The sequence below is a fragment of the Halichoerus grypus genome, chromosome 1 (assembly GCF_964656455.1).
Source record: "Halichoerus grypus chromosome 1, mHalGry1.hap1.1, whole genome shotgun sequence".
Classification (NCBI taxonomy): domain Eukaryota; kingdom Metazoa; phylum Chordata; class Mammalia; order Carnivora; family Phocidae; genus Halichoerus; species Halichoerus grypus.
The window spans coordinates 113,242,666-113,313,112 of record NC_135712.1 but is presented as its reverse complement, the minus strand read 5'-3'; the positions used below and the strand labels follow the sequence as shown (position 1 = coordinate 113,313,112).

General features: G+C 46.9%; 2 protein-coding genes across 4 annotated transcripts; one reads left to right on the top strand and one right to left on the bottom strand.

Annotated features, from left to right (window-relative positions):
- Positions 1 to 33,372: 33,372 nt before the first annotated feature.
- Positions 33,373 to 53,881, bottom strand: ZIC4 (Zic family zinc finger 4). Of its 3 annotated transcripts, XM_036111790.2 has the most exons (4): positions 49,906 to 49,990; positions 43,210 to 43,827; positions 38,287 to 38,605; positions 33,373 to 36,167 (listed from the first exon to the last, which is right to left on the bottom strand). In XM_036111790.2, coding segments are annotated over exons 1-4 (1,008 nt in total). In that variant the 5' UTR covers positions 49,976 to 49,990; the 3' UTR covers positions 33,373 to 36,166. The 3 variants fall into 3 exon arrangements, with proteins under 3 accessions (XP_035967683.1, XP_077916988.1, XP_077916990.1); XM_078060862.1 differs by lacking the exons at positions 33,373 to 36,167; positions 38,287 to 38,605 and adding an exon at positions 53,638 to 53,881 and having other exon boundaries at positions 42,982 to 43,827; XM_078060864.1 differs by lacking the exons at positions 33,373 to 36,167; positions 38,287 to 38,605 and adding an exon at positions 52,953 to 52,982 and having other exon boundaries at positions 42,982 to 43,827.
- A 3,564-nt stretch (positions 53,882 to 57,445) lies between these two features.
- On the top strand, positions 57,446 to 61,957 carry ZIC1 (Zic family zinc finger 1). The gene is made up of 3 exons (XM_036111789.2): positions 57,446 to 58,427; positions 59,843 to 60,006; positions 60,677 to 61,957. The coding sequence occupies exons 1-3, from the start codon at positions 57,446 to 57,448 to the stop codon at positions 60,872 to 60,874; spliced, it is 1,344 nt and encodes a 447-aa protein (XP_035967682.2). The 3' UTR covers positions 60,875 to 61,957.
- Positions 61,958 to 70,447: the final 8,490 nt, after the last annotated feature.

The following is a 70,447-nucleotide window of genomic DNA, read 5'->3' as shown; positions in this document are numbered from 1 at the left end:
TATATTAAAGGAGAGTTGTGAAGGGGGAAATTCAGAGGTATTTAACTGTTAGCAATAGAGAAATATATTTAAATCATTGTATAATTCTAGGAATTAGATCATTCATTTGAGATGAATATATTTTAATTCCTAAGTGATGATCAAGAAGTGGGGTATTGAAAACTTCAGGGTTTATGTAGATTATCAGAGATTTCTCATAAAAATTTGAAGGAGTATGAGATAAACACAAACTATACAGAGAAGTTTGGGGGAGAGTAATGGCCAATCAATGCAAATGTTTTATTCTATAGACTCAAAAGAAACAGTCCCTGCCAAGTCTTCTAGGATCCTAAGTGTTTATTAAATGTGAGATCAGAACCATTTTCCCCATTTTAATTCTTAATCTAGAGAAAGCACATATTATAAGGCCTTGTGCTCACTTTCTCGTATCTTGTCAGCAGCTACCCAAGGATACCTATGCCTTCAGCCAGGTGGAATTTCATAAATTAGCATTTTCTAAAGTCACAGACTGAACTACAATCCATACAGCCCTTATCTTCTCTAATTCAACATTCCCTACTCTGACTCTGCCCCCACCACCTCCGTTTTCATGTTTGTATTTATGACTTATTTTTCTGGGTATATTCTTTGTTTGTCTTTATGTCTGCATACACAGGCATGTATCTGTGCTTGTGTATAGTAAGATGGTTACTGAAAAATGCTGAGTACAGTTAATTGTGGGATTCATAACACATTAACTCAAGGCATCTACTCTATTTTCACTGAAACATTTGTGTGCTGAAAAATAACTTTCCTAAAGAAAGAACACAATTCAGGAACTTGCTTCTCAGGAACTCATTTCAGAAACATTTTACTTCCTTCAGCCCCTCATCCCATTACTATCTCTGCTTATAAAACATTGGTTGCCTTGGGCTCCATGAATAAATAAATATACATAAGCCCTTTGGGAAAATGTTTGTGTACACCTATAGCTAGAGTCCTGTGGAGTTTCTAAAGCTGGAGGGGATCAACTAATTGAATAGCAAAGCATCTATATTTTTTAAAAATCTACTCTGAATCTTTTTAACAACCTACAATGACTTAGTTTTCTGTTCTAATGCTCATTCAGCCCTCAGCTTCTGTAAATTTCAAAGCTATATACTGTCTTCCAAAATTACCTTCATAGAAGTCTAGCACATTGTGAATTTCGCTCATGTAAGAAAATATTAAGAAGAGATTTGATAAGCTAAATAGTGTGTTATTCAATCAATTTAGTAGAGTTTTCATATGAACTCATGAGGTCTGGAGGTCATTACAGACAGATTTCTCTCTTTTTTTGAGAACATGATCCAAATAGGTGACTCCTTATGCTGAAAATACAATTGCAGTTCAAGCCAAATCAAAGTAAATGGAAATGAATTACTTGATTTTGAATGGGAAATTGATAAGTAGAACATCATAAATAATCGAAGCTTCATGATCAGCAGAGTAATCTCCACCAAGTTTACAGGAGAGGATATTCTTTCTGGGGTTAAAATCCCTAACTTTTTGCTATTCAGGAAATTATATCTGAGATTCATTGCATTCTTATTTAGAAAATTAATTATTCATCTAGAGATTATGGGGATCTTCACATTTTCCCATTTATTCCCCAAGTTTGAGAACCTGTTTTGACCGCGATGATTTACTGAATCACTACCGCAACACAGAAGCCATTCATAGTCCAAAACCTTCCACCTCTTCAAGGCTCCCACAATAGTCCGGAAAGCTTTTCCAATTAATTCCCTGGACATCTCAGGTTTTTTGCCTTAAGTGCAAAAGCTCTGAAAGAATCAACAAGACTTGGCAAAGTAACTTTGCTTCCACTCCAGGGAGGGGAAGGGGGAACCCTGGTTGCCCCTTTTTTCCCTGCCCCAACCTTCTTTCTAAAATCTTGACATCCACCGGGTGGAGAAGTAGGTTAATTAGGCAGGAGTCTCTGGCTTGGCCCCCGGCTGCGGATTTCAGGGGCCTGCGAGCCCCGCCGCCTTTCCAGCACGGAGTGATGAAAACTGGAGGGAGGCCGCGCAGGGTCGGCCGCCGCGCACAATGGCGCAATTATTTGTCTAAAGTTCCATCCTCTGCGGAGCTCCTTGCATAATTCAAGCGTAATTAAGCCGACAGTGGTAGCTTTAAAGGCATGACTTTGAGAAGGGAGGGGGGTGTTTATTTACTTTGGGGCTTCGCTTAGAGAGTAGCTTCCGGATGAGCTGAAAAATGATTACAGGAGGATTTGCACCATCTGCGTGGAGAGTTCAAAAAGTTTGTCCTCTTGCAAATCGAAGTTTTTCAAACTTTCCTCTCCCCTGCTCCCCTGCTCAGCCGCAACCTAGTGTCACAGTCTTGCATTCAAGAACTGCTGGCTCTAAAAAAATCCACCTAGGAACTGCGCTCACATGTATTCCAAATGCTGACTCTCACTACACCCTGAAATTTATTCCTCCTATTCAACTACCATACTTTCTAGTGGCAGGACTAGAGCTGAGTCACACCTTTTGCTCCGTCTCCTTGCCCTGGGTCTCTGAACCTCCGCTGACTCGGAGTTTGGCCCTAAAAAGTTGCCATGGGTGGGGAAAGTTCCCCGCGCTGAATCAAACTCACCCACCACCTAAAACAAACAAACTAGGGGCGTCTGGGTGGCTCAGTTGCTAAGCGTCTGCCTTCCACTCAGGTCGTGATCTCAGGGTCCTGGGATCGAGCCCCACATTGGGCTCCCTGCTCAGCGGGAAGCCTGCTTCTCCCTCTCCCACTCCCCCTGCTTGTGTTCCCTCTCTCGCTGTCTCTCCCTCTGTCAAATAAATAAAAAATAAAAAATCTTAAAAGAAAAGAAAAAAAAAAACTAGCGTTGAAGTGAATGGGGAAACACTTGGCCAGGCGGGGATAAGGTTGTACTGTTTTGTCTACATATTTTTATTATTTCCTTATTTATATCAAGATAATGGAGATGACGCAGGAGTGATGATCAAGAGCAAAGATTAGAAATGGCACTACTAAGAAGGCAGCGCTTAGTTTTGTCTCAGACAGCTAGGGCTGGTCCCTGCTAGAGCTGGAGTTCAAAAGGTTCCACTCTGCATTGTCCAAAGTTGTAAACACACACTCTAAAATAAATACATATATATCCCCAGCCTAGTTTATAGAGCCTAATATATAATAATATGCTTCCTATTAAATAATATTGGTCCTTAAATGCAATTTTTTGTCATCTCTTAATATACAATTCTAGAAAGGCAATACACGCCTAATACAATATTTATCACCATATATACAGCTATATATCCTAATATATATACCACCTAATACAAACACATGTATCAGTTAATTACTCTTGTGATGTATGAAAATTAAATGAAAGCATATGTCCATATTCATCAAATAAGGTGGTACATTTTAGGTGAGAAATATAGAAATATCTCTATATAATGCGAATATATTAATCGCATACATGAGGTCCCCACCATATATATATATATGTATATACATATATATATACGTACACACACACACACACACATAGTTATGTCACTCCTATGGGCATATGTTCAATGATGCACACTGGATACTAGGATCTGAAGCCGCGTTCCACTCTCTTTTCACCTGTTGTTGAAAAACCTGTGGTTGAAGTAGGAACCTGGCGCATAGAATCGTTTCTCATTCTTCCCCACCTGCTCAAGCACTACCTATCATTCCCACGGTAATGGAAAGAAGTCCTTGTTCAAATAGCAGAGGTACAGGGTCCGAGCCAACAGATGGAACTCCTGTTTCAGAGGAGGCCCGGGCAGCTCAGGTTACGGAAAACTCCCTAGAAGTTCAACTTCTACAGCTCTCGGGAGGAGAGGGTCTGAGCTCCAGGGAAATTAAGGAAATTAAGTCTTAAATCTGCTCGGGACGATCCTCTGGCACCCGGGCAGGCAGAACTGTTGAAGCCAGGTTGTTAGGGGCTCAGGGCTTGGGGGAGTCCTCCATACTTAGCTCTCTGTGCGCCTCTCTCCCCTCCCCCGGCCACCCCGCGCAGATCTGGGCCGCTTGGAAACACGTCTCTCCTGGCCTCCGCAGGAGATTCTGGGGCAAGTGAAAAAGGAGCACTAAAATTATTTTTCTATTATTCGAGTTCCATTCTTAGGGTTCTTAATTCTGGCCTTTTTTTAGGCGCTATTCTACGCCAGGAAGAGTTATATTTTGCCAAACACGCCCACACCCAGAAATCTTGATTACTGGGAGGGACTTAACGGAAAAATCGATAATTTTGAGCGACTTTTTGAGAACAAGTTGGGTGGGAAGGGGACTGGTGCCGCACTAGAAAAAGCAATGCGTGAACCCTCAGGTCCCAGAGCAATCAGCCTTCTGGGACGCCATGGAGGGAGTGCTTTTCCTTAGCCCGGGTCGGGGCGCCTCCCCCATCTGCCCTGGCTCTGGGCGATTAAGAGTATGTGACTTTCTGCGCTGTATTGAGAACATAACATAAATGTCTATAAAAACTTCGTGGAAAGAATTTGATGAATGTGTCTAATTGGTTTAACCCGCCATCTATTCACGAGAAGAAAAGCTCCATCATTAGTCTTAATTAAGTTTTTTTTTTTTTAAGTCGCTGCCTTTAATGATCATAGAAACCGAGAAATCCAACACCAGCATCTGCGTCATTTTAATTACCCTGTTTATTTGTTGGGGATGTGGCAAAGTTACCCAATATTTTCCCACATGCTCTCCTACTCATAGGGGAGCCCCACGAGCAGGGCAGGCTCGCGTCCAAACCAGAGGAAATGCGCAGCCTTTGCAAAGTTAAGGCTGAGCCTCCTGGCGCGGCTTCCAGTCTCTTCTGCCACGCGCGCCCCCGAGCGCCAGTTATTTGAGGCATTTGGACAACTGCCTGAGGAACGATTTGCCATCGGATTTGTCCTCGGCAAATGTCTTACCAAAAAAACAAAAAAACAAAAACAAAAACAAAATCAAGCCCCTGCAATTTGCCGATGAAGGTTCTAGAAAAATAGCTGCTAAAAAACTTCTACACTCCTGGATATATTGGGAGGCTCGTGGTCCCCGGGTAATGTGCCCAGGGGAATCTGCACTAACAAAAAAACCGCGGTTGCCACATCCCCGTCCTAGCTGGCCCGAACCGGAAGCCCCCACGTTCATTCAAAAGTTTCCTCTTAATTCCTACAGTTTTCCTGGTTAGGAAAACCGGAAAACAGACTTCCTAGAAACTGATAGTTGGTTTGAGGTCCCCACCACTGCCCCCCACAGCGAATGACACACACAAGCATGCGACCAGAGCCTACATCAGAACGCTCAAAACTTATCCATTTGTCGTGTTAATTTTGACGATTAAACTTAGATGAGCTAGGACCTCAACGATTTCTCTCACATTTGTACGTCAAGAATTTAGTAGCTTCTGCTACTCAGGACTTTGGCCCTCATTTAATTAACCCTCAGCTATTCTCTCGGTCATTTAAAGAAAAATAAAAACAATCCAACTTCTTGACCATTGGTGGAGAGATGGCAGAAACCTGAGTCCTTGAAACCCTTGAGTCTGAGTCAAAGGCTTTTTATTCAGTCAGGCCCTAGGATTTTTTTTTTCAGCAGCAACATCCTGATTGCATTTTAAATTTTTGTTATGATTTTTACCTCCAACTTTCTAAATTCTGAATTTCAAGAAATAAAGGGAATAAGAGACAAGCCACCTAAACCAGTTAAAAAGGTCTTATTCTCCAATGTCTGGCACACAGTTGTTAAATGGAATTTATGACTTTTTTTTTCTCTGATACAGAATGAGAATAATCAAAGAGCAACCAACTAATTTTTTTTTCTTGCCCAGAGCTGGGAGGCAAGTGGCTATTTGGCAAGTGCCATTAGCCACAGCTCTGAACTTGGCACCGCTCTGCTCTGAGGCTGCTCAAGCTTGGCTCTCTGAGGATCTGAACCACTCTGTTGACATTGGACTCAGTGAGGGCCTGAAAGGCAGACCTGAGGCAGCTGGACAAGCCTTGGACTTGGCTCCTCAGGCCATAATTCAGGGAAATGTAACCCACAGATTCCTCTGAAGTAAGAGCCACAAAGCCCGAAGAGTTTGTTTGGGTGGAGATGGGTCTGGAAGCAGTAAGAGGTCTCATCTCAGGAGCCATTCCTGTTACTTCTTCATCTCCTACCTGCTTTGCAAATTTCCCCTTAGCCTGTTACCTCCTGCAGCTCCAGTCTAAAACTCAGGGACCCATCGTGCCCATTACTTACGCCTAATGCTTCCAGTGTGATCTCCACCCTTGTCAGGGCGGGCATGGGGCAGGTGCCCTGGGAGAGGAAAGGTGTTGGAATTTAGAGTTTCATCCTTAGGAGAAATTCAGTGGGCAAGGAACCACCCAGGCAGTTAAAACCTTGGGGCATTTCTGTCAGGGCCCCTGAGTGAGCCCCCGCCCCCAACACACCCGCCAGCTCAGGAAATTTTACTGCCCTATCCCCTGTTACCCATGTTTTGTATCGGACACACAAACTTCTCCAAGACAGATAACTTGGGATAAACAGAGAATTCCTGTTTAATGAGATCATTCTTGCTTTCAGTTTTATTGTGATTTCTAACCCCCCATTCTTTTGTTCTGTGATGATTTTCTCTTCCCATCCCCATTCTTCCCACCCTCCCCCAGATTCTGGACTTTTTTGCACCTGCGCTGTTACTCAAGGAGTAAAAATGCCTGGAGATGCCAGGCTGCTGGAGGGGAGACAGAAAAGAAAGCCTGGTGGCCTGGGGCCCGGATAGGGCAGGGCCATGGTGGGTGGAGATATGTGCAGCCCGCCCTGGTCTGTGTTTGTGCACAGAGTTGGCACGGGGGCAGCAATGGAGTCTCCAGCCCTGGTCAGACAATGGGCAACTGGATACCTGCAGCTGCCACAAAGGAGACCCTCAGCCCAGGCACTCTTTACTTAGTGGGCCTGACCCCAGGTCTGCTGGAGGCCGGTACAGATGCTGATCCCACCCCGAGAACCCGCTGTCACCCCTCCATTGTCCTCACTGGCCTGCATGTGTTTGCAAACAACTTAATTGACTTCTGTAATATTCATATGCTAGTGTTGGTTTTGGAGAAATTGAAGAGGAGACTTGTGGGGCAAAGGGCTGAGGCCTCTGGAGGGTTAACTCCCCACACACATTCACACTGCCTGACTGATTATCATGGCTTCTTTCCGGAGGAAGCAGAGAGTCTCCGGCTTTTAAAAATTTACTGTTTTAATTTTCCAGCCTCAATGTCCAGAAGACACCAGATAGCAGGCCACAAGCCACTCAGCAGATGGGAACAGACCTTCCCAAAGCCTGCTCACACGGCCAACACAGACAAACACAACACATTGCATGCCGGGACAGAGAATTCTCTTTGTGCACATGAAGAAGACATTCATCTAGAACAGCTACTGGTCTGTTCCTTTCCATGACCTTCTACTGATACACCCAGGAATCATGATCCCTGACTTCTCAGTTTTCCTTAGGTTTAAAAAGAAAAGTGGAAGTTAGCAAGTCTTTCTAGCCAGAAGTATCTAAAAAACATTTAGAATTTGTTTCTTAGATGTGCAAATTGAGGGGCCAGCAGGAAATGAGATGCCTCACTTAACTGGGTCTCCCCTGCAATGTCTTCCTCTTTGGGGGCCACTCTCCTAGAAGAGCTGCCAGGAGCCCACGTGTGCAAAGACAGCTGCTGGGGCTGCCAAGCCAGGGGGCCCTATCCCCCACCCCAGTCCACATCTAGGCCTAAAGATCCCGCTGTCTCCTCCCCATACCAAAACTGCCACACTTTTCCTTTGATAACGTCCTGAGCTTAATTTGTTGAGCCAGCCTAACACCACTTCCCTTCCCCTGATTTCAGCAGATCTCATTTTTCCTAAGTGCCCCTGTAGGATTGAGGGTGGGGATGGGTTTTTTCCAGGAGCTTCTTCTATGAGGAGGGCAGGGCTGACACCTGCACTAAGACTTGGTAGAGAAGATAGTTGGAAACCTGGCTGGGGCAGAGGAAGCCGAGTGCCTAGTGGCCCCACTCCTCTTTTTATTCCCCTTCATAACATTGTTCAAAATGACTGTCTAGTGCAGATATGATGAGGCCAGTGCCTCCCTTGAAATGGAAACAGAGGACTGAATAAAGAAGAAAAAGTACTTTGTAGTCTGCATCGTCCATCTTTAATTCAGAGATGCATCTATACTCCAGGGAGCTCTGCCTTTGATCTCTTTGATTTTTTTTTTACACCAGATCTGTTATGGACTAAAATTCCTAGGTTTTCCATAGAAACATCTCCATTCCTTCGGGATATTGATGTTTTCTTCTTCCTGGGGGTTATGATATGGTAAATCAGATTCAGAAAAGAAGGGACAATGCCAGCATTCATGGGCCTGGGGTGGGGTTTCTCTCCGCCTTCCCCCTCCCTCCCTCCCTCCTTCCCTCTATATTCTCTTCTCTTTCCCTCCCTCTCTCATTCATTCATATTCATTCATATTCATTCTCATTCTCTCTCTCTCTCTCTCTCTCTCTCTTTCGTTCTCCCCACTCTCCCTCCCCCTCACCAGCCCTCCTCCTCCTCTCCTTCCTTTCTTCCCCCTTTCTTTCTCTGCTTCATTTTCTCCCCCTTGTTCTCCGGGAACCGAAATAGGGTTGTGATTCTGGTCTCTTCAAGCCCTTTCAAGCGTCTTCAACTTTGGCGGTGGCAGCAGCAGGTTGCGTTGCCATGGAGACTGTACTGTATGGCGGAGGCAGGAGCGGCCGCAGCTCGAATCCCCCAAACAATGCCGCGCCAAGTGCAGGTTTCTCGCTCTTTTCCGTGCACTTTTTCCTTCTAATGGGGCTAGTGGCTTCAAATGGGCGCTGTATCTTGACACGACAACAATCCCTACCCCTTTTTTCCCCCACCCCCCAACCCCCGCTTTTCCTTCCTCCCTCCAGTCTTTGATCTATTAAAAATCAAAAGAACAAAGTCACAGAGGAAAGTTGGGTTTTGTTGTGGCTGCCACTGCACAAAATGGGACTCTTTAAACAGAGTGTGGTGGAACCTACGTCTGACAATGCTGATCCAGCATTGGTTGTAACTACAGGTCAAACTGGACAGCTCTATACAAGAGAACGCAAAGCCAGGCCTGCCAGGGAGTAGCCAGCTTTTCCGTCCAAAATCGGCTGTAGGAGCTTCTGGTGGCCAGAGAGAGATGCCTCCAGTCCGCCTTCAAGTGCAACATGAGTGAGATCAGGGTTCGGAAGAGGCCTTCAGGTAAGGAGCTTCAAGGACTTGAAGCTACAATATCTGTTCAATCTTAAATCATCTTACGAAGCCCCTGTGTAGCATTGGACTCTGCCCAAATCTGTACATGCTTCGGCTTCCTCCAAAATGCTCTGCACACAGCAGGTGATCAATAAATAACTGTTGGTTGTCCCAGCTGCTGGTGCACTGCCAAACCCTCCACTAGGGGGCAGGACAGGGGTTTACCCAACAGGAGGGAGTGGTTAGCCCATACAAGAAACAATATTGTATTGCATATTTGTGATTTACTAAGACAGTAAATCTTCAAAGTTCTCATTACAAGAAAAAAATTGTGTAACTTTGTATGGTGACAGGTAGTAACAAGACTTATTGCAGTGATCATCTCACAGAGTATACAAATACCAAATCATTGTGTTGTACACCTGAAACTAATATATGTCAATGATGCCTCAATAAAAAAACAAAGAAACAACCAACAGCCATACTTTGCCATAAAGGATGATTAGATGGTTAGGGCAAGTGCCAAATGATCTGTAAACAGACACTAAATTCAGAGATCCCCCCCCCCCAAGTGGGAGTAATATTAATATTATCATTATGGTTATAAGTCATTTGCTGCAATAATTTCTGGTGAGACCGCCTCTGAGCCAAAATATATATGGACCATTTTTGCAAAACCAAGACCACTGTAAGATCATCAATCTAAGGTACTTGTCGCATTTCTTTAGATAATATATTCATCACCCACAACTTAAATATAGTAGCAATATTAATTGAACTAGTTACATCAGGTCTAATATGCAAACAACAGGTTTGTAGATTGATTTTTGTCCCATTGAATTTTCTCTTTTGATAGCAGAAAACACAAATAGATTTGCATTACATTCATCTCAATTTCAAGTTAATAAATGGATTTTTTATATTTCACAAATTTACTCAGAATTCCTTTGGCAACCTCTGGCTTTTCCATATTAAAAAGTTCAAATTTGAAATAAAATTGGATAAAAGCTCCAATTTGAAGAAAAGACTAATATACAGAGATCATAAAGTAGAAGAAAGGAAAACAAGACCAACTTGAAAGCTTTAAAATGTGACAACTGGATTGTCTTGGTAGAAATGTCCTAACATTTCTCAAGGAGCTAGTATGCTGATGATATCTTGAAACATTTTAGCAATGTCTGTAATGTTTTTGGCTAGAAAAAACCCAGAAAATGTAGTAGCAAATGGACATTTGACAAATTAAATTTAATTTTTTAAACTTGGGAAAAAGCTATGAATTAACAAAATTTTAGCTTTTTAATTTAATTGTTATTTTTTAAAACAAGATAATCAGAGAAACCTGTTAATGCAATTATGTTTTTTCTAATGCATATTAGAACAGATAATTATTTGTAATGTGAGGAGAGAAGAGGGGGAAATTTTGGGTATTGAACTGTTGTTAAGAATTTGTAAACATGAAAGTATTGTACATACTCTGGCTAAGATCTCTAAACTTTAATCCCTAGATCCAATTCTTCAAAAGCAGACTAGAAATTTCTGCCTTGGCCATTAAACCTAGAGAAAATGAGAATGAAAACTGTTGGCAAAATCAGCTGAGAAACAAATGTGTAGGCATTCTTCTCCCACGTGACCAAGATTTGGGATTTATATTGTCAAGTAAACTCAAATACGAAATAAACAGTTTAGCATCACGACTGCTTATGGTATGTGTTCTCTAACTGTTAAGCATATCACATAGACACACACAAGTTGAATTTGAAGGATTTAAAATTTTTCCTATGTTTTTCCTCCTTTATACACATATCTTTGCAGTTCCAATTAAATTAAGAAAACCATTTCCTAGACAATTGAAAAGGTAGAACATGACCTGGACAAAAGTTTCTGGGCAACTTTTCAGCCTTCAAGAAGGACTGAAGAGAGAAGTCTGTGAGGCCTCTTCACAAGCAGATGGAGAAGGAAAAAGGAAGTAACCGTGGTAACAACTACCCAGGTAGAAAAGTGTTTCTGTAGGGCCTGAGCCCTCTTGTTCATTTAAAAGGAAGCCTAACCACAAAGGTAGTCAGCAAACCCTCTAACACACACACACACACACACACGCACACACACACACACACACAAACTCACAAACAATAAACCTTAACCCAGAGAGACCAGCACTTTCAGTGACCCAAAACTCAATTACTCCCAATTCTAATCACCATTAGCTTCATTGAAAATGGTCAATGAGGGCTTAGGAAAAGACATGTCCTGGACACAACCTCTTATTTTTCCCCCTTCCTTTCATGAAAGAAGTCAGAAACTCTGGAGGTGGGCCCAGCAATCTATGGTTGTTTTGTTTTGTTTTATTAACAGACTCTAGGTAATTCTGAAGCTTGATCAAGTTGAAAAACCACCAGTTTAAAAAACCCTACCACCCACCCTGCTGATGGAAATTTTATACTTATGAGTTTGTGTTCCTGAAATCTGGAGAAAAACTGGAGAGTCAAGAATAGGCTGTCTAAAGCTGAGGACTAAGAGCAGAGAAGTTAAATCAGAAGTTCTGGCTCTGATCTGCTGCAGGTCCAGCCCAAGGCACTGGGGAGCAACCTCTCCAGTTCCCAGCCCCAGGTGGCTGAGCCCTCTGGTGTGAAAAGGTGAATGGAAGGCAGCCATGTTCCCTCCCTCAGAGAGAAGTCCAGAATGGGGGACAAGGAGATGCTGACCCTCAGGTATAGAAGTGGAGGGAAGAGGAGTCAAAGGGGAAGAGGCTGGATGTTAGGTTCTCCAAAACAGACAGGGAGGAGCTCAAATGCCACTGGACAAAAGGCAGTTCGAGGGGGTGGCTTGTGTGCATGAGTGAGAGTATGAGTGTGAGTGTGGGGTATGCGTGAGGGGTGTGGGAGATGTGGATATGGTGGGTGTAAGAAGTGGGGAGATGCTAGGGGCATGTGCAGAGTGTGGAGGATAAGGAGGTGTGAAGACAGGAGAGTGGCTGATGTGAAAGGATGGGAGAGAGGCACAGATATCAGAGGGCTGTGAGAGGGTGCACAGGACACAAAGGGGTATGGGCTGAAGAGGTCTGAGGTGGTAAGGGGTCTGGGAGGAGGGAGAGAACTAAGGAGGGTTGAGGAGATCTGAGGGGCTTGTGGGACTGTGTGGGAGTAGAAAAGGGGGAGGGAAAGGGGAGGAAGGGACAGGAAGGACTGTGAATGAGTGAGAGGAGGTCTGTGAAAGGCTGAAGGAGTATGAAAGGGTGACAGGGTGTGAAGCATAAGGAGAAGTAGGAGAAGGTGAGTGGGGAAGGTGGAGTGGGGAAGGTGCGCCCTGCTGCAACGTCTCCCAAGCTGTTATGAAAAGGCAAGGAATACAAATGAATAGTGATCAGCTAAGTATGTGCAACAGAATCAGGAGCCAGGAAAACCTGATTCCTGGTCCCTTGGTCCCCTACCAGCCTGCTTTCAAATAAATCAAAGAATGAGACCCCATCCCTCCAAACACTCTGAATACCTGCCATGCTGGTGCTCCCTGTGGGGATTGGCTTCTGCAAGTGACTGATTAACATTGGCACCTGGCTACACCCTGTTATCAAACTAAGGGACTCCGGGATATGTCAGGTGAGAATGTGGTTTCCACACCTCTCAGGTGTGGGCACTTTCCTGGACCCTGCACTCCCCCTCTAATGCCTTCACTGCTCTCTCCTCCTTTAATTCTGAATTCACAACATTTACAAAAAAGAGGATGGGGGCCCTTTCTCAAAATCTGGGATTTTTCCATGACAGTCCATAGGAACAGGTCTTAAATCTCCCTGCCTGGGTAAAGTTTGGCTTGGCCCCTTCCAAATGCCCTGTGAAACCTAAGCCCTCATCAGTATTCCCAAGAATCTCCATTGTCTTTGCTAAGAGTAGGTAATTAGGGCCTGATTTTGGATGCAGTAGGCATTGGAAATCAGAGCACAATTTATTTGATCAGAGATTGTGAACCAAAATGGAGGTAAGAAGGATTCTTTCTTTCTCTGTGCCAAGAAAGCCTAGACTTGTGACCAACTAGGGAATGTCTGGTCTCTCAGCTTCAACTCTAGCAAGGCCTGGCTGTTCAAATGCCCAAATTTGGGCTATTCCAACTCACGTTTGGTAATTAATAGTTAAATTCACATACCTCCAAGCCATCTGTAAGTTTTCATGTGTAGAGTAGAATGGAATTTAATAGCAAGTAATTGCTGAGGATTTTTAAAACAATATAAGCTGTGTCTACATAAATTAGGGGGAAAGAATTACCTTCAAGGAGATAGAATGGGAGGAAGGTCTGGCGTCTCCAGCACCTGAAACCTACATTTACTTCTTCACCTTAATTTCAATGCATAATGAAATATAAAGTTTCACACATCCTGGCAGATGACATTTCATAATCAAGCCAGAAAGAAGATTATTAATGTAGACGTTAACATATACTACAGAGTCATCTAAAAGATTTTACAGTTTCAGTGTCAGGTAATGCAATCATTTTACCTTTAATGAATGTTAATTTCATATGCAAATGATTTTCAGCAGAGATTTTCTCAAATACTCAACTCATAAGAATAAATCCGTTATCTTAATTTTTCGAATGTAGTTATAAACTAAAATTTTTTACCTTTGTTACTATTAAATTTTTTTGCTCTAAGGAAAATAACATTACTGTAAAAACTTAATTATTTCTAAAAATAATAAAAGAAAATTCCTCCTTTCTTCTCCATTAAAGTTGTGATACTCGCTTGAATAAGAATAGTTTTGGCAATTATGCTATGTCTTTATTTGTATCAATTAATTACTATATGTCCTCTTGAGCACTGCTAGATAAAACCACCTACCAATTTCACAATATAAATATTTAATGGTATATCAGCTCTGGCCAGAAATATGCACAATTTCTAGATGTCTATCATAAATTAATCGAACTGATCATCTCTCATCTTCAATTTTATTCATTATAATTGAATAACTAAATGAATATGTGGACTAAATACTTGAATACTTGATACCTAGGATATATATATATGTGAACTATATTTTATCTAAGATGTTGATTTTTTCTAACTTGATGTGTTTTATTAAATATATATCACTTTCAAACTAAGCAAATTTGGAAATTTCTTGAGTTCCTAAACTGATTTTTACAACAACTAGCTTGAACCTAAGTTGCTTATATTCATCATCATGGATTATAAATTCTAGGTCCCAATTCACTCATAAGCCTGAACGAGTTTCATCTACCACAAGCACAGCCACAAGATAGCTAGAAACATATTGCTAAAGGCTAGAAACATTATTGCCTTGTTTTCTCCGTGTCACTGTAGAATATCTCAGAGAATAGAGTTCTAAGGTGTGCATTTCTATATACCTTTAATTCCTAAATTCTCGGAAAGATTGGATGAGAAGGGGCAGAGAAAGAGAAGAGACTATCAAGAGTCATTTTATCTTAAAATGAAACAATTTTTTTAAAAAAATAGTTAAGATGACTACAAGTTTAAGAAAATGAGCAGATACCTTCTGAGAACTGAAATATGATTTCTATGCATATCTAGTTGCCTGCATTTCTAAACCCAAAGCCAAACTACGTAGGCTACCATTCACATTTTCTGTCAAACTTACAGAACTGTTTTTGAAATGATTCATACCTGACACATTATTAATTAAATAATGAAGGTAAACTAACAAATCTAATCTGTTAATTAAGAAATTCTTGGGGGGGTTATTAAAAAACAGAGGTAGTCTCCTTAATTATTTTCTATATCATTTGTGTAGACTCTTCTTGCAAGCCTCTCCGTATTACAATTCTCTGCAAGGTGCTTGTTCTTAAATTTACCTTTTCTCTTTTGCATTCTGGTGTTGTTGTTTATACCTTTCTGCTACTTTTGTGCATCACCAAAATTCTATGTGGAACACAGCTTTGTTCTGTTTTGGTTTTTTTGTTAACAAACTTCCCCCTGCTCTGACCCATAGCCCACCAGAGAGAAGGTAATTTCTGCCCAGAGAACAGGAGAAGGGTCTTCCAAGGGAGAACTGGTGATCCACCACCTGCAGATCGTTAAAGGAAGCCTGAAAGCAACCTGGTCAATGTTTAGAGAAAGGACAGTGACTCTCAGACATTCAAATTTATATCCCCAGGTTGTGGTTTGAGTTGGTACTGTCCTGGTCAACTGCATCCTCCTGGAATGAAGAAAGTAAATACTCCTCTCTCCCAAAGGAATGGCACTCCCTTAAGGAATACTGCAAATGTCCTTGTTTTTCTTAATTTGTCCTCCCTGGTCTCTGCAGTCCTATCTGCCCCCAGAAATTAAGCCCTCGAAATCAGTGAGGTTTTGCCATCTTGCTGGTAATGAAAGGAATGTGGAAAATTCTGAACCCAGCTAGAAACCACAGCCAAGGGAAATCCATTTTTTTTTTTTTTCCTATGTGAAAGTTCAGGGAAAGGCAGCCTAGGTCTCTAAATCATTTCTAACCTACAATGTGGAGGTTAAAAAGAAGGTTTAAACCAATTCTAGATTTTTACAAGATGTTTTCTCCTCCTGCTAAAGTATTTAATTTTATTGAGGGAAGTATTCAGAACCATAAAGCTCAGGAATCGGTCAAACTTCCCCAGTCCCACGGGGTTCCCAGAGTCCTGAGAGCCTCTTGACTCTCATGTCTCCTCCAGGAACAATAAATCCTTCAGGATCTTCGGGTTCATTTCCCAGAACTCCCCATTACTAAACGTCCTGAGCATTAGTCCCTCAGTTTTCCCCACTATTCCTCTCTCTTGCTTCATTCACTCCCCATCTTTGCGGAAAAGTCATTTGTAAGGGAACTACATTCTTGTGCCCATTTTATCAAACAAGAATCTGTTGCCTTCCCTAAACATAAACTTTCCTCCACTACCAGTTTTGTTTCCTGGTCATCTTAGCGACTTTTCTGAAGGGGGGGGGGGGACTAAAGAGAGATGTGTATCCCACATCTAAATTGTCTTGTAGTTAACTAGTAACTAGCAATCATCCGACATTAATTTATACGGTTTGTACAAATACCTAAGCTATTTAAAAGGCTGCTCCGGGTCGTGTGTGGCAGGGAACATCTATCTGGTGAATAGGCAGTGTCACACGGTAGCATGCTCCCTTGTCAAGGCCGATTGTGTTTTAGGCAAACATTTGCGCAAACATAAAGGCAAAGGTCAAGGACTGTTCAGTCCCAGTATGCGCTAATTCACCTAGCGAACCAATGGGGCAAAAGTTGCATTTTATATGCTCGCCCCGCCAGACCCAGGCGCAGGAGTCGCGCCTGCTCAGGAACAGAATCGCCTCAGATCAACCCTCAGCTCCCTTGTCAATTTCTCTCCGGCTGCCTAGTCAATTTCTCTCGGGTCGCTCAGAAAAAACTGGCAAAGTCGCATTTGCCAACATCTGGATCAGCTCTGCCCAATGTTTGGCGCACCACGTGTTTATTCCTCATTCCGGAGTAGGGGAGAACTAATAATAAATAAAATCTGGCTCACGGCAGACGTTTGCAGGTCGCTGTTTGGTGCTTAAATGAACGACCACTAGGCACGGGCGCCTAAATATCCATGCCATGAAATACACAGCAGACTAACAATAGCATTCACACCACTGAACCGAATCCCAGAGCCTCGGGTTAGTGAGAGCAAAGTGCCTATAACTACGCATTCGTAACACACGTCTGTGGAAATGTGTGCGCGCGTGCATGGAGCCGCCTTTCGAGTTTCTTTGGGGCCACTTTCCTGCAATTCAGAGAACACAGGGCATTGCTTTCCAGGGAAATATGCTTCCCACACTAATATGTCTACACTATCGCCCACAGATCAATCCTAGTTATTTTCCTAGCCCCTGAAAAAAATACAAACAATTTCGAGTGGACGTCAACTTGAGCAACTCGGAAGTGAAATACTTTTAGGGTTAAACAAACGCGCGCGCGCTCCAACCCTAGGGTTTACTTTGCATCAATAATCATCTGGCGAGAACCAATGGCTGAGTTTTTCTAAACCGTCCATTTAAGGGAAGAGTTTTTTCCTCTGATAAACCTGAGGGTCGCAGCTGTGCGCGTCCACAAGCAAGTAGTTTACACGTGCAATATTCATTCCTGAGACTGGCGAGCCACTGGCTCAGCTGCGGAGCGGCGCGGCGCTGGCCCGGGGCTAGAGTCGTGACTTGTTGCCACTGTGGCTGGAGCGCGGCTCTCCAAACCTCAGCACTCAGGGCTCGCTGGCCTCTGGGACTATGATGACAGGGCTAGGGAAGAAAGCACCTCCCTGTAAAACACTCGCAAAACCAGAGCAAAGTCGCAGGAGGCGGCCACTCCAGGAGGGAGCCTGGAGTTACTTTCTCTCCCCTAAAAACAACAGGAAAACTCAAAGTGCATTTTTACTGCGTTCCAAAACCAAAGAGAAAACAGGAGGAAAAAAAAAGTAACTTACCCCGACCTGCCACAATACTACATTTTGAGCGTCCTTTAACACTGATTCTTCCTTTAGCGCTGCAGTCTTTTCTTTCCTCTTGCCAGAAAACAACTTGCAAACTAGCTGCGGTTTAAAAAACAACAACAAAAAAGAAACTAACAAAACAAAACAAAAACATCTAAAACTAAGTAAAACCGGGTTTTACCCTTCTCATATCTTGCCAGCTAGACTCTGACTGAAATACTTCTTCCTTCATTCTTTCTTTACCAAAATTTCCAAAACACCACCTGGGCAGCTTCACAAGGCTTAAAGTTTGTGTAGTTTGTGTGAGCAAGTGTGCTGGTGTGCGTGTGAGTGTGTGTGTGTGTGTGCGTGCGCGTGCGCGCGCGTGTGCGGGTGTGGGAGTTAGTTGCTTTTAAAAAGACGTCGTTGTCATTCAGAGTAATAAAAGTGTGGCCCCCATCTTTGGGTGTGGGTTTTTACATGCACCTCTCATTTCAGTTAACTTTTTTAAAGCTGAGAAAAGCTGCTAGCTTACTTTCGGGAGACTTTGCTCGTTATTCATCTGTTTAGTCGCCTCAGAGGCACAAAAGCGGATCCGCGGCGTTATGAAAAATGGCCTGGGCGCGGAGAATGTCACAGTGGTCGGCGTATTATTTTAGCCGTCTTAAAAAAAAAAAAAAAAAAAAAAACTCAGGGAAAGTTTGCTTTTGATGAATTCAATAAAAGAGAAGCTGCAACGGAAGAGATTTTCAGCTAAAATCATACAGCATGGGGCAGAGCTTAAAACAGCCAGATGGCCAAAGGTAGAGGGACCCTCTTGGTTTCAAAACCCAGATCTAGAATTCCGCCGGCTGAGCTTCTTAGCTTATTTAATCCCGCGTGTATCTTTATTTTTTTTTTTCAATTGATTTCCCCGCTCTTTTTTCCACCTCCCTTTTCGTCCCCCACCTCTCTCCCCACCCCAGAAGTTGCTGGTGAGACCCCGTCTTGGGATTTGCAGAAGTCATTTTTCAATTTCCCCTTTGATAAAAGAGTTAAAGTTTTGAACCCGCGGCACGGAGTAAAGCTAAGTGTGAAGGCGGTAGGCCCACTCATTGCGGGCCATCGTCAGGATCTTGGTTCAAATGCCACAGCCTTTGACGTCTCAGGGCAGCTAAGACTTTTGAATATAAGAGCTAACATGTTCATCCCATCCAACCCCACTCCCCATCCCCACTGCCTGCCACCGCGGAAAATCGGAAGAGTTTGGCTCATCCCCAGCCCTTATAGATGCCTCCCTTACGATCCCAACGCATACAAGCATTGTATTCTAGGTAAATTTCTTAGGGGTGCCTTATAACATTCTTAGGGGGCAGAGAGACACAGTTTGGTGTGGCAACAGAGGTTCCATCCAGATTTTGGTGTGGGAATTGTGAAATTAATATGCATCTTTTTTGAGCCCCATTCTTGGAGTCAGATGTTGGTTAAGCAGAGAAATAGGAGGTGGGGAGAAGAAGTAATAAACGTTCACAGCACCTGGAGCTCTTCCTTTCCAGATAGGGGGAAGGGCCTGAAGCCACCCAGGATCTTATCCCTCATCATCAGCCCTGACAAGATTTAGTCATGTCAACAAGTTTGGCCACCACCTCCAGGAAGCCCTCCGGATGGACTTCACTCTAGCCTGACTGCTGCTCTACTGGCTTGGGGAACTGGGTGTGGTGAAGGGGCGGGTTTGGTGATTTTGGACCCCAGGGACCCAGGTCTAAGCCTGGAAGATACCCCTCCAATTGCAGGGGATTTGGGGGCATGGGTGGGAAAGAAGACAGGATCCTGGAGAGTAAAGATTAGCACTAGAGATGTATCGACTTCCTGGAGCCTGCCCCGCCAAGAAAGGGAAGGCAATATCTGAACTGCCCCAGCCTTCCCAAAGGGGAGAGGCAACCCAAGGAAGGAGAACAGTGGGCCCTTTGGATGAGAGCTGCTCCAAGTACTCACTCTGACACTTCCTGGCTGAAGGACCCTGAACAAAGTCATTTAAACTACTCCAACTCTCTGTTTCCTCATCTCTAAAATGAGCACAAAAATAGAATGTTTCAAATGGTGTTTTTTGTTTGTCCGTTAGCTTTAAATAGGACTGTGAATGCAAAACGGGTATAGAAAGTGCACAATAAATACTTATGTGTTGGTATTACTGCTGCTGTTGTTTTTTACTATAAATGCTGACTTAGGTTTTGCTGTTGAGGGTACCTCAAAGCATAAGCTCCTGGTAAGTGGTTCTCTGGACCCATGTCCTCACTCTGTTGGCTCTGAAGATCCAAAAGTGTACAGTCTGGGACCCTTGGAGCCTGACAGAGACCTGAATGATCCCAGGATGAGACCAACTCTCCCCGCCCGCATCAACCCAGCTCCACGGGGTGCCTGGTCACCCTACTCCTTTTCCAGGGCAAGCTGCAGAACCCCAGGTATCTGTAGGAAGACCTGGAATAGCCCCAACCCTCCTCCCTTAAAGGTGCATGGACCCCAGAAAAAAGTCTCCAAAGCTGAGTTGGAAAAGATCTTTTGGAAAAGATGAGGCGATGCTTCTCCACCTTTTGGAAGTGAAGGAAAAACAACCTGAAGAAGGAACCAGAGAAAGATGCCTGGGAGACTGAGAGCGTCAGCCCTGCACACTCCAAGTTTACACCTCGGTTTTCCCCACTCAAGTATTTTTATTTTTTGCAGAGAATGCCGGGATAAAACATCCTCCTTCTTCCCAGCTGACCTGCAAGGGGCGGGGGGTGGTGGGGGGATGGATGGCGGCACTTGAATGGAAGTCGCAGCCCTCCAATGCTCCCGGGACCCTGGAGGAAGGAGGCACAGCAGTGGATGCACCTCTGAATTATGCTATCAAAATCAAAGTCCCCATTTTGGGGGGCAAACATACTAAAAACCCACAAGATGTGGGGCTGGCCCGCATTAATCAGCATTTAGTGGCACATAAGCCCTTTGACTGCCGCTTGGAGTCCCCCACTTATTTGTAATGTTTGAAGTGTGGAAAAGTTGTTCCTGGGCTCCACCGTGTCTGAGGAGCCAATGAAGACTAGACTTCCTGTCAATTTTTGTCTACCCTGGGTACCTCACTCCTCATACTCAAATTACTGCACTGCCTGGTATTCCAGGTGCAGTGGTGCAGGTCCTCGGCCACCTCAACAGTAAGGGTACCAACAGTCTGACTTTGGCCCGGGCTCTCAGACTCTTGCACCTGTGGGGGAAGCTGGACCCTCTGTGCAGTCCCCACCCTCTCTTTGTTGACACCCCGCTGCTGCTAAGACTCCTTCCCACACAGGTGACAGCATTTCCAGGCGCTCGTCACCTTGAATATTTTTACACCTTCAAAAATGGAAATAGGAGAGAGAGGAATAACCTGACAAAAATTTGTGTCTTGGTCGTTTGTAAATGGGAGGATATGAATTTGGTTTAACCTGAAGATTTCTGCACTTTTAACTCAGAAATAAACTGCTGGTAGCCAATAGATGTTTGTGGGGGTGGGGTGGGGTGGGTTTAAATAACTGTCCTAACAGACCCCTCACCTTCTGGGCTAAAGATTTCTTATGATTAATAAATGGATTTTGCTTTGCACTTTACAATTATAATAAAACTATTGGGGACTCTTCCCACTTAAATAGGTGACCAGCTCGGACATGATGAATGATGGTCCGTCCCAAAACATCCATTTTTGCCTCAGCTTTTATGACACCCCATTCTAACAACTCGGCAGGCCAAAGTTTGCTTCACAAATCCCACCTCCTCCCCCAATACAACATCTCTCTTACTCTCTCCTTCTTAATTCTCACTTGTTCTTGGCTTTCTGGGTTGGTTCTGGCTTTCTGGGCAAGTATCAACCGAAAGGAATTTGGGCACAGAGTGGATGGCACCCCCGCCCGAGGTGGAGCTTTCGCATTAATTGTCCCAATAAATTGAGATATAGTGTGCATAATGCAATGGAGCAATATGGTTATAGTCCACGTGTATGACTTAATTAAGCTATTTGCAGCTTGATGCTGCAAGTCAACGGGTGTGCAAGTGGATTAACAATTGCCCGCTCCCTTATCCTCAGGATGGCGCATAATTACTTTACTAGCGGTACATATCAATTTTTGATGATTGCGGAAGCCATGCTCGCTTCACCAAGAAGCCGCTTAATAACTCTCCGTTGTGTATTAAAAAAGTAGTGTTTGGAAATATTTCGAAGTCGCTCCCAACATTTTTATAGGTTCTGATTGTGGCCTTTAATGGGCCGCCGTTTTATTCCTGATACATATTTTACAAAGGGGCAAAGGCTAAACTACAAGTCGGTGCTCCGAGAGGGAATTGGGAGTCCGCTTCCTGCTTTCCACAGCGAACGCCTCGCGCGCGTTTGCTGGCAGCCGAGTTGGCTGAAGAGGACGTAATGGATCTGAATAAAGGCAAAGGCTTGCAGCTGGACAGTCACTTCTTTTTTTTTTTTTAATTTACTTATTTGACAGAGAGAGAGACAGTGAGAGAGGGAACACAAGCAGGGAGAGCAGGAGAGGCAGAAGCAGGCTTCCCACGGAGCAGAGAGCCCGATGCGGGGCTCGATCCCAGGACCCTGGGACCATGACCTGAGCCAAAGGCAGACGCTTAATGACTGAGCCACCCAGGTGCCCCTGGGCAGCCACTTCTAAAACTGTCTCTCTCTGATTCCTCTCTCTTTCTCTCTTTCTCTCTCTCTCTCTCACACACACACCTTTGTCTACTTTAAGATAATCATGGGAGAATGTGAGCTCTACCTCATTCCAGCACCCCCTTCTCACCTCCACAAACAACACTATGTCCCAAAGGATGCATGCCCCTCATGGGCAAGGCTAAAGGAAGTAAGGCGTCTGGTGGCGCTGCGGGGTAGTGTGTACTAACACGAGTTGATAAAATTTGCAAGAGAGCTAATAAAATTACCCAACCTGATGACAGAGAGAGACATTGACATTCTGACTTCCTGGGCTCCTTGCCCTTTGTTTAGAGTAAGATGGCGCCAAACCCCAGCTCACTTCCACCCATGGCTGGGGATGGGTGGTGATCATGTGCATTTGTTCCATGTGATTTACTATTTGAATCTTAAGTCAAGGCTGTCGTTTGACCTCTCTGGATTGAATTAAATTCATCACCTATAATTTTATTAAAAAGCCCTGTGGCCATCAATCATAATGAGAGCATGGGGAGTCAACATTTTCCAGGGAAATGTGTCAACTTCATGGACACATGGCACTTACGCCATCCCTTTCCTGTCCTGAGCTGAGCAGGCACACACCTGCAGTTCCCTCTGAACATAAAGGGTCGATGAAGCATCCAATGGGTGGTGGTATTTGGGAGGAGTTCTTTGCATGTCTAGGACCAAAGCTGGGTGAGATGGTGCCCATCCCCTGATTTAAACCAAGTTCTAAATGAGGCCCCTTCCTCTGGACTCAAGAGCTGGTTTAGAAACTGTGCATCCATCCTCAATCTAAAGGAAATTTCATAAAATTCCAAAAGATGAAACCAAGATCAGAGCTGCTTTCCCTCATTCCTGATACTGCTGCTGTAAACCACTTTGAAATTACAGCATATCTCAGCCTCACTTCCATCTGAGTTTCCATGTTATTGCTTGCTAGTGAAATAAATGTAACAGCAGTCTCATTAAAAAATTTCACTGTAAAAATTTCTAGTGGTCTTTTAGACCCAAGTCAACATTAATTCTTAAAACTAAGGTTGCAGAGTCCCTGTTTTGAAGGTTTCCTGGTCGAAGTTGATTTGTTCTTGTACCTGAAGCAGGTGATGTTTCTGCAGAGACATCTGAATGACAGCGGGAGTGAAGGACAAATCTAATAAAGCCTAATAAAGCGTGAGCGTCAAAATGTCATTAAACTTACAAAAATGAGACTCAAAATCACCAAAAAGGTAAATGTCTTCATTAGTCTGATCTCTGAAGACTGTCGAACATTTCATTAATTTATAATTTATGATTGTTTGACAAATATTGAAAAGTATGTAAATATGAGCGGGATAATGTCTTTTCTGCGGGAGATGAGGAAATGACCCAAACTGTACATGCCTGCAAGATTACACACAGGACCCAGCTCTCTGTTATCAAACTGTGCCGCCCCTTTAGCCAACATATTGTGCAAGTGACAAGTGAAATAGTGCAGATAAACCAATGGTTTAAAACGTAATAAAGACAACAGCCATTTGCATTTTTTACATTTTATTACAAAGGTAATTTACTATGACACATTTCTGAATGTAATTTATGAAAACATGTTAAAGCAATTACATCGTGTATACAGCCCTCAGAGCTACAAAATTCAGATAAATAATAATATTATAGATCTTTAGAGACTCTCTATTGAAAACATATCATAAAGGGAACCTTTTATTTCAAAATGGGTTGTACAGAAGAAAATAATGGCATTAAATTTTAAAATTAAGAATAAAATCTTGAAGAACAATAGAAGGTAAATGAATAATATGCTTTGCTGGAGTTACAAAATTAAATCTTCATGGTAACAATTTGCTTATTTCACAGGGCTTATTATCAACATTTTTTTTCCTTCCTAGAGTCAATGTTAAGTGCAAAGTATTAAAGGCTCCTTAAGAGGGAGATACAGAGGAATGCATGTTTCCTCTTTCAAACTTCTGAGCTCATTCCTTCTCTCCATTTCTCTTTCCCAAAGCACAGAACTGTACCAGCTTTAAAAAGTGACAGAAATCCATTCCCCGAAGGTCAGTATGTCCGAACTGATCCTTCAAGATTTTCTACACCAGCCTGTCATAAGCTATCAAAACAGGAGAAGATTCGTTTGGGGGAAAGGGAAGAAAAGTTTACAAAATAGAGCATGAAAATAAAATGAGGGACATTTCATTTCTCTCCCCACTCCCTAGACATTAATTTATTTTGTAATAACTCTCTATTTTAAAATTGGGAATGCATGATTAGATACTTTAGATTCAGCCTCCAACTATTTTTACCAACTTTTCTTTCGTGGGGCAGAGGAATCTGTCTTCCTTTTGTATGCGCAGGTACAACACTTTGTAAATGTTTAACTTTAAAAGCAAACTGTAAAGTAAATCTGAAATGGGCTCTTTTCCTGCCTATGGGGGGCATGCTCTGGGTTTATTCCACAACTTTGAGACTATCTCAAGGCCCACTATAGGTTTCCTGAAAGATCCCTTAGGAATGTTACCTGCTATGACAGACTTACAGTCATAACTCCCCTACCAGCCATATTAAAATCTCTCCAACCTAAAGAAAAAGGCTCTTGACACCACTCAAATCCGAATTTGTGGGTCACCAGGTGCATGTAATAATCGTTTCCTGATCTCCTCTTTCACTTGGGGGTCCTACTAGCCCACAGTAACTGGCCTCCAAAGCTTCCCCTCCTCCCCAGTTCAAACACCCAACACCTCCAAATGGATGCAGAGGGGCTGCGGCCCTTGAAGAGTGCCTATAGAGTCCCACCCAGCTATTAAAGGTGGGGCCATTGCCTAACGTGGTCTCAGTCGCCTCGAGAGCAGTGGGCAGGTGAGTCCCCGCCTACGAACTTCTTCTCTATCCTGCCTCCTGCTAGATATTTGGCATTAGAACTGACCACACCGCTAACGTTTCTACCACCCTCAGGTGAAGCTAGCGCTGCCGCTGTCCCACCAAAGATCCCTCAGGTCCGCATTGCTGGCGGACAAATCTTCAGCCCAGCGGGCCCAAACTTCGGGACCGACCCCTGACTGCTGCACTATCATTTTAGCGGCGTGGTTCGCCCTTCTACCCTGCTTTAGAACCGATTCTTACTTTAACACTGGGATTCGCCACCCCTCCCACCCCCAACATCGATCCCTATCCCAGCCAAGGCTGGTGCCTAAGTCTGATTGCCCTTGGCCCTAGCCGGGTCTCTGCGACTCTCCCCTGCCTCCAGAGCTGGACTGGGCCAAGGAGGTGGGCTGTGGGTTACTTTTAACCAGGGTTAAGTCAGTCCTCCGCTCCAGCCTTTGTCTCTCTTGGAATGTTTAGGGGCTGCATATGCTTTTGTGTTGCAAACAGCAATTGGGGTCCCCAGGAGTCCCTGACCCCATGCCTTGGCAGGAGCACGGTTTCCCTGGACAACTGTGGCTGGGCCGACTCCCGGCGGTAGTCTTGCGCAGGCACGCTGCCACGCACACCAGCGCCAGCGCAGACTTGCGGCGCCCCGCACACATACAAAGAAAAGTTCGTAAGTAAGTAAGTAAGTAAGCAAGCAAGTAAAGGAAGTAAGTAAGTAAATAAATAAATAAATAAATAAATGCATTGATGGGGAACTACCTAAATGGGTGGAGTAGATAAAGAGAGAAATATAATGAGGGAGATCAATAAAGAGGGAAGGAAAGAAAAAATATACCTGCTGATGTGTCAACTTCAGTGGGCAAATAATCTCCTAATAACAAATGAAACAATGAAAGGGCTGCATTTTTTTCTATTACTCTCTCCATATATGACCCTGTTTATATCTGAATGGCCATGTTTTGATGACTTAGAGATATGCAAAAACAAACTTTCCTGCGGTGTTTTTTTCCCCCTTCTCCTCTGCTTGTCAAGCTTTTCTTTCCAAATAGTCAGATGATTTTAAAAAGAAGGCAAAGGAGAAGAAGAAAAAACCTCACTACCATCACCACCCAAGAAATGATAAATAGCGTCGCATAGCTAATCGCTGGAGGGCGCGTTTACCAATTCATAATCATTTATTCTTGGTGATGTATGGCTCTTACACTTAAATCTGAAAAGCTTCTATTTGAAGGTGTAAATAGCTTTTTTTTCTTTCTTTCCTGCAGTAAACCTTCCTGCATTAGCAGTGATTGATCTCATGTACAATTCGTCCCAGAGTGCTATTTTACAGGGGGAACACTAGCTTTTGGAGATTAACTGGGGAGTCTGTTACATATTAATGAAGCCGGGAGATATACTAACGTTTTGGTAATTTAGTTATTTGTGTCTATAGCTATCGTCGTTATTTTCTTTTAGACCCCTGCGGTTGTTATCCATCGAATTAAAAAGTGGTCCTTAGAATAATTTTTTTTTTTCCACTGGCAACTAAACGCCATTTAATGTGAAAAACAAATGTTGACTTCTCTCTTGAAGGAAGTGTTTCTTGGCAAGACATCAAAGTGTTTTAAACTCTATTAGTGGGTTATGTTAGTTTTCTTACCCAGAGCCTGCACTAAAGTAATGACTAATGGGGGAAAAAAAGAAAAGAAAAATATCTCAGCCTGCCTCTAAGAAAAATTATTTAATCTAGGAGAAGGGGATAAAGTTAAAACTAGGATAAAAGTGTTTTTGGCAAGAGGTTCCCCAAAACATTTGGAAATCCAAACTTAAGTTTGCGAGTAGGGTTGGGGGAGAAGCAGAGGTTGCTCATTGATCTGCAACTTGATAATTAATATCCCACCAAATAAGACATCAGCGTCATTAATGCCTGTGTTCATGGAGAAAGGCTTTGAGTGAATTGCAATCCTAAATAAAATCCACATTCCACAAAGAAGTTGCTTCATGGCCCTGAATAAAATGGCATTGATTCTGTTTTCTTGTAGGATTTTTATGGGGAGAGAGTGTATCTAAAGTGGGGAGAGAGTGTATCTAAAATGCTCTGGCCTCCCACAGAAGACCTGGGGGAGTGTCTCTGGGCAGGTAGCCTCTCCACATACCTCCCAATTCCCCAGTTCTGTGGAGGATTCAGGACCACTGTTGATTGCAGGAGTAGGATGAGAGGAGAGAAGCTGTTCTGAAAGGCTGGCTTAGAGTGCTGTGAGCACCTACATCTGCCTTGTGTAATAAAAGGTGGATAACCCATTTCCACTTCCGCGGAGTCCGAGAACTGCCTGCTGAGTTCAGGAGAGGCCAGGAAGTGGCAAAACATCCTCTAGGGACACATCTGCTCCTGGGTCTTGACCATATGAATCTGAGCTCCAAAGCCCTTCTGATCCCTACGCTAGGCCGGATCCTTCTCCTGTCCCCTAAAATAGAGTCCTCTCTACGTTCCCCTCCCACAGCCAGTTACCACCCTCGTCCCAGAAGCCGGGATATGGAGCTCTAGACTGTGGGGGTCTTCGAGGCAGTGTTTGCTGTGAGGCCAGCTTCAAGAAGCAACAAACTTTCCAGGGCCTCAAAACACTGAAGCGGATGGCGCCAGTTGGCCGAGGCGCGCCCCTTTTGTTTTGGGGGGCGATTTATGTTCTTTATAAAAATGTGGTTGGGAAAAAATAGAAAGAGCCTTGAAAACGTTGTTACAATGAAAAAGGGACAAATTAGAAGACATTTTCCGTGATCAAAGGCGGCAGGGAGAGCGCGCATGGGCATTCACAAAGCTTGACTTATTCACTCCCCTCCTTTGCAAGCCAGGGCAACAAGCGTGTCCCCCATTGACAAGGCGCCCTATTCAGACTGCAGGTGCGAAGTGGGCCGGCGCGCCCGGCCACATTATGTCAAGGTTGTTGGAGATTAGTGTTCGGCCTTAATAACTAAAGCGCTTGATTTACATTGGAAAAAAGCCCCCTCAGCCGTGAAAACAAAATCGTTGAACGCGTGATCCTTGCGAGGGCGGCTGATATCCTAATACTCGCATTGTCCTAGGCTGGGCCCAGGCGAGCCCGGCCTCCTCAGAAAGGGCACGGCCTGGGTTGCTGGTCGTGGACCAGGTCCCCAGATTCGGGGGCGGGGAGGGGGGGAGAGTGATGGGTGGAGTTTTACAGGAGCCCAAGGAAGACAGAATGGGGGATTCCCCTAGAGTTCGGATCTGGGCTCTCAGCTTTGGCAAAGCCCGGGATAAGAGAATCATGGGGGCTCCAGGGCCTGCGAACAGGCCCAATGGTAGTGTCTCAAGGTCGCAGGCCCTCCAGCATTACTTTGGGGGAGACCTGGGGGACTTGTGTTGAAGTGTCATGAGCAAGAACAATTTTACTCACAGATGATCATCGGGGGGTGACCGGAGAGCTGGAGGAACTTACAAAGGACCACAGGCACCCTTCAAGAAGAGCATTGCTTTCAAGCTAAATCTCTTCCTCCAAGAAGAGCCCATTTCAGAGAAGTGCAGAACAACTTGCAGCCCTTGCCTCTCTATCTGTTGTGTTTTCCCAGTAATTGAGGGAGGTGTCTATCTTGGCCTTGGTCCTGCTTCTCTTTGCGCAGGTATTTCAAAACAGATTCAATTCCGTCATACACTATCTGTGCCTCCCATACATCCCCCTCCCCCACTCATGAGAAGGGATCCAGAGAACAAGACAGACATCTGTGGTTGGAACCTAAGAACAGGCATTTCAATATGCATATGTATCTATTCTAACTGCAATATTTTTTTGTGGAGGTCAAGCTACTTAAAGCAATTTCCATAAGATCTGTCTTAGAAGAGAAGGTTTGGTGGGGACAAGGTGAGAAAGCTGTTAACTATTGTCTGGCCCTGAAAAGGTCGTAAGTCAGTGCCTTGGTAGCTGACCTGTCAGGGGAAGGTATAAAGGCTTTATTCATGCAGTCGCTCCAATGTTCTCAGCTCTCACAAAAGTGTTTTTATGATTCAATTTTCTTACCTCTTTTCTTAATTAAAAAGCTGAACCATTAGAATAGCACCTGCATCGTGTCCTGACGGTGCCTGCATACTAATTCCAGAGTCTTTACAACCAGTAATTATAACATAAAATCAGAGATTGAATAAAACAGAAGGATTTTGCTCCCAAAGCCCTGCTAATCCCCTTTTAAAAGGGTCTGGTGAAATAATTCAGAACAGTATCCGGAAGTTGGATTACCGCTCCTTTTTTAACTTTTTACAATGAAATGATATTTCACAGTTAAAGGAAGCTCTGTTTTTCTACAACAGTTCTTTTTTTTTTTAATTGGCAGGTTTTTTGAATGATAGAAAGCATTTGACTATGGATTCCTTGCTTACTAAATGCACTGGCAGAAAATGTAGGGGAAATTTTTATAACATGTTTGAAACACTTAAATTTTCTCAGGTGAAAGTTGCTGCAGTGTGATTGAGAATTGCTTATGTGCATGATGCATTAGGCAACCTTCTTCATGTCTCTCAGAGGAAATAAATAAGCAAACCTTTCAGGGGCAGATGACTATTATTCATGATTTAGAAATATGCACATTTCAGGCAAAACACTTTTCACTAATATGCGGGGTGCATCTTTTTAACACTTACTGAATACATTGATGGGTGCAAAAGCTAGAGACCTCCATTAAACCCTGAGCAAAACCTTGCAGAGGCTGAAGCCAAGGAGCTTGAGCTGTCTGCATTTTCTCTCCAGTTCTGGCAAGGAACACTATCTTCATCTGGCTAATCCGATGTTACATGGGCCAGCCGTCAGCCACAAACAAGAAAAAACTGGGTCATCCTTCTGATTCTTTGCATAAATCATCCGATAATATTGCTGGGGAGGGTTACCCTTTCTTTTTGCCATTATTCTACAACTGCATGGTACAGCCAAAACCACAGAAATTTACTCAATTTTGGTTTCTTCCCTCTGCACACATTTCCTAAGGCTGCCCATTCATTATGAGGTTCAGAACCATGTACAGCCCTGCCTGACTTGTTTTGAATTGATCAATATTCTTGCCCTGCATGTTGGCTCATATAGAGTCTCACTGGATCTAAAGAAGCCAAAAAAGCAAGACAAGTTTCAAATCCATCTCCCTGGTCATATTTACATTTGATTAACTTGCATCCTGAGTTAATTTTTTTTCTTTCTCTTTTTTTTTATGCAGCTGTTTTGGATGTTTGCAAGGCTACTGGAAGATTCAGAGGCAAACCCCAAGACCCCTCCTAATTGTCTAATAAGTTTCTTTTTTCCTGAATGGTATTGGGATCTGAACTTTATCAAGTTCCTAGAAAACTCGGAAACATTTTCCTCATTGAAGATATTTGGGCAAAAAAGCAGTGCTGTCTTGATGCCCAGACAAGAAGTTCGCGACAAGCGGAACATGTTATTATGGTCACCTGATGACCAAGACGTTATTAATTTTCCCAGAATGAAAATTCAGTACAAGAAAACTATGATAATAAAAAAAGGTTCTGGGGCACTGGGTGACTCAGTAAGTAGAGCATGCAACTCTTGATCTTGGGGATGTGAGTTTGAGTCCCACCTTGGGTGTAGAGATTACTTAAAAGTAAAAATCTTAAAAACAAACAAACAAACAAAAAACTTCTGACACCTTCCTGGGAAAAATGTGCTTTTGTGTGACTTTTGTCCAAACGTTCGGTCCTGGGTCACCCTCACCCCCCCAACTCACATATTCCCTACCTTCACACCCAGGTCTTAAAAAACCCAACACCTACCTCACGCTAGCTGCAGAGACTTATGACAAAAATAAATGAACCTCTGGGCAGGGCAGGCCATACTGCAGTTTACTGCAGTGCCAGTGTCTTAACAAGTCAAGGGGGCGACATTAAGACGATTGCGTTTCTCCAGCTTGGACCCACACTGAAATAAACTTATTCCTTCTAATTTTTCTTGGGCCTTTTAGAAATAAATCACGTCTCTATCTTGGTGCCCCACAGCACCGGGCTCTGGAACACTCTGAGAACATTAAGTCATGTGGTTTCAAAACACTCATCTAGCCTGGTAGCCTCAGGTACGCCCTGCTATGGAGCTTGAAGCCCCAGGCGGTACCACATTTTCTAGTAAGGTCTGGAAATCTAATTCTGGGAGGAACTATGGGATGTGTCTGAAAGATGAAGTTGGAGTCATATAAGTCATAATCACATTAACAGCAAGCGCTAAAATGTTAAATGTTTCAAGGATTACCTTATTTAATGCTCGAAAGAAGTTTGTGATGGAGATTATTTTAAATTCTATTTTACCAGATGAGGAAACTGAAGCACAAGGAGGTTTCATCATTTATCCAGGGGCAGAGGGCTATAGGTGGACAAGCCTGAGAGACTGGCTCCTAGCCAGTCTTCCCACCAAGCTGTTAGTTTTTACCTGGTGCTTGACTCGGACGACAGAGGAGGAAACGCTCGGTGGAAATCACTAGCAGGCTAAGATACCCCCAAACTGTCCTTGGTGCTGCCACTCCGCGGTGGGAGGCGGATAACCCCCAGAGGACACGTGAGTTTTTCTCTAGGGTGAGGCTAGCCAAGGGCCCTTGGGGACCAGTGAATTCAACCCTCCGCCAAAGGTTACACCATTCAACATTCTGCCAATAAATAATGGTGTCTGGAAAGAAGCCTGAGCTCTCCTAGCGTCAGGGGCGCTGAAATGTCCCAGAGCACGACCAGCACTGGGTGCCAAGGCAGCCATCCCTCCCACACTCTCTTCTCCCTCCACTCCCCGGAGTGGTTCGAGCCCAAATTCCCTGGCGCCCTCGCGGCACAACGCTATCCTGAGACAGATGCGGAGGGCGGGTGAAAGCCTGGGTTTGGGCTCTCTCTTTGCACGGAGGAAGCGCAGCGGTGAGCTGGGGGTTCCTTCCCAATCCCCACCTGCTCCCCAGCACAGTGCCTGTCGGTGAAAGGGCTTTAATGAGTGCTCTCTCAAGGAGGCCGGGTAGGAGGGGGACTGAAGCAGCAGTAGAGGCCCCTCTAACTTGTCCCTGAGCCGCAGGAGGGGGACCTTTCCTCGAGAGGGACGGGAGGGGGCGCAAATCCCAGTACTAATATCCTATAGCCCTCCTCCCTCGCGGTTCCCAGCGATTCGGACGGGTCTTGGCAGCCCCTGGGGCCTTCTCCTTGTGGCCGCTCTTTTCACACTCGCGCGTCGCCCTCTCGCCTTTGCGTGCTGGGGTCCTTCCCCCAACTTTCTCAGGACTGCAGCCTTTGCCCCAAGAGCTGCTTCTCCAAGGTGTTCTCTAAGGCTACCTAGCACTCCAACCCCAACAGCTGTGACCCTCCCACTTAGTGCAGCCCCCAACCTTAGCCGGACCCACGGGGACTAGTTGAAAGGGGCCAGGCAGCGCGTTTGTGGACGAGGCGCCTGCGCAGTAGGGGGTGGGGTGGGGTGGGGCGAGGCGTCGCCGGAGCCCTGGAAGCTCAGTGAGCTGAGTGGAGGTGGTAGGAAGGCTCGGACGTTTCAAGAGGTTCGGATACATCTGAAATAATTTCTCTAGTGCCAGGACCAAAGAGGGCTTCCGCACCCAACGCTAAAACCCACTGATGATCCCAGTAAGGCCCCAGGAAGAGTCATTGTGGGTTGTGGCCAGTCTAACGGCTTGGCCTTTCGCAGCACTCCGAAGGGAGCCTTGAGGTCTGAGCATCCGCTACTCCGGGAGGGAGTGGGATCCAGCTAGGAAGACTCCTGCGGGCAACTACTGTGCCCGAGGTACCCATCAGGACTTAAGCAGGGTTTGACGCCAGCTCACCATTTTTTCTTTGCCTGTGTTTATTCCCGACAACTACTAGGCTTTTGTCTGGGAAGTCAAAGGTGGTTTGTGAGAGGGTGCGCCCTGTCCGAGCAGTGGGAAGGCTACCTTTCCAGGAAGACATTGAGACAGGGGTTAATTTTCCCCCTTCTGTAATGTAAATTGGTGCATGAATGTCAGTGTTACTGAGGTGAATGAAATTGGGGACGAGGGAGGCCTCCTTCACAATGGTCTCTTTAGTGGGTCCCTCGGTTTTGCTGCCCAGAACAACCAGGCTTCATAGGTGTTTCTGTAAACCCTGAGGGAAGGCAGGGAAAAAGGACTGGACTTCAGGAGGGTCCCAGATCGTTCCCTAGATGATGAAGCAATAACAGGACACTCGAATTCAAAAGAGGAAAGGAAACATCACAACATTTATTACCAAAGAAAACAGCAAAATGCAGCTCCTTGTACACAACGCTCTTCGGAGGGAAAAAGAATCACAGATTTTAATTTATTTTTACATATTTACAGCAAGATTAAAGCCACAGCTTTCAACTATGTTTTTCACTGAACAATCACTTTCAATCAAATACAAAACAACTTTTTTTTTTTTTTTCCTTTCAGGTTAGTTCATAATTTAAGGATCTAAGGGGAGAGCTGATAAATCACAAACAGTGTGGGTGGAGATGTACCAAATAGTCTAAGCTTTGTATGTGTGTGTGTGTGTGTGTGTGAATTTATGATTACAAAACATTTGCCTGTCTGTATAATTCACATTCATTGCAATCATTACATTTTCCCATAAATTAGCGATATAAACAAACATATGGGGACCTCCAGTAAACAAATAAAAATCAATATAAGAGACAACATTTTGCAGCAACTATAATAACAGCATGGATTACAGCTTGGGGAAACTTCTTTACAAATCATTTATTCAGCACACACAGAGTGGGGAGGCCGGTACATCCTTGTTTATTTAAACCACCTTTAAAACCACATCGGGAGGTTTGGTGAAAGCCGGAAAGGGTGAAATTTTCTTTCCAGGGCACAATATTAAATGAAGAACTGCATATGTGGATGGGAGGGGTGGGTATTTGCATGCACTTTGGGGACACTATCTTGTAAACTGAACTTTCTGAACTCCAATTGCCAAGATTCTGGGAAATTATAAAAATGTCTCTCCCTCAAGCCCCTCTATGTTGTATTAATGGCAGAAAGGGCTTGCTGATTGCTTGCTGCTAGTGGGAAGAAACACACAATGGGTCTATTTTTAAGAGGATTGTCTTTGAAGGAGCAGGAAATATTACCAATTGCTTGGCTGCAGCCTTAGGTTCCAAGGATCCTTGGCAAGAATATTGGGAGTTTAAGGAGTCCCCAAAGGAGGCTCATCCAAGTTCCCCGATTGGGACTGATGAGTGCAGGCCAGTGCAGAGAGAAGCAGACACACAGTTGTGCGCTTGGGGTATGTACCCTCTGCCTATACCTTCTCTGCATTCTTTCCCCTATGTCCCAGAGCCAGTGTAAAGGGCCCCTCAACATCTGTGCACCTTCACAGACCTTGGACCTGATGTCTCTGTGTCGCTTTTGTTTTTTCCTTAGTAGGACTTAGTCCTAAAGTTATCAGTTGGTGTAGTGTGCATGTATTTTTTTTAAAAAAAGAAGTTTGATTTTATCTCTTTAGAAACGGTTTGAAACTAACCGGGCAGAGGGAGTTTGACAGAGAGGAGAACAAATCGCTGACAAAGAACCTTTTACGTTTCATCAGCGTTGTTAGGACGACAAGCAGGAATGTCTCAGATAATAACTCCCACTTCAAAGATTTCTCAGCTCAATAGAAAGCGGACCATCCTTTTTATTCAACCACAAGGACTGGCACTAAAGAAGACTCTACTGTTTGATTTTTTTTTTCACCGTGTTTATTTTTCCCCTATTCACTGGGGTACTTGGATAAAATAAACAACAAGACAATTAAGGGAACATGGACTTCTAACTTTCCTGCCATCTTCCCTATCCCCTTGGCCTTGGGCTCTTTAGTTCATGCCCAGGGCCAGAGTAGGCCTGAGGGGTATCCTATGCCCCAGGCTAGGGAGAAACAAGTGTGGGGGGGGGGCTGCAAGAGACTTCTGGGATAGAGGGGCAGAATGGGCTGTTCTGGGGGCTGGAGTGGAAATGTCCTAAAGGCACAGTCTGAACTCCACAGATTCATCCAGGTTGCCCCCTCCACAAGTCCCTTTCAAATTCAGGCCTCCACCCTGCTCAAGTTGCAGAGAGGCGCTTTACACAAAATTGAGCTGGGGATGCTCATTTGTTAAGCTTCTGAGATTGCCCTAAAGTTATTTACTCTTGACCCTGGAGCTTCTTTGGGGCGCAGTCAAGATGTACGGAGTCCGGCTCCTCCCTTTCCTGAATGCGTCCCTGGCACCAAAGCGACCCCTCCCCACAGGAGTGTGGGGTGAACCCCTAAACGGGGGCGAGGCTGGTCCCAAAGAGGAAGTATATACTGGAGAACGCAGTGACAGTATTAAATGGCGTGAAAGCAAAGGTCAGCGCAAATGTATCTTAATAGAGTGTCTGCAGTGAAGTGTGCCGCCTTTGAAGCGGCCGCTCCCCGCGCGCATTTCCATGGCGAGCCTAACGCGGCATGCTGATGCACCGTCAAACTCACACTTTCAACCCCAAAACCCGACTCTTTGAACAACCCGAGCTTGATTAGACCTTTCTCCTTTTCTTTCCCCTCTTACAAACCATTTCCTCGCCTTTAGAAACTCGCCATCAAACCCAAATGCACCCTCTGATCACCGCAGAAAGCAGAAACAAAGGGGGCTGAGCGGCGATTCAAGCGGCCCTTTTCTTCCCTCACATTATTATCCATTTTTATTATGATCGGGAACAAGTGCCCATTCGCGTGGGTTTTGTTTACCGGAAATTAAATGAAAATGATTTAGTCCGCGTCAAACAAAAATATATACTTGTATACACAAGAAAAAAGGCCTGTTAGACGTAAATATTATGTCCTTAATGAAAAGCCTGGACGGGCTCCAGGCTCGGCCTTTCAGGATTTCAGTGCAACTTGCCCATTGCCATAGAAATCCTAACTTACCATGAAGATGCACCGTGGCGAAGAAACATTGCTTTGTGCGCGGACCCTTTGATGTCGCAGGCGCTAGATGCGGGAGCTCAGCTGCGTTGGGCGAGATTACCTTGCGAGCAACGCGGTGGACATCTGTAACAAGCAAATGAAAAATTAAAGGCTATTAGTGGCCGACCAAGCATTTTTATTTTATTTCACTATTTTGGATAGGAGTGGAAGGCAAACCGAGGCCTAGAAATAGAAGAGAAAGAAATGAGTCCTATTTGGAGAGGGGAGAATTTTTAAACGTCAGAAGAAGCAAGTTCTTCAAATGCCCTCTGCACCTTGGTGGTGGGGCGGGTGTTTCCCGATGGGAACGAGTTGTTTGCTGCAGACAGCCGGCCCTTGGCCTGGCGGCCTCTGGACTCTATTGTATGGGTGAGGGGGGTGGGGGAGGGGATTGCAGTACCACTTTCACAAGAATGGATTCGCTAAGGATATATTTTGGAAGATTCTGGTTTTTATTAGGGGTAATGAAAACAATACCACTACAGTTAGGACGTCATTTATCTGATGAAAGTGGGGCTGCAGGGCAGGAGTGAGAATTGTCTAATAGTGTCTGAAGAGAAGAGTGTAGAAGAAAACCCAGCAGAGTGGCGGGACAAGGACTTGTTTTTTGGACAGTCTAGGGAGCTCCCCCTAGGTGGGACTTTCACAGTCCTACCTATGTCTAAATTCTTAAGGGATTGGAATAGGGCTACCGAAGCTTTTTCACCCTTCTTTTTCTTTCTACTCTCCTCCCTCATGTTAGCAAGGATTTGGGGGCAGCCCCATCCTCCCTGCAGAGGGTGGTAGATTGGAAAACAGGCCCTGATTTCTCCCCTGCTTGGCAACAATTGCAAAGACTTTCCTCTCCTCTGCCACCAACATCTGGTTCTTTATCTGGGGACTTGGTACCTAGCATATAGAATACACATTCAATCTAGATCCATTGGGTGTTTACCTTAAAACATTTATTATTGTAGTTCCTCTCTCTTGTCTACTCCCCACCACACACACACAGCTTTTTAAAAATAAGACCAACAATTGTGAGATTTTTTACAAAGATCATCACAGAATTGATGTGATTTATCCAGACACTGTTGCCTAGGCCAAATCCCTTCACTGTGGAGGCCTTGGCTCAGTGACGTCATTGGCCCACTCTGCACCCCCAGCCCCAAGCACCCACAGTATTCCACAGGCAGCACCTCTACGGGGGGGGGGGGGGGTGGGGGTGGGGGGTGGGGAGAGGGTGATTGGTCCCAGGAGTCTTCAGAGTATTGAATCCAAGAGCCCCTCTAGCAGTCTTTTGTCTACATTTTCTGTTGTTAGGACTCATACCCTACCCCAAGTATAAAATGTATACGGGGCAGACAGACGGGCAGACAGATATATTTGTGTGGTTGGGCCAGTCCGTGTGAGAGTGGCATGTGATGCCCAGGGTTAGGTGCTTAAACCCCTCTCCCTTTTATCTCCTTTGTAAAAAGTAGTTGGAAAATTTGGAATCTGTGACTTGTGCATTTTTGTTTCAAAGGATAGCTGAAGGAGGAGGTAATGTAGGGAGGCAAAAGTAGAAGGAAATAGGCAAGATAATGGCTCAGGAATTCCCTCTGCCACCTTCTGCGATTGGAACTTTGGAGGAGGCTCCCAATGGGGGCTGGGAAGGGAGTATAGGTGGCAATCCGAGCTGCCCAGGCCTTGAAAACATTTCTCATTCTGTGAACCAGGAAAGGACTTTGTGATCTTAATTTCACTGCCTGCAGCTGCCAAGTTTGCACACAAACTCTTCTAATGTATCTTTTTTTTTCATTCTCCCTGTCTCTTTCTGTACTTTTTCTACGGGAACACTGGGGTCACCCTACCCAGTCATGAGGGCGTCTGTGTCAGGGTGGGTGGAGGGTGCTGGGTGTGATTGTAGAATAAATATAGGAACCATATTTATATTTTAAAATAATGGACATTATATCAGCACGTTAAATGAGCTCTAACAACCTTTAGTGGTTACCTTCCTTTCCTTCTCTCTCCCTTCCTTTCTTCCTTCCTCACCCTCTCTCTTCAAGTCTCAGTAACCCCGCCTAGACTAGCAGTCTGTGTACCGGAAGCGGCAACCGCAGCAGCAGCCCTAATACCGGAGGCGGCGGCGGCGGCGGCAGCGGCTGGGCCAGGTGGTGTCTGGGGGCTTGGGGGCGCGGCGGGGGCAGCTGCGGCGGGGCCCGCGCCTTGACACACGTACCATTCGCTCAGGTCCGCGCCACGCGCCACCACCGCCGCCGAGGAGGCCACCGGGGGCTCGCGGCCGAAGTCCGACGAGGGCGACACGAGGGCAGACGGCGTGGCCGAGTCGTAGCCAGAGCTAGGCGGCGGCGGTGAGCGCCCGTGCACCTTCATGTGCTTACGCAGCGAGCTGGGGTGCGTGTAGCACTTGTCGCAGCCGCGCACTTTGCACGTGTATGGCTTGTCGCTCGTGTGCACGTGCGAGTGCTTCTTGCGGTCGCTGCTGTTGGCGAAGCGCCTCTCGCAGCCCTCGAACTCGCACCTGAAAGGCTTCTCGCCTGGTGGAGGCAACGCAGAGACATTAGTGCGCATGGGTCGTGGCCCCCGCTGGGCCTCACCACCCTTCTCAATTTCTCTTTCATTTTTTGGAAAAAACCCACAGAAGATTTTCAGAAACCTCTTTCCTTTTGGCATCTCAGGGCCATCACCCCCTTCTCCCGCTCAGAACGCTCCCCGAGCTTCCTCCAGCACGCTGCCACCCCTCCCCCTCTCCCGCCTGGGCAAGGGGGTGATGAGGGAGGGTAAGAAGGAGGAGTGACAAAGACTCCATGTTAGTCGAGTTTCCATCCTGATCCACTCCGGTTCTTTTCCTCCCAATTTCCTCCACTCGGAGCCAAGAAGTACCTTTGCCCGAGAATAGAGTTGAGTGAGGAGCGAGCATCGGCTCAATTTAAAGTTGCTGGTTCTAGTCGAATGTCTCTCTCCCCCCACCACACACACACACACACACACACACACACACACACACCATGGCCCACCCAGCCCAGCGGTCCACCTCGCACACACCCCACCGTGGCCCAAATTGTTTCCTAAAGTAGGTTTCGTGCAAACGTCAAGGCGATGGAATAATTTAAAGATGCGCAGCCGATGCACACGGCATATGCATAATGTGGATTCGTGCTGCAGGGAAAGGTATTCTGAGCAATGATTCACTTCAGACGCAATTTTTACGGGAAATGGAGCCCCCTCCCCCTTCCCTTTTACCCCCTGAGGGCAAACATTTAGCAGCATTCTTCAAATCTTGCCTAAACAGTCCGGGATCCCTCCAGTTCCGCGCGCCGGCAATAATATTTTATTACGCTGCTCCAGCGGCCTCCCGGAGACACTGCCGCGGGCAGCCGGCTCTCCCAGTCCGAAACGACTTGAGAGGTCGAATAGCCTCCCCAGACCACCCACGCCCCGCGGTCGGGCCTCGCAGGTCTGAGCTGAGAGGCGGGCGCTGCAGGGTTTGCCGGGGCCAAGCGGGATCCGAGGCCTCTCGCGTAATCGCACCCTTGAGCTCGGCGGCTTCCGGATGAATGCAGCTGCTGAGATAAGAGCAGGCCAGGAAGACAAGCGGGCAGCCGGGGTAGACCCGCGTGGGGCTCAGATCCGCGATGCGATGCCCTGTAGAGCCGCGGGAAGGCGCGAGCGCGCGTTAGGGTGGAAATATTCGCCGAGGACCGAGCCCCCATCCCGGAGCTCACCGGCGGCTGGATTCGCTGAAATGTAGGGGTGGAAAGGACCCCAAGAACCTGGAAGCCCAGGTTCCTGCTGGAGCTGCAGATGCTGTGGAAAGGTGGGGAGGAAGTGTCTAGGCGTCTTAAACAAATGGATGCCACTGGGCGCCCTGGGTTGAGAGAAAGGCTACCAAGCGTCTGGCTAAGAAAGAGATGCATGGCTGGAGGACTGTTGCCTTTGTGGTCGCTTCTCCCGCCGCTTCCAGGAAAGACGGGTGCTTTGGGGCAGGTTTGAACAAACAAAGCCTCTAGTCCTGAGCCGGGCTGAAGCTCAGGCGGAGTCAAAGGTTTGCGCACAACCCTCGCCTCCGTGCAGCTGCGGATTGGGAGCCCAGGGTTCTGGCACCGACCGGTCGCTGCGTCCTGCGACCCTGCAGGAGTACTGCTAGTACAGTGGAACACTGGGCGGTGCTGGCATCTGCCATTTCTCGGCACACCGGTACCATTTTATTAAAAAACAAAAACAATAAACGAGAAAGATGCAGAATACATCAGTGTCCCTATTTGCCCCTTGTTTTCTCCCCTCTGATCCCTTTTGGCATCTGCAAAACTAAAACTTTTATTTCTCCCTTCCTTCTTTTCTTTCTAAAATCACAAGAACCATGCAATTCAGGGCCTGCAAAAGAAAACAAGATTTGCTGAGAACACAGAGGAGGAATAGAATTTGAGGTTGATTGCCCACCCCCCAAAATATTCCCCCACACACTTATCCCATTTGCGCGCACCTCGTTGGACATTCACGTAAAACAGAAACAGTGATTTCATCCCAGACGAGGAGCAGAGGGAAAAAGCAGGGCACTGAAGGCGATTCGGGGAGCTTGGAAGTTCGGAGGCCCCAGGGACGCCAGGTGAGGCCGCGCCCCCCAACCCCGCGCCCTCCCGGCCTCTCCCTAGCTGCAGGAGGTTCCTTGGACTCCTTGACTAACATCGCGCCCCCACTCCCACCCCCAATACACTGCCTCCCGCCCCCTCCCTTCCCACCAGGTCCGGGCGTTGTGCCCTGGGTGGGTGGGTGGATGTGGAGAGGCAGGGTTGGGCCGGGGCCCTGCAGCCGGTCCGGAGCGGCCTGAGCCTGGGGCTAAGTCTTGAAAAGCCCGGAGTCTCCTCCCAGAGGCTCAGCAGCCGGGAGAGGCCTCCTCCCCGGCCCTGCGCCAAACCCGCCTGACAAAGTTCGGAAGCTGCGGTGCAGTTCCGCTAGCGCCATTTTCTCGCACTTGTGGCTGGGCCAGGTTACCTAGCATCTGTGTCCCGGCGCAGACTCTTCTCTACCTTGGATCCCAGCCCTGCCTCTCTCTATAGACTGCCTGGGAAGGTGCGGCGATCCCCCAATTGAGGGTCCCGGGAAGGGGGCAGGCGGCGGGGTCGGGCTGGAGCGCCGCGGCTGGCCCGCGTCTCCCTCGCGGCGGCACCATTGTTCCGGGATTGCTGTGACCGCCACAAAGTGAAACCTTTCGGCACGGGCTTGGGGCAGCTGCCTCCGAAGCCAGGCCCGGGATTCAGATCCGGGAGAATTTCAACTCCTGAGAAATCAGCTCCTGTTCACCGCTTCCGCGACTCGAGGAAATGAAACGCCATTAATATTTGAAAAGGCAATTATTTTCCTGTTGAATCGAGAACTGTCTTCATGAATAATTTGTAGTGAGGTCTATTGCCATTTGAGAAACATTTTGTTTTTTGTTTCTCTCTCTGTCTCTCTTTTCATTACTTAGGAGGGGGGTTTGAAGGAAACGCCGGAGCAGGCGAGGCTCAGTAGATTTTTTTTTTTTTTTTAACTCCAGCGATAATGAATCAGGACTGCCAGTGGAAAGGACGCACTTAGAATTCTGTCCTGAATAGACGCAAACCTGAGCCAGCCTGGGCGCACTGAACTTGCTTCTCTGCTGTAGGTCGATTGCACTAAGAATTTAACCATTTTCTGCTTCATGGACTTCAAACAGTAGGCCGGCAAAGAGCAGTAAAAGTTTGTTTGTTTAAAAAACCCCTGGTCATTAAAAATGAGTTCCTTCTCTGGCTCAGGACTGCGCTTCTATCTTCGCAGTCCGGGCCGTCAGCTCCTGGAGTAGTGAGCCTGTGGGAGGTGAGCAGGGCCTCACTTCTCCTCCCCTCCCCCGAGATAAAACTCGGAGGGTGGGAAGGGGGAACGAATGCTTGCGCGAGGGAAGGGAGGGAAGAGGGAAGGGTACTGGAAACAGTTCGGGAAAACTGTACGTTTCTAGATATGCTATGGAAATAAAGTAGGACTAAGAGTGAACTTTGGTCTGGACTCTGCCTGTGCCAGTGTCATGGCCAGGCACCTTCCCCGAGATTGCAGGGTTTGGGGGAGAAAGCAGGATTTGCAAATTTATTTCCCCAGCAGTGCCAGCCTGGGGGAGTCCTTTGACTCTAATGCTTGCTGATATTTCCACCAAGAATAGAGAGGTAAGGTAGAGCGCCAAAAGAGTAAGAGAAATAGGGCATCAAGCTGGAACTTATTTCACCCTCTTCTCTCCCCACTAGTCCCCTTCTTCTATCCCCAAAATAGAGGACGGGAGATGTTGACTTCTTTAACTTCCAGGGAGTTTGGGTGAGGAAACCCTAGCTAGGGAGAGTACAACCTCGGCAGCTAAACTAATTAATGTAACTTCACAGGCTGTTCTGGGAAGTGTGAAAACTTTCTCCTTGCAATTGCATTAATTAGAGATGCTTCTGGCCAGAGGAGTTCAACTTTGCATGCTCTTGAGCAGGCTCCTTTTCTTTCTGTTAACTAGGACTAACAGATGTGGTTGACACATGTCCCCATTTCACTTAACAGCTCGGTAAATGACATTTAAGGCAGATGAGTCTCCTTGGGTCTCTGCTAAAGCAAAAGGGTTTGTCAAATGTCCCAAGTGTCAGGTCACCAAGGCTCCAAAACGGAGGCAAAGTTAGCCCATGAGATCCTAAATCTTAAAGGCAACAAGGGCCTCGTGACCCCTTAGTTCAGGTGGTGGTCAGGTTGTCAAGCCCACCCCATGGAAGAGTACTTTCGACAGGATTCCAAAAGGATCAGGAAAATCAAATTGGTTCTCTGTCTTTACGACTTTGGGGAACAGTGCCATTTTAAAACCTGAAAATCAAACTCGATGATCAGGGAACAGACATTTGCACACACAGAGACCCAAGCACGTTCACACTCGCCCCCTCCCCAAGAGCAAAAAGCCCGCACTATCCTCCCCACACACAGCCTCAGGAAACTTCTGTGATTCTAATATAGAAGGGCATAATTAATATTTTATGGACTTGGCTCATGGAAACACCAAGATATCCCCCCTCCTCCCAGATGGAACTTGAGGAAATCCAGCCCCGAGGGCCCAGAAGAGGCCGCCTGCTTCCCCAAAGGGTCCGCACGAGTGCCGAATACTGACCTGTGTGAGTTCTTTTGTGTATTTTGAGATTTTCTGATCTAGCAAAGACCTTCCCACACCCCGGGAAAGGACAGGGGAAGGGCTTCTCGCCCGTGTGCACGCGGATGTGATTTACAAGTTTGTATTTGGCTTTAAAGGGCTTGCCCTGGCGCGGACACTCCTCCCAGAAGCAGATGTGGTTGGCCTGCTCCGGGCCGCCGACGTGTTCCACGGTGACGTGTGTGACCAGCTCGTGCATGGTGCTGAAAGTTTTGGAGCAGAGGCGCGGGGGCGCGGGGCTATCCGCTGCCAGCCACTTGCAGATGAGCTCCTGTTTGATCGGCTGGCGCATGTAGCGGAAGAAGGCGCCGGGACCGTGGGGCGCGGCGAGGTTCACGGTCAGGTTCATGCCCCCGTAGCCGTGCAGGGCCGCGGCAGCTGCCAGGGCGTCGCTGCGGGCCACTGGCCCCGGCGCAAAGGGTTCCGGTCGCGCGTACATGTCTCCAGGGAACCCCAGACGCAGGAGTCCGTTCAAAGTGCCGCTGGGGGAGGCCTGGGGCGGCTGCTCTTGAAGGCCCGGGAACACCGAGGGGCTGGAGGCGGCAGCAAGCTGGGGGCCATGGTGTCCGGAGCTGCTACCTGTTGTCGAGACAAATAGCGCGCGTGAGAACGGGCGGCGTGGGCCGAGCATTCCATCAGGCCCCGGGGGGCAGGCCCAGCCCAGCCACACCACGGCCTCTGCCGTCAGCACCGGGACCGGGAGGCAGACAGAGGCGGCCGCGAACCGAGTGGACAGCGAGAGGCCAAGCGCCTCCGCTGCGGACCAGCTGGGCGGCAGTTCGGTAGAGCCCCCTGCCGCTCCATGAGTGGGAGAAGGATGGAGGCTGCGGGGCAGGTGGAAGGAGCTGTAGGGTGCGCAGTGCTGAGTCTGTGGGTTTCTGGGGGGCCCTGGGCTCTGCTCCAGGGGGGTCCGACCTGCTCCTCAAACGTGCTTTGGCAGCCAACTCCCTGGGGCTATCAGGGTCGCGGAGCCCTGCGGGGGAATGGAGGTGAGGCAAATGGTGATGTTTTAGGTGGTGGTGGTGCGGAAGCGCCCCGGTCATATATACTAATTTCAGTGCCCAACTCGGCTGGGAGAGCACGGCCTGCTGCATCCCGTCCCGGGCTCCCCAGAGCTCCCTTAGGTCAGGCCGTTCACACCAGTCACCTGACAGCCGGGAGGGGAAAGAACAACCACAAAAAACTTATGCAAAGTTTTTTTTTTCTCCCCTCAAGTTTCGGGTTCTGTTCCCCCCCCCAACCCCCGGTCTTTAATGCCTACTTGAAATCCCGTACACTACAGAGGTAGCAGCGGGACGCGTGAGGAAGTGAATAGAGATTCGGGGCCGCGGCCCCGGCCCGCGGAGAGGAACAATCACCTAGGTCGCCTATTGGCCCGCAGCCCGGCCCGACGTCAGCAATGACAGGTCCCGCCGCACGCGGACACACACACACACACACACACACACACACACACTCTCTCTCTCTCTCTCTCTCTCGCTCGCTCGCTCTCTCTCTCTCCCGCCCCCCCCCGTCCGCTCTCGCGCCTCTGCACCTCACCCCACCCTACCCCCAGCATTTCTTGCTTCTACTGCTCATGCGCTCTGACCCGGGCACGGATTCTTTTCTCTCCTCTTGAGCCCCCTCCCCCTCCTTTCTCGAAAGCTGAGTGGATCTGCTCTGCCTCACTGCTCCTGGAAGTGAGTGGGGCTGGGTTATGCCTTCTTTCACCACGACTTTAGGGAGGGGGTGTTGCGCTGTACGTAAAGTACTCGGATTCTTAGACGGGCAGATCCAACCCTGCCCGGGCTGAAGGGCAGCACAGAGCGCGCGGGGATGGAGGCCTGCTTCATCATTTTGTCCCAGGAGCCAGAGGAGGCGGGGGCCTGTTTCCAGGGACTGCAGACTATGCGACCGGGAGCGGAGGAACTCCTAGCCTAGGAGCCCTTGAGCTCTATTTTCTCGCTTTCGCCGAGATCTCTTCTGTCCTTCATTTCTCTCTCTGATTTCCTTGGATTCTTTATTCTCCCCTCCCCTTTTCCTCCTCCCCAATCTATTCCTTCCACTTGGCCTTGCCAGACCCTCCCAAGTGCCCCCCGCGCTCGGAGACGCGTGAACCCAAGAATCCCGCCCAGAACCCGGGAGTGGGCCTGAGGCAGTGATGACCTGGGAGAGGCTGGCCTCGATACCACGCTACCCTCCCAAGAGGGGCTAAGAATCCTCTCAGCCACAAATCCCTTCGCCTCGCGGGCCGGCTGTCCAAAGAAACAAAGGCGAGAGGCATGCTGCAAGGAGAAACAGGTCCTCCCTCACCCCAGAGTCTCCCCGAGTCAATTTGTGGTCTTGAGCTCTGTACCCTGCCGCAAACGGAGTCTCTGGGAAGGGACCTTGGGATCCCTTCCACTTTCAGCTCCCACCACTTGTTGCCTGCGGTCGGAGTCTCTGCCTCTCTCCTCGCTAGCCCTCGGGGCTCTGAGAAAAGTGGACGCCAAGTTTCCCCGCCCACGCTGTGCATGGGACTGCGGGCCCACCTCCTGCTCTCACGAAACGCCCTCCCGAGCTGAGGATCCACCGTTTTGGGGTGGAGGTTGGCCGGCGGGAAAAAAAAACAAAAACAAAAAAACAAAAAACAAAAAACCTTTCCGTTTTGGCCTAAGTCTAGTAAGGCTTGAACAGGGGGGAGTGTCCTTTGTTTGTGCCGCGGACCGGCTAGGGCCGGCTGCACAGCTTGGCGATTTAAAGGGCCGCTCGCCCTTACGCCTGCCTTGCTCTCTGCAGCCAAAATGCCAACTTAAGTACTTGGGCCTCCCTAGCGGCCATAGAAAACGACTCCAAAGCAAAGAAAGGCTTGGATTTTTAAGAGAAGTTTTAAAGGATTGAGTAAAAAACCCTGTATCCCTAGCAAAGGTGAGAAGTTGGGACAGATTGCCGGGAAGTCTGACTGGGAGTTGATTGAGCTGCCCCACCCATCCCCAGCACCAAGAACTATTATACATTTCCTAGTCAGTAAAAGGGGGTTTCTTTTTAATTTTTAAAAATAATTAACTTATTTATAATGGTTGGCAGATTCTTTGAGACTTTCTTCATTTACTGCTTTGTTCCCGGCTCGGGCCGCATTTTATGGAGGGATTAACTTCCACAATTTCCCTGGGCTTTGACAAGTCCAGGTCTTTCTGCTCCTCTGGCCGGCCGGAAGAGCTTAAGCAATGCAGCCAATAGATGATACGTTAGCATTAAAAAGAAAAAAGAAAAGAGAAGGGAAGGGAAGGGAAGGGATGGGAAGAGAAGAAAAGAAAAAGTTGAAGGAGAGCTTTTGACAGCCAAATCCCTTCTGCTCTGGAAACCAAGGACTTCTACTTAGTGTTGAGACTAAACTTTGAGGATTTGTCTCCTTCCTGGCTTTTACCTTCTCCCATGCTCTCACTTTCTGGGATTTACCCTTCTGCTTACAGAAGCCTCCTCTCCTGTCCCCTGCCCTATTTTCCCTTCCTCAAAGTGATGGTCAGGCCCTGTCTCAGAGTAATTTCAAGGCTCCCCCCTCCCCCAGCTCAGGTGTCTGTTGAATGTTGCAGTTGTCTAGGCAAGTCTGGGCTGAACCCACAAAGGCCTCCTAAAGACAAATGAACAAACAAACACAAACAAAAAAAACCCCAAAAACCAAAACCAGAAAAACAATAAACCCCCCAAACCCAAGAGGAGTGTGTCCCTCCCTGGGATCCCTTGCCCAGCTGTTTTTCCTAACCATCTCTCACCATAGAGCTTAGTCAACTCCTCCTGTAGCATTCAGGCCTAAGTGCAGGGATATTTCTGCAGTAGTCCAGCAATAAAAATATTTTCCTTTCCACCTGACCTCTGTGATCTACAACCTACTGTTTAGGATGTTTGTCAAACTTATCATCCACTTTTGCTTTCATTAAATCTCTGATTTGCACAAATTTGGTCCCTTAATATATACACTGTGACCTCACCTGCATCGAAAGCTTTGAATAACAGCAGAGAACAGGGGTATTTAGGTTGTTTTAGTCTACGGACCCTTTTGGAAGCCTTGTGATGCCAGTGCACTCTAAGAGTCCTGTTTTTGTAAACAACACAAGTATTAGAAAAAAACTGTAACTTTCCATTAGAAAGGTGGTGAGAATAAAGATGCAATTTTCCCCCTCCAAGTTAGTGGACCCCTGAATTCTAAGCACTGTTTCTGTAGACTCTGGGGATAAGAAGCTGAGGTTTTATACTTGTAGAGTGTTAGTATGCGGCATACTCATACTAACTTCACCCTTGAAAAACTTTGAACATGTGTGTGGCTTTTTGTGCCAACAGTGAAAGGGCAGATATGTCTGATTCAGCCAAATTCACTGACAGTAACGTGGCCCCATGGAGCTCCTTCCCAGATGCAGCATTCTCTTGAAGTACTACAAACATATGGACCCATCCTGGGTAGATGCTTCTTGAGTAGCCAGGGGTTACTTGACCTGCAGGTCATTAAGGCTGCCCGATCCTTACAAGTTCCTTGGAGCCACATGGTTCGAACGTTGGCTAAACACATAAATGGGGCCAGGAATTCTCCCAGAGGGACATTTTCCCAGGGACAGAGACAGGGAGGAAAAAAAAAATCAATTTTACCCACTAACATTTATAGACAGGGAACTCTGGGTAATTACATAAGGATCTTCAAAGCATATCTCTGAAATAAGCCCCAAAGTAGTATCCAGGTAACCGTAGATGACAGGTAGGGCACTGACGGCAAGGAGGCATATTTTAGTTTTCAGAGCTGTTTCTCTGAGTCTTCCAGTGCCAGGTAGCAAAGAGTCCAGATTTCATTGACTTGATAGGGCAGGCTGAGGAGTGGTGTTCCTCTCTTTCAGAAAGTTATCTCACCACCCTGACTCCCAATACCAAATGCTTGGCTGGAGCATTCTATTTCTAACCCTGCTGGGGTTACAGCATTGTTGAGTTCACTTTCCTGCTTGATTTGCAGAAAAAAAGAGACACATTCTGCAGCTCAGAGATCTTCAGTAGAAGTCAAAGAAGCACTGGAGGCTTTTGTAGGGGCCTGTTTGGAACAAGTTCCACCACCAGACACCAAACATCCATCCAGTGCCTAGAATCCTGCCCTAAGGATTTGTTCACCTCAACCTGGTCAAAGCAACAGCATACACTAAAGTGATTTTTTAGTCCTGTTATGTAGAAATATGACATTTGGTGGCCCTACCATCTGCCACAGCTCCTCCCATTACTGGCTCCAATTGGGGAATGTCTGACCTCTCTCATTTGGAAAGAAAGAAAGAAATAGGGGAAGTTTCAAATCAATAGCTGGGCTATTTTTCCACTTTGATATTTTAAGCAATGCTAAATGATGATTATCTGTTGCAGGTTATGCTCAGGGCAGGATCCCAGGAACTGAGGGCCTCTGCACAGAGCCTGGCCAAGAACAAGCCTTGTTGTCTGAATGCTCTGCATCTAGATCTGCTGTCACTTGTTCAGTCCTTTCTTCCCTGTTTCTAGCCAGGTTACAACCCAAAACAAGGGACAAGTCTTTTTATAGGCTATTCACAGATAGACTTTAGATTCCTGCAGTGAGAGGTTGTCTCTAGTCTTATGAAAAAATAAATAAATAAATAAATAACTTTAGCCCCAGGAGCCCACTATATGTCCTAGCCCAAATTGTACAAAGGAGATGAGATCTAGGATTTTGGAGATAAAGGAAGCTATTCCTCTCCTTTGCTACGGAAGTTTGGGCTTTAATCATTAATGGAACTGAGAATGAAATAAAATATACTTGGATAAGATTTAATTTCCAAGCAATATTTCTGCTAAATATCTTTTGACAAAAGATTAAGAAACATGGTCAAAGGATCTTCCAGAACAGCACCGAGGAATTAACTGAATTTATATAATAAGCACATCTCTCTTGAGAATTCTGCCATCAGATTATCCCAAAATAATAGAAGAAAGCCATTTCCTGAGTTGTCCATTTAACTTTTGTTAAGAAGGTTGCTTTTCCTTCCAACAAGGGAATACCTTGGAGGCAACCATCAGCTGGTATAGTTTGAAATGAGGGAAACTAGAAGCGCCTGGAAGGGAAAACACTCAACCCTAAATCATATGCTTATTCTAAATGGAATATTAAATTAAATTCTTCACAATGAAGGTATTCCTGACAGAGCGGCTGTCAGTCACTCCCTGTTCAGACACCACATTGTGGGAACGTAGTTGCCGCCACATTGCAGAAGGCTGGTGTCCCTGGTAAAGATGATGCATATCATGTAAACCCCATCACCAAGATCAAAGTCTGCTCCTTTCATGGAAGCCAATACATGTCAAACCTCATTCCAATCAAATCGTCTGGAAATGAATTCAAGATGAATATGTCATAGAATAATGTGACAGTGGAACTACAGAAGGTCAGGGGTTGTTGTTTCAATGAGAGAGTCGTCAAATATTAATTCTAGAATGTCCAGATGAGTAGGCATTGAGGGGGATTAGCTGGCTGCTGGTGGGACGTTGTGTCGCTGATTTGTGTGCAAATGCATCAAATACCAAGGTGTTGTTCTCAGTTTCATTGGAACTCAAGAAACACCTACAAGCTCACAACCCAACATAACCAAAAGACAAAACAAAACTTCCCACTTAAAAAAATAACTTCAGCAAACCAATATTCAAAAGAGGATTTTAACTTACTAGACTCTTTCAGGGAGTTTCGGTAAAGCCGTAATCTTTTCCTCATCACCAAGGAAGTCTTGTATCTCATTTTCCGACTTTGAGCCTGTTTGGGAAGAAAAGAGGGACAGTCACTAGTTAAACAATTTTATACATGTTTGTATGGCAAGATTGTGTGGCCTGAATGTATCAGTGTTGGTCTGAAGTTCTTTCAGTCTTTCTTAGACCATTTTCAAATTTAAAAGTGAAAGAAAAGGCTTCTGCTGGGAACTACCCATATTTATTGCAAAATGATACATCCTTTGTGGTAAAAAATATTAAAAATCATTTCCCTACTAGATTTTTTTTGGCGTAACTCATTTGTTGATTTCCCTTATAGATAGAACTTAAGCACCAGTCAGCATTCAAATACCTCTAACTTCTACAATTTGAATTTATTGTATGAGAAATTCCCATTATTTTCTTTAAGTTTTCTGAGTTTAGTGAAATGTAATGCGGAGAGCTGGGTATCCTCTGGGACATTGGCAGGTTAAAAATTGAGGTACAAGTATTGGAATTGAGAAGAGAAAAATTTCTTTGTAAATTTGTAGATCTTGCCCATAGTGGTATGGGAACCCTTACCGTCATATGGCTTCCACCCCCAAACCCATTTGGAAATCATCATTGGTTGATTTTTTAAAGTTAATATAAAATTGACCAGAATAGAAAAAAAAAAAAAGTATCATTTCTATCATCTGGTCCTGGTTGTCCCCATTTCTTAGTTAAGAATGTCAGAAATACCTCCCAACCCCCTGTTATATTTGCATTCCTTATCAAATTCACTTTGTGGATAATGCTACCAAGCCTTTGGCCATCTTAAAGCCTAAAACCCATCCTGGGGACCTTTGCATCTGTCAGGCAACGCTAAAGACAGTGGAACAGCCAGAGGCGATCCACCCAGCCCCAACCCTTGATTTGGCCTAGAAAGACAAACAGTCATTGAAAAGGTCTCAGGCTGGACAAACACAGCACGCCCTCTGTCAATGAGGACGTCTGCCTGTCTTGACACTCCAGCCCACAGAACAAGCGATTGTTTAACTTGTTGAACCACAGGCCAAATCCAAATGGGGCTCTGCTATCTCAAAGGCTTTCCAATTCTCTATGCTCAAAGATCTCTTTCTCTCTCCCTCAACCCCCAATCTGGGCTTGAACTACCTTGTGTGTTTTCACCCTTCCCTCTCTCTTCTTTTCTAGGTCCAAGCCTGAGGGGTGGGGGTGGGGGAATAGACTCACCTTTTCCCAGAGGGTTTTATTTATTTTCAATTCTTTCTAACCAAAGGCTTCTGTCCTCAAAAGTAATAAGCTCCTTCCTGCACAAATCAGGAAAGAAAGGAGGCCCAACTTTACATTCCTACAGAAAGGTGGCATGCTGGGCATCCTCGCTCTAAAATTTCCTCATGGCAGGATGTCTGGCACGGGAAAAGTCCTGGTTGGTTGGAACTAATAGAATTTACTTTTTTTGCCTCAGAGGGAAATGGGTGTGAGTTTCCCTAGAGAGGCCCGTCCACCCACAATGCTGCCCAAGTTCCCCCCCCCCCCAAGAGGCCTGGGTCACTTCTAGCCCCAGATCCTGGCAGTCTTTTGTGCATTACAAACCCACAGGCATGCCAACAAATGCAGAGGCTGGACTTTGGGCTGGCGGCTGGCACCGTAATCTTCTCTGTAGTAGCTCCTACACCGGACTGGTGTAGGTAAACAGAGTAAAAATCTTCTCCTTTGGTTCAAACTCTGAATCCATGAAGCAAGCCAGATAACTCACTGAAGGAGGGATGAAAGAATTTGGGCGCAATCCCTGGGCCCCTGGACCTGAGATCCCCACCAACCCAGAGATATAAAAGCTCTGAAAATGCTTGGCAAGGTTTTCCTCAAATGACTGCTGCTGATTTGTCTCCTCACACTCCCAGGGCCATTTAATCAAGAGTCAGGAGCACAACCTGGAGACTTATTGGAATCTACCTTCCTCCTCACACCTTGAAAAGAAGAAAGGGTGCCAGCCAACAGGGGTAATTGATCTTTCTGGGGGAGAGCCAAGCAAGTGGGCCCGTGGGTACATGCAAAACGCACCGTTTTTCTTTGGGGGAACACCAAGCCTGTACATTGTGGGGTCGCCCTAAACAATGCAGGCCTGCCCAAGGTCAGAGGTCACCTACAGCCCGCCTCCCAAACCAGAGATTTCAGTCCCGGAGCCATCAACGCTGCTCCACACTGATTAACCCGCGGGCGCTCAGGCAAAGTCCCGCCGGTCTCTCAGCCACAGCTCAGCTGGAGCGGATGCAGAGCAGGGGCCCTTCAGCCTGCCTGGGAGCTCTCAAGCAAAAACCCAGAAGGCGCCCCGCTTCTGCCCGCGGCCTGTTGTTGCCAGCTGCCCCGGCATCTCCCTGACCCCCCTCCATCAGGCCCTCCAGCCCCAGGAAGTCCGGCAGCAAGGCTGGGGTGTGTGACGGCCTTTCCTCATTCTTCTGTTCCCTAGAGAGATTAGCTCAGGTTTCCTGGCTCAGGGCTGAAGCCTGGGTGACCTTCGTGTACCCAGAGTAGAGTCTGCATTAGTGGGTCGCCTGAAGGATCAGCCCCGGACATTTAACTTTCCCTTTGAACACTCCCCACCCCCACCTGCCCGCAGCTAGAGGAAAGGAAGTTGGTGCCTCGCTTTGCGTCTCTCTGAGGCCGATGCTGTCCGTAAGAGGGTAGAAATATGACCTTGGAATCCAAAGGGAGTCTCCTGCAGACAGTGCCCGCCAAGGTGAAGCCCTTCAACGCCCCTTCTCCATTCCTAAGACCTCACTAGCTCCCAGCTGTCCCTACGGACAACCAACCTCATTCATCAGCCCCAAACTTTCCGGTCAAGGCTTTGAGGCAGTCCTAGCTTTCTTTCGCAGCCCAACTCTGTTCCCGCCTCACTTGTCCCTAATTTCCTGTCTCCCTAGATGTCTAAGGTAGTGGCCAGAATTCTAGGCGGCTGGGGCCTGCTCCCCAGAGAGCTAGTCGTAGCCCTCATTCGCATTCGGAAGAAAGAAAGCCAAGTCCCGAACCCATGGCCGGCCGCGCGCAGAGAGAGGATCCAGGCGGTCAACTTCCTAAGGCAGGACCAAGACGCGCGAGGGCGAGGATCCCGGCCCCGCGGCCGACCCAGCCGGCATCTGCCGTCAGGTTGGGGCGGAGAAGTCCCATCATCTTGCTGCCAGCCAGGCTAACTTAGCTCCATTGACCCTGGAAAGGGGAAGCCGAGTCCCTCCCAGTCATCCTCGCAGGGGCAGGGCAGAGAAGCTGCCTGCAGGGCCCCTCTCCTGGCGAGAGTCCCTCTCACTTGGAGCAAAGGAAGCTCTCCGCCACGACTCCCCTTCTTGTGCCCACGGTGGGGCACCCAGGCAGTTTACAAGGAGGGGAGGAAAGGCGGGTGGGCAACAAGCTGCTCTTGGTCCGGGTGCCAGTGGGAGCCCCATTCGTCCTCCTGCCCCCCCCCCCCCCCCGCCCCGGGAAGAAAAGATGGCCTCATCCCCAGCGCTGCCCCTCCGCGGAAGGGCCCCCTCCTCCCCTCAGTGTCAATGGGGTGGGGCCTATACTCACGGTTGGGGGGCTAATGAGGGAGGGGACGGGGAGAAAGTCTAGCTGGGGCCTCTTTCCCCAGTGGGGTTTGGGTGCCAATGGCCCCGCTAAGGGCGCTTGCTACCCAGCAGCTGGTGGTACAGGTCCCGTCTATCTGCCCCCTGGACTTACCCTGCTCCACCTGTTGCCAGGATCGCCTCATTTCTGCGCATCACTTTGGGGTGGCCGAGGGGGAACCACAAACCCCTCCAAGCCTCTCTTTTGTGGTTCCAGCGAGGCGGTCATCCTTCATTTCTCCTTTTCCAGCTTTCGGGAAGCAGTTAGGGAATGTATGATGAAGCAGAAATGAGCCGTCAGGATGATATTTTAATGGCTTATATGTCACGTTGGTGCATGTGGCTTTGAACTGGAGCCGCTTGCGTTTCCTGCAGAGAGCGCCGCAAATCCCACTTGATAACTTCTACAACCCACAACTTTTTTTTTTTTCTCACATTCACTCTTACCCTGTATATTTGGAAGCGTTTCCTAAAAATACCCTCTTGTCAACGTCCCCCTTGGATTTTCCACGGACTGGAGAGAGAAGACTGACTTTTCTTTTTTGAAGAATTACTTTCCCTCTCCCCCTCCCAACAGCTACCATTCCCCCTCAGGTCCCCTCCCTTGTTTTTTTTTTTTTTTTTTTTCTGAACGGCAGGCGAGGTGGGTTCAATATTTGTTCTCCCTAGTGAGAGCGCTACAGCCTCTAGAGAAAACTTCTCCTTGCAAATAAGGTTTTTACAATTGCAGTGGAGGCAAGATTCAACTTCCCTTTGTAGGCAGCAGAAAAGATTGAGTGGTTTTGATATATCTTTTTGAACAAACTGTATAATAGTTTGTTTTTTGTTTTTTGGGTTTTTTTGTTTGTTTTTTTGTTTTGTTTTGTTTTGAAAAACCACCCCTCAAGCCTTAGCCCTTTCCTTCCATTCCCCATACCGGTTCAACTCAAAGTTGGTGGGGAATGCTGGGCTGCTATACTCAGACTTGTTGCTGGAGACAGAACATGTGATTTTTTCTTCTTTCTCAAATTTCTATTTCCCAGCACAATAAGTGCAAATGCTGGCCAGGTCCCTTCAGACACCGGGAAACCATCCCAGATACACAAGTCGAGTTTTGAGCCGCGAAAGCCCAGGGAAAGGGCAACTAAGCTCGCCAACACCAAGCGAGAATCTAGTCGATGAAAAGACCAGAAAATTAAAAAGGCAAGGAGAGGCCGATGCTGACCCTGCCTTCCTCCAGCCGGTGCGACCAGCGCCGGGGACTGGGCAAAAAAAAATATTCATTTTCATTTTCCTCTCGCCTGGGCACTGGTGAGTTTCCTAACAGGGCCGCCAGTGAAAAGATGAGTTGAGGTTTCTTTGTCTGAGAAGAGTTTAGGGCTCTGATTCAGCTGCAAAGAAGCCAAATGAAGTTAGAAACAAAGGGCAAATTGAAGGATTCCGACTCTTGGCTTTTTGTGTTTTCCTTACTAGAAAATAATTAGACCTAATGAATATGCAGACGCTTCAGCTAAACCCTCGGCCGGGGCTGTTGGGTTTTAAACAGAGCTGCGAGAAATGCAACCTTCATCCCCCAACCCCCCGCATCTGCGTGCATTTTTTGAAATGCATAAATGTTGCTCGCCTTAATTGATTGAGTCACAGGGATTTTTTTTTCCTGCTTTTAAGTGCCATACTCCTCTACCTTTCAACAATCATTTTAATATATAGTCAATGGCTCTTTGTGGACAGGACAAAAAGCAACTACGCGCAGTTGTTGAATAGACTTTGCGCTGGGCAAAGACAGGTTAATCGAGGGCCGCATCGCGAAAACAAGCGAGTGTTGTATGTTTGCACTGAATCCAAATGTCTGCATTTTCCTAACTAAATCAAAGGGAGTGTTATTTCTTTTTCTGCTCACTCATCTGAAGGTAAGTAAATTTTCTCTGGCGATCAAAAGCCTGGTCGGCAACAAAGACCGCGCCCGCTTTTTCCACCGTCCTGGTGTGGCGAGTTGCGGAATTTCAATAACTGTGACAAGGGTGACTGATTTGTGAACCAGAAAAGGTTTGAATGTCACAAAATTTACATTGGTCCTATCTATCGGGGATTTAAATACCAAAAAAGTATTCGGGGATTTCTAGAGAGCTTTGGGCAGTATTGAAGAACAATGGCGCGTTGGGAAATTTACAGTTTTACCTGAATGAAAGGGGCCTTGGTTGGGAACAGGAGTGCAGAGGGAGGGGGTTAGCGGGGGCAGACCAGGGAGACTAGGGAAAAGGAAGAAAAAAGAAGAATAACACTGGAGAGGAAGAAAAAAAAAACACAACTCGGCAACAATGTTTCCAATTTGCCACACACACAAAAAAATGCCACCTTAACAACCTGGAAAGTTAAGAGCTCTCTTCCACCTGTGCTTATTTTTTTTGGCGGGGGGGGGGAAGGGGAGCGCAGGAAGCCTAATCGATTTGATAAACATGAGAAAATCGAGGCAACCGATTACCCTGAGAAATCACATTTCTTATAAATAGATAGCCGAGTGCCCGTGTTCTACCGAGATCTTAAATTATGAACAGGAGGGGGACAAGGCAAGAGGGAAGCAAACTTCAAAAGGAGCAAATAACAAAAGCCTCCTTTGCTGCCCTTGAAGGGGTTGGGAGGAGAGGGGAGAAGAAAGAAAAGAAAGTTGCTGAATCGGGACATTCTGGAAGTGCCTGTGTTTACCAGCCCCATCCCCACCTCCTACTCTCGGAGAAGCCCCAAGTAGCTAAATCGCTCAGCTAAAAGCAGGTCTGAAGAAGGACAAGATAGAGAAAAAAAGAGAGATGATAGAAATAGTGAGAGGGAGGGGGAGAGGGAGAGGGAATGGGAGAGAGAGAGAGGGATAAAAAGAGAGAAAGAGTGTATATGACTGCGAGAAGGAAAAGGAATCGTGGCAAAACAATTTTTCCATGAGAAGAGGGAAAAAATTTGGCTAAAAAAAAAAAGTTGCTACTCCTGGCAGCCCTGTTTGTCAAAAGGGGATGTCAAGCGCTTTACAATACCTGGGATTGATGAGGCGGGCGGGCCAATGAACGGCGCGCGGCGCCTCGGCGCGCCCTCCGTTGGCGCGGCGGCTGCAGGCGGGGGGAGTGCGGGCACACCAATGGGCGCCCGCGTCAGCAGCACGTGACACCTCCCCCTGCTCCCATTCATCAAGGGGGGGACGGTGTCGTCCTTTCAATTCATTTATCTGCAGGAATGATTGCTGCTATCAGTCTCGCGCTCACCGCCCGGCTGAGGAGGTGAAAGTTTCTCCCCAGGAAGATAAACCGCAAAAGACAATATTGTGCATGATTTGCGCCTTTTCTTTGGCTTTTTCTTTCTTTCTTTTTTCTCCCCCCCCCCTTTTTTTTCGCAAAAAGCAGAGGGGGAAAAAGGAGAGTGAAGGAGCGAGAAGGCGAGCCTGAGAGAAAGGAGAGAGAGAGAGAAAAGAAAGGGCGAGGGGCTAGTGGAGAAGTAAGGAGGGGCATACGGCGCGAGGCGGAGAAAGGGCGAGTAGTCGTGGCTCCGGCGCTCACATTCCTCTATGCTACAAATCCGGGAGGAAGTTTTTTTTGGGGGGGCTGAGATGCTCCATGCCTTTCCCTGGGCAGCCTTGACGCAGGGTCCTCTCGGCAGAGACTGAGCGGCGAGAAAGTGCGAGCCCGGCCGGCGGGGTCTTCTTGGCGGGCGCCGGAGCCCGCCTTGCTTGCGGCCCGGAGCCGTCCGGCTTCCCCGCGCTTGGCCAGGCGGGCGTCCCGGCGCGTTGCGCCGCTGCCTGCGGGCTAGGACTTCGCGAGGTGGGTCGACTCCTCCTCCCTCCTCTTCTTCTTCTTCCTCTTCCTCCGCCTCCCGTTCCTCCTCCTCCTCCTCCTGATTTTCCCTCCTCGGCGGGCGAGGGTGGGGGGGGCGGGGGAGGCCGGGGCTCGCCCCGAGCAGCCACGATGCTCCTGGACGCCGGCCCCCAGTACCCCACGATCGGCGTGACCACCTTTGGCGCGTCCCGCCACCACTCGGCGGGCGACGTGGCCGAGCGCGACGTGGGCCTGGGCATCAACCCGTTCGCCGACGGCATGGGCGCCTTCAAGCTCAACCCCAGCTCTCACGAGCTGGCCTCCGCCGGCCAGACGGCCTTCACGTCGCAGGCGCCCGGCTACGCGGCTGCCGCGGCCCTGGGCCATCACCACCACCCGGGCCACGTCGGCTCCTATTCGAGCGCAGCTTTCAACTCCACGCGGGACTTTCTGTTCCGCAACCGGGGCTTTGGCGACGCGGCAGCGGCAGCCAGCGCTCAGCACAGTCTGTTCGCTGCTTCAGCCGGAGGCTTCGGGGGCCCACACGGTCACACGGACGCCGCGGGCCACCTCCTCTTCCCTGGCCTTCACGAGCAGGCGGCGGGCCACGCGTCGCCCAACGTGGTAAACGGGCAGATGAGGCTTGGCTTCTCCGGGGACATGTACCCGCGGCCAGAACAGTACGGCCAGGTGACCAGCCCGCGTTCGGAGCATTATGCCGCGCCGCAGCTGCACGGTTATGGGCCCATGAACGTGAACATGGCCGCGCATCACGGCGCTGGCGCCTTCTTCCGTTACATGCGCCAACCCATCAAGCAGGAGCTCATCTGCAAGTGGATCGAGCCCGAGCAGCTGGCCAACCCCAAAAAGTCGTGCAACAAAACTTTCAGCACCATGCACGAGCTGGTCACGCACGTCACCGTGGAGCACGTCGGCGGGCCTGAGCAGAGTAACCACATCTGCTTTTGGGAGGAGTGTCCGCGCGAGGGCAAGCCCTTCAAAGCCAAATACAAACTGGTCAACCACATCCGCGTGCACACGGGCGAGAAGCCCTTCCCCTGCCCCTTTCCTGGCTGCGGCAAGGTCTTCGCGCGTTCTGAGAACTTAAAGATCCACAAAAGGACGCACACAGGTACGAAAACGCTGTTCTTGAACCCCCACCCCTCCATCCTGGGCCTGGGACCCGAAATCCAAAAGTCAGTGGCCGGGGCGCACAAACCGGGCCGCGGTTGGGTCTGGGCGTCAGGTTGCAGCAGGCAGGCAGTGGAAGTGTGCGCTGGTGTTTAGTTTGAGGCTTGAAATTATGAAGAGGTATAGAGAGGACTGGCCAAGAGGTATCTAGGAATTTAGATTTTTAAATGAGGACTTAAAAAGGCTGGGAGAGCAGAGAGACAAACCCAGCTTTGTGGAGCCCTTGGTGTACGCGAAGCCAGGAGAGGTGGCCGATTCTCCGCGGTGGCGGAGGCGCCAGCAAGTCCAGCTGCAGACAAATCTAAACATTTGCTTCCGGCTAACATCTTTCTCTAGACACCTTAGTGAAGATGTTGTCAAAAGAAGGAGCTAAGGAAATTGGAGGAGATAGGATGGAGGCGCCGAGAAAGAAACAAAAACCGAAAGGGTGGGGGGGAGTATTGAAAGCAAGAAAGTTGGGCCTGAGGAGGCTTTTGAAGGCTTATGCATATTTAAAGAGCCCAGTTTTAGTAGTGACTTGTATTTGAGTAAGCTTAAAGAGTTGGGAGAGTCGACAGAAGGCGGAGAAGTCTTTTTTGTCAATTAGATTTTATGAGATAGTTTTCAAAACACCAAATACCCTACGTTAGCCTTTAAAAATGAAGAGACCGGCCAGGAACAGTTAAAAGAAAAGTTCGCGGCGAGCTCAAGCCTGTGGTCTGAGTCAGGCAGGCCATTCCGGGCCCCTAGCGCCAACAAGGCCGGGAATCCTGTCTGCTTCCCTATTCTGGTTTGCCTGGGTGATTTCTGTGAACCGCGTTTGGAACTTGGGGTTTAATGCCAGAGTGAAGGAAGAATTTGCGGCGCCGAGCTCTCGGCCCAGATTACCTTATAAAATGTGAGTGTGTGTAGGGGGTGGGGTGGGGTGGAGGAGGCGACGAGGGGGGTGCGGAGCGTCGGGGAGGGGGTAGGGGGAGGAGAGAAGAGCAACACAGCAGGAGAATCTGCTGGCAGTGTGAAAATTAGAAAGCAAGAACTAGGTAGGAGCCGCCCGAAGTCGGCTGTATAGCCCCGGGCAGAAAAACCAGCAGCCAGACCTGCTGCCACTCTGGGATCTAGAAAAACTACCACCACTGATAATAATAATAAAAAAAATTAAATCTGGATCTAATTGGATTAGAAGTTAAAATAGTTCAGATATTTATAATTCCCCTGCAGATATAAGACTTTGTTAAAGACTCGGGTTTTTTAACTTGGAAGGTACTAACACAGAGCTGTTGCCTTTTTATTTTGTTTTGATTTTTATCATTGTTTAAAATTTTAAAAACAGCCGCAGGATTTGTTGCAATCAGACTTCTCTCTTGCCTTTCGCACCAGGGGAGAAGCCCTTCAAGTGCGAGTTCGAAGGCTGCGACCGACGCTTTGCCAATAGCAGCGACCGCAAGAAGCACATGCACGTGCACACGAGCGACAAGCCCTATCTTTGCAAGATGTGCGACAAGTCCTACACGCACCCCAGCTCGCTGCGCAAACACATGAAGGTAATCGCCGCGCTCTCGCTGGCCGCCTTTGAGCCCGGACCCCCTCCGCTCTTCGGCCAGGCCGGGCGGCGAGTGGCAGCCGGGTGGTGGAAGGAACTGGCGGAGGCAGAAAGGCAACGGTTCCGCTTTGCTGAGTGCGCCTGGGCAGGGAGGGTGGGAGCTGGAAAGGGAAATGAGGGCACCCTAAGTTTACTGTTTAATAATAAAAGTTAAAAGAAGGGGGCACGCGACCGGAATTTGGCCCAGGTAGGGAGCTAGCTAGGGCTGTACCAGCGGGTTGACTGTGCCGAAGCTGCCGCCATTGTAGCTGGCAGCGTTGGCAGGAGTGCGGGGCTCTTGCACACAGGCCTGAGCGTTTGCTTACCTAAATCTGAGCAAGCAAAGTACAACGGCTGCAGGAGGGACCATCGCAGGCTCCTGCCTCAAATCCAGCCTCCCCCTTCCCAGATCTGTTTTTCTTTTGTGGGTCCCGGGGGGCGCTGTCCCTCCCTGGAGCACTGCCTTTGCAGGGCGGAGGCGGGCAGCCAAGCCTAAGTCCGGCGGGTCAGGCCTCCCATGAGTTCAAGGGGATTCAGCGCTGTGTGGGGAAGCGGCACGCGGCCTTCACCCGTCCTAGGCGGCCGCCGCGCGGGCTCTTTATCTCCGTAAAAACGCGACTTTATTCCCGCAGGTCCACGAATCCTCCTCGCAGGGCTCGCAGCCTTCGCCCGCCGCCAGCTCCGGCTACGAGTCCTCCACGCCGCCCACCATCGTGTCTCCCTCCACAGAAAACCCGACCACCAGCTCCCTGTCGCCCTCCTCCTCCGCAGTCCACCACACAGCCGGCCACAGCGCGCTCTCTTCCAATTTTAATGAATGGTACGTTTAAAATCAGAAACAAAACACCGAACAAAACCCTATTTAAGAGACTGAACACACACGTACACAAAATATTACTGAATGAACCCTGCGAATCAACACAGCCTCCTACCCCTCCCCCCCGCCCCAGACACCGCAGTCCTATTTTTTTTTTAAACCTGCCAATAGACCCAGGACCGAGTAAGAGAAAGAAAGCCCCAAACCTTTAATTTTTTTCCTTTTTTCTTTCTTTTCTTTTTTTCTTTCTTTCTTTCTTTTTCTTTCTTTCTTTCTTTTTTTTTTTTTTGGCAAAGGTTTGGTAGCCAAGGGGCGGGAGGGTGGTCGAGGAGAAGGCGGCCGCCTGACCGAGTGCTGCCAACCCCGACCGAGGGCCAGTTTCTCGTCGGAATCGAACAGGCCCTCTGGGCTTCCGTTTTGTTTGTTTGTTTTTGTTTTACTTTGCATTCTTGTAAATACAGAATTATTAGCTTAAAACTGTACTGTTGGATTCTGTAAATAGTTATATCTCGGTTGGAGCGGGCGGGTGGGTTCGTGGCGTTGTGGTCTTTGCATTGGGGGAGGGGGGCGGGGCCGGGCGGGCGGGGGAGGGGGAAGGGAGGGGGGTGGGCGGCCGAAAGCCAACTGTTTGTACTGAATGGGAAGAATGTTCTAGTAAATGTGTACCAAAATGTGAATTACTTTGTACGATTACAGTCTCCACGTCGACCTAACAGAATATTATTGGTATTAATGTGCTTTTTTTTTTTTTTTTGTATAAAGTGCAAACATTTCTCGTCCCAAAGTCTAAGTACTTTAGTGCAGTAAAATGTTGTTTCACGTCCTGTCAAGAATTCGTATAGTACGAGCCTGGATCTGCGTGTCAAACTGTTCCATTTGTTTATGTAAAGTGATATTAAAGAAGATATAAACTATAACTGTCCGTTGCTTTTGGCAAAAGATTAAACCACATAATGTATATAATTCCTAGTTTCCATATTTATCCGCATGTAAAGGGCCGGTTTATTCATGTTACAGCTATTCAATATTTATGGCTAGAAAAACTCGTATGTACACTTTAGTTTCCAGAACTGTTTGGTAACCTTTCGTACCTTATTAAAAGATTCTTAAATCTCAGTGATTGTAGTAGGAATTTCTTCTTCACCCCCAGCAACCTGCTGCCTCTTCGGCCAGCTTTAGTGGGTCTCTAGAAAAGCTTTCCAGTCTCCCTCGCCTTCCCTTTCTGTCATCGCAGGTCCTATAAACGTGATAAATGAACGCTACCCTGCTGGCTCTCCGAGAGGGTGTAATTAGTATTTATATCAAAATTTATGAAACAAATTTTCGGCCGCTATATAATTTAAATGACCTTTGCAGACGTACAATAACAACCATAAAAATAACAGAAATAGATTGCACAGGCGACATCAATATTAATGTAGGTGAATTGTCAGAAGCTCAGGGGCTCACTCTGCAGTGTTGCAAGTGAACTTGAAGCAGAGGGTTCCGCTGCCCCCCAAATTAAATTCCCCTGGCTGAAACCGAGTTGCAGATTTACAATATCATATTTTAAATTGCTGTCTTCAATTAAACCATTTATGGCCATAACTAATTTTCAGGATGTTGATGCATGGTTTTACAGACCTTCCTTCTTTGTACAAAAGTAAACGCCCATAAAGCGTTTTACTTATATTTCTTCAAACGTGATGCTAATTTAAATTAATTACTTACTATGATATGTTATTATTCCTATAATTTTGCCACTGTTATTAGTTCTTTCAAAAATACATCTAGGGAAGAGAATTATTTTATGTAATTTGATTATCTTTCTATCTCTTTTATTTATTTCTCATTTACTTAAGAAATTCGTTCCATTGGCTGGCGTTGATACAGTAAATTTGTAAATGAGGAGACAATATAAAAAATCTAAATTACTTGTGCTTAATGACTGTAGCAGAACGCCTTTTCTCTAAATCAGATTGTCTTTCTTGCAGTTTAGTTTGATAGATTTGCAAGCTATGCTGCTCCTTCGAAGTTAGCTGCGCTGGTAGGAACGCGAGCTTCTTTGTCTCTGGTTGTAGCTTGCATGATCGCCCCATTAAGCAGACAACGTAGGGGAGATCACAAATCAGGGCCTTGGCTGTAGCTGCAAGGGTGTGGATGTGTCAGAGCAGGAGGCAGAAACTGACCTCAGTGTGGACAAGGACGAACCTGGACCTGCTTTTTTAATATGCTATGTGTGTTCAGGAAATCATAGGCCATATTGACTCTGAAAAGAAAAGTAAGAGAGGGAAAACCCTGCAAAAGTATGAGAACCCCTTAAGATATTGACATCTATTTCAAAGAGGCATTAATTTTTCAGAGTATATCATTGACCAATTACAAAATCAAAATGTTAAATTCTCTTTAAAAATCCTTTGTTGACATGTCTTCATCTCTTGCCATTTGTATTTGTCACTTTTGGCAACAAAGTTTTATTGGTAAAGGAGGGGATTTGCTGCATTTTATGTAACACATAAAAAACTGGAGATGGTGGTGTTTAACTTTTTAAAAAATACTATTGTGATTATAAGAGTAAATATTAACCTTTCATGAAAAGAGCGCCACCTTGCAAGGTTTGGCGAGATTTAAGGAAGTTGAACACCTAAACGAGAAATGCTGCTAGCTCCTAAAATTTGTGAGACCAAAAGCTGTCCCCAGTTGTCTTTGGAGGTTTCAGATTGATTAATAGTGTAGTATTTGACATGACACTAGACATTAGGCCCAATAATTAAAAAAAAAAAAAAAGGAATAAAGATAGTTCCATCTCTCTAGGAAAGAAAGATAAATACCTCAATTAATAATCCTTCCCCTTCCCGTAGAGATCAGAATGTCTGGGATCCTGACATGAGTATTTATGACAATAATAATCATAATAATAACAGTATTTTTCAACTTTGTTAGTACATTTAAGAAGATAGTAAATGAGTGCATTTTTTTCTTTGTCCATTCTTAAAAGCAGTTTACTTCAAATTTGGAAATATAAATGTGTCATTATTTGTTATGTTTCTGGTGATTTTTTAACTTTAATATCATTGTATAGTAATTAAATATACTATGATCTATGATTTAAGTAGGATATTTTAAATATAAATTTTAGGGGTAAATATTTACTTCAAAACTATTTCACATTTAAAACATTTTTTTATTTTGGCTTTGAAGCCAAATAATTTTTAAAAAAACCATTTGAGGAATACTGTGTGTGTTTGTGAATAATCTCACTCACAGGAAAGGAACTTTTACAGTAGAAGCCAATATTTATGCCAATGCCCCTTATGCATTCTCTTCTCCAACACCCACCACAAAGAAAAAGTCATTAATGATGTAGGTCGCTTAAAATAATGCTTCAAACTTAAATGTAGTCTATTATTTTGCTGGTACCTTTAATGTCTGCTTCTTGAGATGTATTCTTCATACTTTTCTTCATGGGCTATTAGGTTTTGAAATACATGAATGTGAACAGCGAGATATATTGTTAGACCCTATTTAGCAGGAGCTGAATATGCTGCAAATGGCTGGTTTCTGTGTGTAGCTGTGGATTTTGGTTTAGGCAGACAGCCATCCTGATTCATATTTCCATTGCATTGTATTCTGGATACTATCAAGTGATTAGAACAACTGACAAGTTATTAAAAAGTTATATTGTATCAACAAAAAATGCCTAAGTGCAAGCAATCATATTTGAGAAATGAAGAGAAATGAGTTGTGATATGTGTGTGTGTACATTTACAGAGTAAGCATATAAATATACAAGCACCATTTATATGGGGGTTAAGTAATTTTCAAACATTTCAGATCCTTTGTTTTCTTCTTCAAAAGCTACCCCCAACCGCTTTAAGCATTTGCAGCTGATGATTTTGATTTTTTAAAGTCAAGCATTCAAGTTAACCTTTAAGAAGCAAACCACCTCCAAAAGAAAGATGTAACCTTTCAATTGGCCCATATGCTTATCATTTTTTTTTTTTTTTTTTTTTTTGCTTTAGCTGACAATGAAAATAGCACTAACCTTCTTTGGTGATGGGCCTGGCATTTAGATGTTTTTATTTGTTGATTGTGAAGTTTTCTCAGAACTTTTAAAGGACTGGCAACAGAACTACACTCCCCAGCTCTGAAACCTTCCAGACATCCCCTTTTTGAGGCCAAGATACAGTAAGTGTGTTGGACCCCTTGTGAATCAGTGCTGGTGTAGTTAGTACCTAAACATACTTCTTTCCAGGAGGCAGCTTGGAGAAGGCCCTGGTCCTTAAAGAGCAGCATTAGTTTAAGATGGGTTGGGGAGTAACTGTATATGGTCTGGCAAACTCCAAAGGAAGACACTGAGCTTGTGCTTTTGATACTTGTGAACTATTTATGAAACCATCAGATTTCAGACATTCCCAATTCACATTTTTTTTTTTAACATGAAATACTAATTACGAATTTATTTCCTCCTTTCTAGGTACAGAGTTCTCGCCTCCTCCTAGTATCAGTGTAGTTCTTAGAACTGTGTGTTCATATTAGGAAAAAGAAAGTGTTTTCATGAAGATGGTCACAGTTGATATCACTCTCTGGTTTTAGAATTCTTGAAAATAGAGTGGCAATGAAAAGATGTATCCCATCTATGCCAGTTAACCACTAAAGGTTCACATTACCCATGATACTCCCAGCTATTTACAACCTCAGTCACCATCAGTAATATGTACTCATTCAAACTGGTTACATATAGAAAGTAATGCTTTATAAGGGTAACTATACAGCAATCTGTTTTTTTTTTCAAGTGACAATCACTAGTTTGGGGGAAGAAATAAGAAACATGTTAATAACTTCCTATGACATGTCACATTTGAGTCTTTTCTTCAAAGTTTTTGCAAATATAACGGTATAATATATACAGAGAATGGGCAATATTCTCCATTAATCTTTGCAAGACTGGTTGCTCCAGAGTCTCTCCTTGAGCAAGAGGAAACAAGATCAAGCCAAAACAGGGACTATTTTTACCATGCAAGCTGAATTCTGGCATTAGTTCCTAATGTTTATTTCCACTTTAGAGCAAGGAGCTAGAACAGTATGATGCTATTCCAATTGATGCTATAATGGAAGTGGGTTTTTTAAGAATATAAAGTAGGATTTAGCTATCTACTATGGAAATGACATTATTTGGCCGTGAAGATGCTAGAGACATACGACTGTCTGTCAACTGTCCCCAATATTTTGGTTGCCTCTGATGGTTGCAGGGAATCTCTAGTATATGGAGGGAAATTCACTCGTTATGAACTTAGTGATATTTTCACCTATAGCATACACAAGAATCAACTATTAAATGTTGATATAAACATATGGAAGTCCTATCTTTAAAAAAAAAAACCACCCACCAGACGTTTGAAGGCTAGATACCTTAGCAAATCTATCCTTTGTGTGACAATTCCCATTAGCTACAGAAAACATACGGACGTAAAGAGGGCGAGAGAAGCTCACAGCCCGATTCCTTTTTAAAAATTTTCTGTCTATCCGGGAAAATCCTAGCTTCTCGCAAAGAAAACTGAGTTGTGGAGGCAGGTAAAACCAAGAGAAAGGATAGGGGTGGGCGAGTCTAACGTCAAGGGAGATTTTTGTCCTGGAAAATTTCCTGAAAATATATAAACACAGGCTTTTGGGGTGGATGTGTGTGTCGGGATGGGGGGAGCGAAACAACAAGACTTCCCCAAAGCACCTCCACAGAAGGCCGGATGGTCAGCGTTCGCAGGGCCCTTTGCGCCACACTGTAGCCCGGTGGGGCGCTTTCCAAGTCGCCGCCGCGGGCTGGGGCTGCGGCTGGGAGAGCTGTGCGCATGCGCGGCCCGCGACCCGCGGTTCCACGTGCTGATGAATATGCAGGAGGCGCCTTTGCCCACGCGGGCTGCGGAGGGAACCTCTCAGAGGCTCAGGCCTGTGAAAGCCGCTGTCCGGGCTGCCAAAATAGTGAGGCGAGGAAGCTGCACGTGTTTGTTTTCAAACCGCGCTGGTTTAAGTGAGTTCACAAAGCCAGGCAGATAGCGTCGGCTCGAGCCTGTGCTCGCAGCCATCGGAACCGCAAGCTGAGCTGGCTAGACAGAAGTCTCCCTTACCCCAAGGGTCGTGGCCTGTGATGTGCGCGAGCCCCAGACAGGAGCCAAGTACGTTGAGAATTCCCCCTCTGCCTGTCCGCTCCTAAGCCGGAAGCTGGCACCCTGGCCCTTCTTCTCCCTTAGTTCCAAGGAGAATACGTACCCTCCACTCATCTGGCACCTAAACAGAGCCCAAGTCTGAGATGGGGTGTGTGGGAGGGAGACAGGGCAGTAGGGATTTTCCTGGCGCCCACCCTCTTTGCCCAGATATAGGCCTGAATGTCCCCTTGTCTGTCTCTCTCCCCTTTTTCTTTTCTCGCTCCTGTTTCCTCTTCCTCTCTCTGTGTCCTAGCCACTACTTACCCATTTAGGGGACTAGTAGCAGCTTGCTGTGAGGTTTTCATTGACCCTTCCCAAATAATGTTTGTCAGCTCGCTAGTTGATGTAGTTCTGTAAAGATCAAACGGGCTTAGGTGATGACTGGTGGAGGAACTGCTCTGGCTGAGAGACCTGTAAAGTGTAGGGTTTGGTGAGAGAAATCAGGAGTTTCAGGCGCTGGTGACATTCTTGGGTCCTGCACGTTGCATGATGTTTTGTGGCCAATGTATTAACAGTTCCAGAGCCAATGCATAACCTGTCCGGTGGAGTGGCCAACTTGTAAACAAAGGGGAGGGCTGGTGGAGGCTTCCTGGATTATTCTATTTTCAGATCGGTCTCTATATAGAGTTCTGTCTTTGGGTGTTTTAGTCCAAATCCTACATCCCATGTCATCAGATAATGGCTGCCACAGGTTCCAATCCTCCTCTGGATTTTACTTTTAACTGAATGGGTGGACCCATTCCATGACACCCATCTCTCTTGCTTCCCCCACAGCCAACAGGAGAGGCCTTGTGTCACTGTACTGTAACCCAGGGCTAGCTTCACCCTACCAGTTCTGACGGGGGGCCATAGCATCATTTCATCTGACAGCCACCACTCGCCAAGTCTTCAGCTTAAGGGTGCGGCCCAGTGGTTTTGGAAACGTTCCTGCCAGGACAAGGCCTTTCCCCTTTCCCAGGCCCTAGGTCTCAGAGCTTGATAATACGAAGATGGCTTGAGAAGAGCCGCAGGGACCCGGACCCACGGAGATCTGGCAGAAGCCCGTCACCCCCACGCCCGGGGACTTGGTCTAACGGGCTGGAGCAGGAGGGTTCTCTTGTCTGAGGTCCCCAGAGGCCAGAGAGCCCAGCGTCTAGTCCGGAGCGCAGAATCCCTTGATCGAACGAACCCCCCCGCCACAAGAGCCACCTCACAGGAAACCCTTCGCGATTTGGGTCTTTTTGTGTTCAAACATGCTGTGTGTTTGGGTGGGGGGCGATCTAGATTCCACGGACTCCATGCTTATGATGAAGACCTGTGTTGGGCTCACTCTGAGCAGAAAGCTCAAACCCAGCGTGGGTTTTTGCGTTCCTCCCCAAAAGGCCAGGGCCCAAAGAACCCTTTTCATTTGGCGAGGGGCTTGACGGAAGGGAGGGGCGGGGGCGGGAGCGGGCCGGGGTCTGCAAGCCAGCGGCCGGGCGCGACGGACTTGCCCGGCTGCTCAGCTTGGCCGCCAGCATCCATGCTGGCGACGTGGTTGCTCTTTCCCGGGCCAGAGAGTGGGGACGCCTCTTCCCCCCCCCACCTCCTCGGCGCCCCGGGTCGGCGCCAGAGCCCCGGAGGCCCGGAGGCTCTGGCCTGATAGAGGCGAGGCGGGCTCTGTGGCCTTCCCCGGGTCAGTCCGAGTTTAGTCTGCGGAGGCGACGGCGGGGGAGCGGGCCGGGGCCAAGATGGACCCCAAACCAGACAGGCGCTTTCCTTCCCCCCGACTCGCGCCTTAGTCCTTGCCCATATTGCCCGTCTTCGGTAGGACTATCTGCCTGGCTTCTGTCTGCTGTCAACCTTGCCCGAAATCTAGACCCCAGACTTGGTAAGTCGTGTTCTTCCCCCACCCCGCCCCGCCACCTTCCTAGCTGACTGGGCCCGCGACTTCGTGCACGCGCGTGGCCCGAAGCGCGCGCTGAGAAGTTGGGCTGATTTGGAGCAGCCGCGCCAATCCGGCTTCTGCGGCTGGTGTGTATGAACGCTGAGGACCCCAAGGTAGTCAGAAATGTCGCGGGGCTCCCCAGTGAGTTGGGAGCGAAAAGCATCCTTGCTCTCCTGGATCTTCTTTGTCCCTGTGGACACCAAAACCTACCTTTTAAGCAGGAGCTTTCTGCTGGTCTCTAAAGTGTGTGTGTGTGTGTGTGTGTGTGTGTGTGTGTGTGTGTGTGTGTGTTGGGATAGTAGCGGGGGAGGAGAACCGTCCCTTTCCCAAAGCAGTTTCTAATCCCTAAGGTCTCCAACAAAGTTTACTCATGGTTTCCATTTGAATGCTGTGAAGTCGTCGTCGTCGTTGTTGTTACTATTTTAAGTGAAGATTTCTAAGTCACGCTTCTCAAATATACGTGCCTCTTGAGGACATTTCGACAATTACCTTGTCCACTAACTCCATTCCCTTTCCTCTGGAAAAAAAAATAAACTTAATTTTTCAGTAGTTGCCTTAGGACACGTCGTTTACATGTCACTAATGTGAAGAAAGAAGGAAAGAAAAAACAGCCTTGGTATTTCTTGTTGGAAGTCCGTGTGCTCTATTATTGAAATGTGAAAGATGGATTTTTTGGGGGGAGGGGTAGGCAGGGCTCTGGAAGAGTGCTTTTGAACCGCGCTGCCCTGTTGCACGGGGCTGACCTTTGGCTGACACGACCACGGAGCGGGCCGTTCGTTAACGAGGATTTGATACATTAGACATTCGAGCTGGGCGTGTAAACCCACGCTCTGAATCCAGATTTTGCTCAAATTAGTGTACGAGGAAATGATCTTTTTAAGTCCCGAGGTTTAACCAAACGTCAGGAGGGCCAATCGCTGCCTGAAAAGGGCAGTGAAGGACACCCCGTAAAAGACACATTCCTATCTCCTTAAAAAACAAACAACATAAAACCAAAAAACATTCTTTGAATAATTCCTGAAATCTTCCAAGTCTCCACCTTGAGGAAATGCTTATAAATAAGGCTAATCATTCATTCTAATGAATTCTGATGTGTTAAATCCTAACACCAGGCAAGGCTGTGAAGACAGTGACACAGTTATGGCAATAATTCTTCTTTGAGATTCATATATTTTGAGTTAATGTTTTACTCAAAAGAGATACTAGAGTGTGACAATTTATATCCGCCAGGCAGTGGGGCACATACAGAGGAGAGAGTCACAGATTTTAAAGCTGTTTCAAAGTTGATGCGTCCCTCAATTTGATTTGGTTCGATTTGTCTCCAGACTTTGGAGCCCAGAAAGGGAAAGCAGGCTGGCCACCAGGACCCTGGCCTGGAGCGCTGGGGCTGAACCTGCAGCTCCCCGGCCAAGCTGGGCACTTTACTGCAGCCCCTTGGAGGGTGCGGCGGCTCCCGCGGTATTTATTGACTGACTCGGGAAGGTGTCATTTTATTTAAGTT

What these genes read in the sequence shown, in the direction of transcription:
- ZIC4 (XM_036111790.2), bottom strand. Translation starts at nt 49,975, where the DNA reads ATGAGATACAAGACTTCCTTGGTGATGAGGAAAAGATTACGGCTTTAC. An exon ending in AAACTCCCTGAAAGAGTCTA is followed by an intron (nt 43,828 to 49,905) that starts GTAAGTTAAAAT and finishes TCTCGACAACAG; the next exon opens with GTAGCAGCTCCGGACACCAT. An exon ending in ACACAAAAGAACTCACACAG is followed by an intron (nt 38,606 to 43,209) that starts GTCAGTATTCGG and finishes TGCCTCCACCAG; the next exon opens with GCGAGAAGCCTTTCAGGTGC.
- ZIC1 (XM_036111789.2), top strand. Translation starts at nt 57,446, where the DNA reads ATGCTCCTGGACGCCGGCCCCCAGTACCCCACGATCGGCGTGACCACC. An exon ending in CCACAAAAGGACGCACACAG is followed by an intron (nt 58,428 to 59,842) that starts GTACGAAAACGC and finishes CTTTCGCACCAG; the next exon opens with GGGAGAAGCCCTTCAAGTGC. An exon ending in CGCTGCGCAAACACATGAAG is followed by an intron (nt 60,007 to 60,676) that starts GTAATCGCCGCG and finishes TTATTCCCGCAG; the next exon opens with GTCCACGAATCCTCCTCGCA.